Source organism: Neoarius graeffei, chromosome 21 (genome assembly GCF_027579695.1).
Source record: "Neoarius graeffei isolate fNeoGra1 chromosome 21, fNeoGra1.pri, whole genome shotgun sequence".
Classification (NCBI taxonomy): domain Eukaryota; kingdom Metazoa; phylum Chordata; class Actinopteri; order Siluriformes; family Ariidae; genus Neoarius; species Neoarius graeffei.
Genome location: NC_083589.1, coordinates 6,228,951 through 6,301,039, shown reverse-complemented (window position 1 = coordinate 6,301,039; position 72,089 = coordinate 6,228,951). Strand labels below are relative to the sequence as shown.

Genomic DNA, 72,089 nt, shown 5'->3' with positions numbered 1-72,089 from the left:
TTACATAACACTGTTATGTGGCGTGGTACTCTGTTACGTGACATGACACTGTTACATGGCATGACACTGTGTTACGTGGTGTGATGTGTTGCTCTGTTACGTTATGTGATGCTTTGTGCTCTGACGTGACGCTTTGTGATGTGTTGCTGTTACATGACATGTCACTGTTACATGACATGACACTCTTACATGGCGTGATATGACACTGTTACATGGAATGACATTGTTACATGGTGTGACATGACACTCTGTTATGTGGCGTGACATGACACTGTTACATGGCATGACACTGTTACATGGCGTGACATGACACTTATGTAGCATGACACTCTGTTACGTGGCGTGACACACTGTTACATGGCATGGCGTGGCACTCTGTTACGTGGCATGATGCACTGTTACGTGGCGTGGCACTCCGTTACGTGGCGTGACACACTGTTACGTGGCGTGACACTGTTATGTGGCATGGCGTGGCACTCTGTTACGTGGTGTGATGTGTTGCTCTGTTACATGGCATGTAGCTCTGTTAAGTGTGACATAATGCTTTGTGATGTGTTGCTATTACGTGACATGTCACTGTTACATGACATGACACTCTTACATAGTGTGATGTGACTGTTACATGACATGACACTGTTGCATGACATGACACTCTGTTACGTGACATGACACTGTTACATGGCATGACACTGTGTTACGTGGTGTGATGTGTTGCTCTGTTACGTTATGTGATGCTTTGTGCTCTGACGTGACGTGTCGCTCTATTAAGTGGTGTACGTGACGCTTTGTGATGTGTTGCTGTTACGTGACATGTCACTGTTACATGGCATGACACTCTTACATGGCGTGACATGACACTCTGTTATGTGGCGTGACATGACACTGTTACATGGCATGACACTGTTACATGGCGTGACATGACACTTATGTAGCATGACACTCTGTTACGTGGCATGACACTGTTACGTGGCATGGCGTGGCACTCTGTTACGTGGCATGATGCACTGTTACGTGGCGTGGCACTCCGTTACGTGGCGTGGCACACTGTTACGTGGCGTGACACTGTTACGTGGCATGGCGTGGCACTCTGTTACGTGGTGTGATGTGTTGCTCTGTTACGCGGCATGTAGCTCTGTTAAGTGTGACATAATGCTTTGTGATGTGTTGCTATTACGTGACATGTCACTGTTACATGACATGACACTCTTACATAGTGTGATGTGACTGTTACATGGCATGACACTGTTGCATGACATGACACTCTGTTACATGGCATGACATTCTGTTACATGGCATGACATGACACTGTTATGTAGCATGACGCTGTTACATGGCGTGACATGACACTTATGTCGCTCTGTGATGGTGCCTCACCAGAGTGAGTTTGATCTTGGTGGAGAAGCTCTTCCTGTAGAAGGTGGTCTGGATGAGGATGATGACCGGGGTGGTCATGGCTTTGGCCAGCTGGTACGTCCCGATGGTGTTGTTCTGCAGAGACAGGTTGGTGAAAACCACGAAGCCACAGAAGCTCAAGGCCAGGAGCAGGATGCTGGAAGCTCGCAACCTCTTCGGGGAGAAGATGTCCATCTGCTGGCACACGAAGAGCCCCAGCCACGTGACCACAAAGTGCACCAGGGTCAGGGTCATGTTGGGGAAGCCGTAGTGCACGTAGATCCATTTATTCATGAAGACGATGCAGATGGAGGAGAGCAGGTTGACCAGCAGTCCTGCCACGATCCTGCTGTTGGAGAAGATCTTCTCCAGCCTCGGGGGCATGCTGGAGGCGTCTCACTGTCCGCTCAGCAACAACACGGGAAACAGCGGACTTCCGGAACTCACCGAGAGGACCGTGGGGTAAAACAACGCGCATGTCATCGCAGAACGGAGCTCGTTCACCGCCCGCAGCTCCCTCACCCTGCTGCTGCTGCTGCTGCTGGACGCGCGCCTGTGACGTCACTGAGACGCGCCGCGGACTGTGTGCCAATCCGCTGTGAGGGCACTACAGTTACACCCCATACACCCAGCCGAGCCCCAGCGCCTCAGAAATATCACACTCCGCTTCTGCTTCTTATTCAGCTTATACAACCCCGATTCCAAAAAAGTTGGGACAAAGTACAAATTGTAAATAAAAACGGAATGCAATGATGTGGAAGTTTCAAAATTCCATATTTGATTCAGAATAGAACATAGATGACACATCAAATATTTAAACTGAGAAAATGTATCATTTAAAGAGAAAAATTAGGTGATTTTAAATTTCATGACAACAACACATCTCAAAAAAGTTGGGACAAGGCCATGTTTCCCACTGTGAGACATCCCCTTTTCTCTTTACAACAGTCTGTAAACGTCTGGGGACTGAGGAGACAAGTTGCTCAAGTTTAGGGATAGGAATGTTAACCCATTCTTGTCTAATGTAGGATTCTAGTTGCTCAACTGTCTTAGGTCTTTTTTGTCGTATCTTCCGTTTTATGATGCGCCAAATGTTTTCTATGGGTGAAAGATCTGGACTGCAGGCTGGCCAGTTCAGTACCCGGACCCTTCTTCTACGCAGCCATGATGCTGTAATTGATGCAGTATGTGGTTTGGCATTGTCATGTTGGAAAATGCAAGGTCTTCCCTGAAAGAGACGTCGTCTGGATGGGAGCATATGTTGCTCTAGAACCTGGATATACCTTTCAGCATTGATGGTGTCTTTCCAGATGTGTAAGCTGCCCATGCCACACGCACTAATGCAACCCCATACCATCAGAGATGCAGGCTTCTGAACTGAGCGCTGATAACAACTTGGGTCGTCCTTCTCTTTAGTCCGAATGACACGGCGTCCCTGATTTCCATAAAGAACTTCAAATTTTGATTCGTCTGACCACAGAACAGTTTTCCACTTTGCCACAGTCCATTTTAAATGAGCCTTGGCCCAGAGAAGACGTCTGCGCTTCTGGATCATGTTTAGATACGGCTTCTTCTTTGAACTATAGAGTTTTAGCTGGCAACGGCGGATGGCACGGTGAATTGTGTTCACAGATAATCTTCTCTGGAAATACTCCTGAGCCCATTTTGTGATTTCCAATACAGAAGCATGCCTGTATGTGATGCAGTGCCGTCTAAGGGCCCGAAGATCACGGGCACCCAGTATGGTTTTCCGGCCTTGACCCTTACGCACAGAGATTCTTCCAGATTCTCTGAATCTTTTGATGATATTATGCACTGTAGATGATGATATGTTCAAACTCTTTGCAATTTTACACTGTCGAACTCCTTTCTGATATTGCTCCACTATTTGTCGGCGCAGAATTAGGGGGATTGGTGATCCTCTTCCCATCTTTACTTCTGAGAGCCGCTGCCACTCCAAGATGCTCTTTTTATACCCAGTCATGTTAATGACCTATTGCCAATTGACCTAATGAGTTGCAATTTGGTCCTCCAGCTCCTTTTTTGTACCTTTAACTTTTCCAGCCTCTTATTGCCCCTGTTCCAACTTTTTTGAGATGTGTTGCTGTCATGAAATTTCAAAATGTCTCACTTTCGACATTTGATGTGTTGTCTATGTTCTATTGTGAATACAATATCAGTTTTTGAGATTTGTAAATTATTGCATTCCGTTTTTATTTACAATTTGTACTTTGTCCCAACTTTTTTGGAATCGGGATTGTAAAATCGTTACCATGGTGACAGTAAAGACGGTGGTGTCTCAGCTGTTGCTCTCTGATGATTGGATTGTGTTTTATATCATGGTTTTCTGTCGAAGACTAAAGCTTTATGAAACTGTCATTTATGCTCGTTGCCATGGTGAACACTGTTTTTATTAAAAATTTTAAAGTAATACACCCTATACACCTTATACTTCACTGTACTCGATATTTCGTCTTTGTATTTTATTTTTCTTTTATTTATCTCATAAATATGAAAAAATTAATAACTAACCAATAAATTGGGAATTAATTCAAGAATCCGTTAAAATACATTCATTGTTATTATTTTATTGAATAAAAATATTTTTACAACTTACGTATTAGCATTTTATTCATTTTTATTTGGTTTGGGTATACCCCCCCCCCCCCCCCCCGGAAAAAAAATCGATTTATTATTTAATGACGTCACAACCAGAAAAAAATCCTATCAAAGATGAGTACAAGCAATAATTAAACATTAAAATATTTATAATTTCACTAAATTGTTATTTAATTAAACACTTCGTTAAGAGATTTCACTGTGATTTTATAAAATAATTACAACTATATATTTTTGTTTCCTTTTTTACTCATTTTTGGTTTTCATTCATTTTATTTCCTTCCACGAAGCTATTACAAAACATTAAAATTATTTAAACTATTATAAAATACGAATGAAAAGGTAACAAAAATTATATTTATAATAATTACAAAATCACAGTGAAATCTCTTAAAGGATTGTTTAATTACATTGCAGTTTAGTGACGTTATAGATATTTTAATATTTAACATTTGTATTTAACGAAATGATAAACAGAAAAAAAAACAAATGCGTGTAAATTAGCAATAAATTGATTAATTAATTCCATACTTTTCACAATAATTTTTTTAATAGCAAAAGTTATTAATTTATATTTGTAGATTCGTTTTTGAATTACGTAACAACCGGAAATCACTCCGCTGAATAACGGTTCAGAGCTAATGCGCGCGCTGTCAGCTCTCTACTGAGAACACACGCACGCGGATTGGAGCGCGGCCACGGAGGGCTGGCCAAAGAATCAGGCTGACCAATCACAGCGCAGCAGACTTGGAAGAGGGCGTGGCCACAAAAAAAAAAGCAGCGACTTTTCTTTCCGAGTAACGGCGCGAGCGCTGCCACGTCATAATCCTGCGCCACCTAGTGGTGATATTAACTACTGTAACTATAGACAGTACAGCTCGGTTAAAATGAAGCGGTATAAACTGGTTCCGGTCGGGAAAAAAGAAAATATTTATTTATATATGTAAAGTTCTGGAAGTTGAAAATAAAAAGAAAAAAACCCCACAAACTTCACTTTTGGGGAGATGGGTGTGTGTGTGTGTGTGTGTGTGTGGTGGTGGTGGTGGTGGGGGGTGTCAAAATATATACACACCGATCAGATCCAACATTCTGCCCTCTGCCGGGTGAAGAAGTGAATAGCAGTGATGATCTCATTACAGTGTCACCTGTCAGGGGTCGGGGTTTATCAGGCAGCAAGAAGTTCTTGAATAATAATAATAATAATAATAATTAACGGGCGGCACAGTGGTGTAGTGGTTAGCACTGTCGCCTCACAGCAAGAAGGTCCGGGTTCGAGCCCCGTGGCCGGCGAGGGCCTTTCTGTGCGGAGTTTGCATGTTCTCCCCGTGTCCGCGTGGGTTTCCTCCGGGTGCTCCGGTTTCCCCCACAGTCCAAAGACATGCAGGTTAGGTTAACTGGTGACTCTAAATTGACCGTAGGTGTGAATGTGAGTGTGAATGGTTGTCTGTGTCTACGTGTCAGCCCTGTGATGACCTGGCGACTTGTCCAGGGTGTACCCCGCCTTTTGCCCGTAGTCAGCTGGGATAGGCTCCAGCTTGCCTGCGACCCTGTAGAACAGGATAAAGCGGCTAGAGATAATGAGATGAGAGAGATGAGATTGTGAACAAAACAATCCAGATGCAGTTGAAGTTCAGACTTTCAGCTTTAATTCAGTGGGTTGAACAAAATGATTGCATAAAAATGTGAGGAACTAAAGCATTTTTTAAACACAATCCCTTCATTTCAGGGGCTCAAAAGTAATTGGACAAATTGAATAATTGTAAATAAAATGTTCATTTCTAATACTTGGTTGAAAACCCTTTGTTGGCAATGACTGCCTGAAGTCTTGAACTCATGGACATCACCAGACGCTGTGTTTCCTCCTTTTTAATGCTCTGCCAGGCCTTTACTGCAGCGGTTTTCAGTTGCTGTTTGTTTGTGGGCCTTTCTGTCTGAAGTTTAGTCTTTAACAAGTGAAATGCTGCTCAATTGGGTTGAGATCAGGTGACTGACTTGGCCATTCAAGAATATTCCACTTCTTTGCTTTAATAAACTCCTGGGTTGCTTTGGCTTTATGTTTTGGGTCATTGTCCATCTGTATTATGAAACACCGACCAATCAGTTTGGCTGGATTTGAGCACACAGTATGTCTCTGAATACCTCAGAATTCATCCGGCTGCTTCTGTCCTGTGTCACATCATCAATAAACACTAGTGACCCAGTGCCACTGGCAGCCATGCATGCCCAAGCCATCACACTGCCTCCGTCATGTTTTACAGATGATGTGGCATGCTTTGGATCATGAGCTGTACCACGCCTTCGCCATACTTTTTTCTTTCCATCATTCTGGTAGAGGTTGATCTTGGTTTCATCTGTCCAAAGAATGTTCTTGCAGAACTGTGCTGGCTTTTTTAGATGTTTTTTAGCAAAGTCCAATCTAGCTTTTTTATTCTTGAGGCTTGTGGCTTGCACCGTGCCGTGAACCCTCTGTATTTACTTTCATGCAGTCTTCTCTTTATGGTAGATTTGGATATTGATATGCCTACCTCCTGGAGAGTGTTGTTCACTTGGTTGGCTGTTGTGAAGGGGTTTCTCTTCACCATGGAAATTATTCTGTGATCATCCACCACTGTTGTTTTCTGTGGGTGTCCAAGTCTTTTTGCATTGATGAGTTCACCAGTTCTTTCTTTCTTTCTTTCTTTCTTTCTTTCTTTCTTTCTTTCTCAGAATGTACCAAACTGTAGATTTTGCCATTCCTAATATTGTAGCAATTTCTCGGATGGGTTTTTTCTGTTTTCGCAGCTTAAGGATGGCTTGTTTCACCTGCATGGAGAGCTCCTTTGACCACGTTTTCTTCACAGCAAAATCTTCCAAATGCAAGCACCACACCTCAAATCAACTCCAGGCCTTTTATCTGCTTAATTGAGAATGACATAACGAAGGAATTGCCCACACCTGCCCATGAAATAGCCTTTGAGTCAATGTCTGTGAAGATTCTCAATCATCCAGGTCATGGTAAACTGTGGGTGGTAAAAATGGGCAACTGGACTTGCTTGAAGATTCTTGAAAACGTTTCACCTCTCGTCCAAAAGGCTTCCTCAGTTCTGTCTGACTAATAGGGAGTATCAGATATTTATCCTCTCCTGGATCAGAATCAGAATTCTGATGACCAGCTCATCTAAGGTGTCACTGAGGCATCATGTTGGTGTGGGTCACTGGAGGCTGGGCGTGAACGGCGAGCCACCAGGGCGATCAAAGGACTGTCCGCCAGGGTGACCAACGGCAATCCGACTCTCTCAGTCCTCCTGCGAGTCACCGAAAACAGCCGGGTCCCAGCGCACACCCAGCCGTCCGGGAAGAGCGCCCAACACCGCCCTGCAGATGGCCGACAAACGATGTCCCAGACCCCCACCTCTGCCCAGCAACGGCTGCCCCAGGTCGACAAAAATGGCTTCTTTAACTCCTCGCTCATACCAACGATCCTCTCTGGCTAAAATGCGTACATTACAATCCTGAAATGAGTGTCCTTTGTTGTTAAGATGAATGTAGACAGCCGAGTCCTGGCCTGAGGAGCTGGCTCTCCTGTGTTGGGCCAAGCGCCTGTATAGCGGTTGTTTGGTCTCACCAATATACGAATCCGTGCAATTCTCACTGCACTGAATTGCATACACTACGTTGTCCTGTTTGTGTCTGGGTATTCTGTCTTTAGGGTGGACCAGTTTCTGCTTCAGGGTGTTACTGGGTCTGAAATGTACCGGAATGTTGTTTGTAGAAGATCCTCCTGAGTTTCTCAGATAGACCAGAAATGTAAGGAATGACAATGTTCTTGCGTTTGTTCCTTTTTATGCTCTTTAGGAAAGCCCAGTTGGGATAACCGCAATTCTGAAGTGCTTTCTTGATATGATTCTGCTCCTTCTCTTTTCCCTCTAATGTTGTAGGAATGTTCTGAGCCCTGTGTTGCAAGGTCCTAATGACCCCCAATTTATGTTCCAGTGGGTGGTGAGAGTCGAAAAGTAGGTACTGGTCTGTGTGTGTGTGGGTTTCCGGTAGACCTCGATACTAAGGCTTCTGTCTTGTCTAATGTGTACATCACAATCCAAGAAGGCTAGATTATTCCCATTGACATCCTCCCGAGTGAAGTTGATGTTGCTATCCACTGCATTGATGTGTTTCGAGAAAGCTTCCACCTCCTGGATTTTGATTTTAACCCAGGTATCATCCACTTATCTAAACCAATGGCTGGGAGCAACTCCTGCAAAAGTGGTCAAAGCTATATGTTCCACTTCCTCCATGTATAAATTGGCCACAATAGGGGACACTGGTGATCCCATGGCGCATCCATGCTTCTGTCTATAGAAACTTTCATTAAACTGGAAATAAGTGGTAGTCAGGCAGCCATTGCTGGGCAGAGGTGGGGGTCTGGGACATCGTTTGTCGGCCATCTGCGGGGCGGTGTTGGGCGCTCTTCCCGGACGGCTGGGTGTGCGCCGGGACCCGGCTGTTTTCGGTGACTCGCAGGAGGACGGAGAGAGTCGGATTGCCATTGGTCACCCTGGCGGACAGTCCTTTGATCGCCCTGGTGGCTCGCCGTTCTCGCCCGGCCTCCAGTGACCCACACCAACATGATGCCTCAATGACACCTTAGATGAGCTGGTCATCAGAATTCTGATTCTGATTCTGATCCAGGAGAGGATAAATATCGGATACTCCCTATTAGTCAGACAGAACTGAGGAAGCCTTTTGGACGAGAGGTGAAACGTTTTCAAGAATCTTCAAGCAAGTCCAGTTGCCCATTTTTACCACCCACAATTTCCTTTGAGTCAATTGTCCAATTACTTTTGGTCCCTTTAAAAACAGGGTGGCACAGGTTAAGGAGCTGAAACTCCTAAACCCTTCATCCAATTTTAATGTGGATACCCTCAAATGAAAGCTGAAAGTCTGGACTTTATGTCCATTATATAACTATAACTTGAATATGTTTCAGTAAACAGGTAAAAAAACAAAATTTGTGTCAGTGTCCAAATATATATATGGACCTAACTGTATATGTATAGACAGCATAGTGCAAGGATGACTTAGGAAATATAAATATACATTGTGCACAGAATGACGGTATGAGTGTGCAGATATTTCACAGTTGATGTTACAGATATTTGAGACCGGTTTTAGTTGTTCATCACAGAGACAGCCTGAGGGAAAAAAACTGTTCTTGTGTTTAGGTGTTTTTGCGTACAGTGTTCTGTACCGTCTCCCAGAGGGGAGAAGTTTAAACAGTTTGTGACCAGGGTGTGATGGGTCTGCAGAGATGTTACCTGCCCGTTTCCTGACTCTGGACAGGTACAGGTCTTGGATGTAGGGCAGGCTGACACCAATAATTTTCTCTGCAGACCTTAAATGTCTGCTGCAGTCTGTTCTTGTCCTGTTTGGTGACCGATCCAAACCAAACAGTGATGGAAGAGCAGAGAACAGACTGAATGATGGCAGAGTAGAATTGTGTCAGCAGCTCCTTAGACAGGTTCAGCTTCCTGAGCTGGAGCAGAAAGTACAACCTCTGCTGGGCCTTTTTGATGATGGTGACTGTTTTGGTCTCCCACTTCAGGTCCCGGGAGATTGTGGAACCCAGAAACCTGAAGGTTTCAACAGCAGTCACAGTGTTGTTGGTGATCGTGATGGGCGGCAGGGTGGGGGGTGGGGGGTTCCTCCTAAAGTCCACTGTCATCTCCACAGTTTTGAGCGTGTTCAGCTCCAGATTGTTCTGACCGCACCACCAGACCAGCCGTTCAACCTCCCGTCTCTATGCAGACTCGTCACCGTCTCAGATGAGGCCGATGACCATTGTGTCGTCTGCAAATTTCAGGAGTTTAACAGACGGGTCTCTTGAGGTGCAGTCGTTGGTGTAAAGGGAGAAGAGCAGTGGGGAGAGCACACACCCCTGGGGGGCGCCAGTGCTGATAGTCCAGGTGCTGGATGTGATGCTCCCCAGCCTCACCTGCTGCTTCCTGTCAGTCAGGAAGTTTATAATCCACTGACAGGTGGAGGAGGGCACAGTGAGCTGGGTGAGCTTGGTGTGAAGGATATCTGGAATGATGGTGTTGAATGCCAAACTGAAGTCCACGAACAGGATCCTGGTGTACGTCCCTGCAGAGTCAAGGTGCTGCAGGATGTAGTGCAGTCCCATATTGATTGCATCATCCGCTGACCTGTTTGCCTGGTAGGCAAACTGCAGGGGGTCCAGCAGGGGGTCTGTGATGTCCTTCAGGTGTGACAACACCAGTCTCTCAAAGGACTTCATGACTGCAGATGTGAGGGCTACAGGCCTGTAGTCATTCAGTCCTGTGATGGTGGTTTTCTTGGGAACCGGAATTATTGTGAAGCGTTTGAAGCATGAGGGGACTTCACACAGCTCCACGGATCTACTGAAGATCTGGGTGAAGATGGGGGCCAGCTGATCAGCACAGACCTTCAGACAGGAGGGTGACACACCATCTGGGCCAAGTGCCTTTCTGATCTTTTGTCTGCGAAAAAGCTGACAAACATCCTCTTCACAGATCTTGAGTGCTGGTGTGGGGTCAGAGGCGAGAGGAGGCAGAATAGTAGGAGGTGTAAATGGGTCTTTAATGTCTGGGGGGGAGAGGCGTGAATGTGTCAAATCTGCAGTAAAACACATTCAACTCGTCAGCCAGTTGATGGTTCATTGCAGTGTTGGGGGATGGTCTCCTGTAGTTGGTGATGTTCTTCAGGCCTCTCCACACTGATGCCGGATCGTTGGCTGAAAGGCTGTTTTTGATCCTTTCAGCGTATCTCCTCTTTTCTGCTTTCACCTCTTTCGTCAGTGTGTTTCTGGCCTGTTTGTCCCCACTTCTGTAGGCCTCCTCCTTGTCCTGGTGAAGCTGCCTGAGTTTTGCAATGAACCAGGGTTTGTTGTTGTTGTACGTGCAGAAGGTCTTGGTGGGCACACACATATCCTCACAAAAACTGATGTAAGATGTCATGGTATCAGTCAGTTCATGCAGGTCTGAAGCTGCAGCCTCAAAAACACTCCAATCAGTGCAGTCAAAGCAGGCTTGTAGTTCCACTTTGCCTCATCGGACCATCTCCTCACCGTCTTTACCAGAGGCTTAGCAGAGTTCAGCTTCTGCCTGTAGGTCGGGATAAGATGAACAATGCAGTGATCAGATAGTCCCAAGGCTGCACGGGGGACAGAGTGGTATGAGTCCTTTAAAACAGTGCAACAATGGTCCAGAGTGTTAGTGTCCCTGGTGGGACACTTAATGTGCTGTTTAAATTTTGGCAGTTTGCGGCTGAGGTTTGCTCTGTTAAAGTCCCCCAATACAGTGCCCATATATATGGGTGCTGTGTGAGATGGCTGCCTCTCCAGTAGCTCTGTAGTTTTTAGCTCTTTAAACCTCTTTTTTCCATCTTTTTTTACTTTTCTGCTCTTCTTACGAAGACATAGTGTGTTTAACTTATATAACATGGATATTTTTAACTTTAACACGCAACCAGGAGCCAGTTTTCTCACTTATTCGAGAGAGGAGCTGCTGGCCCTGAAAACAATGGGATGAGCCAGGATACAACACCCTATCCCGGCCGAGCTGAGGAGGAAACCCAGGGGCTGCAAAGCTGGAGTTAAGCTAAAGGCTAGGCTAGCGGACAACCGGCAGTGCTGCAAACCATCTATTCCCTCTGTTATCATGGGGAATGTGAACTTGCTGCCAAATGAAGTTGACGAGCTTTCTGCTCTGAACAACCAGCGGATTTACTGGGAGAGCAGCTTATTTATCTTTACGGAGACATGGCTAACACACCTTGTACCGGATGCTAACGTGGACCTGCGGGGATTCACTGCTGTGAGAGCCGACAGAGACACTAACACATGGGAAAAGCAAAGGTGGGGGACTCATCATTTATGTTAACAATCGCTGGTGTAACCTGGGACATATCTCCGTAAAGACAGTTTTATGTTGCCCGGACTTGGAGCTGCTAGCCGTTAGCCTGCAGCCATATTATCTGCTGAGGGAGTTCAGTCACGTGATCACCATCTGTGTTTACATCCCTCCGAGGGCAGACGCAGCTACTGCATGTGAGAGGATTCACTCTGTCACAGCAAGGCTGCAGACACAGCACCCTGAGGCATTTATCATCATTTCTGGGGACTTTAATCACGCTACTTTGGACTCCACTTTGGCTGCTTTTTACCAGGCTGTGGATTGTCCAACAAGGAACAACAGGACAATTGACTTGCTGTATGCTAATGTGAGGGATGCATACAGAGTCACACCCCTCCCCCCACTAGGGAAGTCTGACCACAACCTGGTTCTTCTATAGCTGAAGTACACCCCCCGGTTCAAAGGCAGCCTGCAACAACTAGCTCCATCAGGAGGTGGTCCCCTGAAATGGAAGATGCCCTCAGGGACTGTTATGACATCACGGACTGGGATGTGCTGCTTAGCCCACACTGTGAGGACACAGAGGGGCTGTCACACTGTCTGACGGATTACCTTAACTTCTGTGCAAACGTGGTCTCCCCTGCTAAGACTGTACGGTGTTACCCTAATAACAAGCCATGGGTAACACAGGAAGTCAAAGCTGTCTTCAACAGGAAGAAGGCTGCCTTCAGGAGCAGGGATAGGGAGGCGATGAAAGCAGCACAGCAGGAGGTAAAACGCTGCGTGAGGGAAGCTAAGGACAGCTACAGGAGGAAGGTGGAGCAGAAGCTGAAAGAGAACAGCATGAGGGAAGTCTGGGAAGGTGTGAAAACCATCACAGGCCACAATACAAAGACCAGAGTCGTTGAGGGGACAGTGGAGAGGGCAAATGAGTCGAATGACTTTTTCAATCGGTTTAACCAGCTCATGTCCCCCCCACCCTCTCCCTCACTGCAGCCATCTCTCCTTCTTCCCTCAACACACCTCCCCCCACTCATCACAGCAGCCCCCTCCTCCCCCACCTCAACACAGACTCCTCCATGCATTACTGCAGACCAGGTCAGAGGTCAACTGAGGAAGCATCACCCCAGGAAAGCAGCAGGCCCGGACAAGGTGTGTCCCCGACTACTGAAGATCTGCGCTGCTGAACTGGGTGAACCACTCCAATGCATCTTCAACCTTAGCCTGCAGCTGGGGAGAGTGCCCACCCTCTGGAAGACATTATGTATCGTTCCAGTTCCCAAAAAGAATCGGCCCAGTGAGCTGAACGACTTCTGACCGGTGGCACTCACTTCACATCTGATGAAGACGTTGGAGCGGCTCTTCCTCAGCCTCCTCAGACCCCAGGTACAACATGCCCAGGACTGTCTGCAGTTTGCGTACCGGGCAGGTGTCGGTGTGGAAGACGCCATCCTCTACCTGCTACGCCGAACCCACTCGCATCTGGATAAGGGAAATGGCACAGTGAGGATCCTCTTCTTGGACTTCTCGAGTGCCTTCAACACCATCCAGCCCCTATTGCTTCAGGACAAACTGAACAGGATGCAAGTGGACCCCTGCCTGGTCACCTGGATCTCCAGCTACCTCATTGACAGGCCGCAGTACGTCAGGCTGAAGGACATCACGTCTGACACTGTGATTAGCAGCACCGGAACACCCCAGGGCACGGTGCTGGCCCCTCTTCTCTTCACCGTGTACACCGCGGACTTCTGCTACAACTTGGAGCTGTGTCACATCCAGAAGTTTGCCGATGACACAGCCATCGTTGGGTGTATCAGTGACGACAGAGAGGAGGAGTATAGGAGCCTGGTGAGGGACTTTGCTGTGTGGTGCAACAGGAACCATCTGCAGCTCAACACCTCGAAGACCAAGGAGCTGGTCATTGACTTTGGGAGGTCCAGACCAAGGTCACAACCAGTTCTGATCAAGGGAGTCGAGGTGGAGGCTGTGGATTCCTACAAGTACCTCGGGCTGTGGCTGGACAGCAAGCTGGACTGGACTTGCAACACCAATCACTTACACAGGAAGGGACAGAGCAGGCTATACTTCCTTAGGAGGCTGCGGTCCTTTAACATCTGCAGGAAACTCCTGTGGATGTTCTATCAGTCTGTGGTCACCAATGTCCTGTTTTACACCGTGGTGTGCTGGGGGGGCAGCACATCCAAGAAGGACACATCCAGGCTGGACAAACTGATCAAGCAGGCCGGCTCTGTGGTCAGCATGAAGCTGGACTCTCTGGTGACGGTGTCAGAGAAGAGGTCTATGGACAAACTATTGAACATCATGGACGATGCCACTCACCCTCTGCACACCATCATCAGCAACCGGAGGAGCCTGTTCAGTGACAGAATGCTCCTTCCCAAGTGCAGGACGAACAGACTCAAAAACTCCTTTGTCCCTCCCGCCATCAGACTGTACAACTCCTCTCTGGGGGGAGGAGGGGTAACAGGAGGACAGAGGACGGGAAGGAGCAGTAGCCTAGCCTAACAATAAGCAATACCGGACAATGTGCAATATCTCTCCTACCGCCCCCCCTTCTCCCCCCCTTTTTTTTCCCTTCCCCCTCCTTCCCCCCTTCCCCATATCTTATTCTTTTTATATTTGTATATGTAAATACTTAATTTATTTTAATTTATCTAGAAGCTTTCTCTATTTCTTTTCTCTGCTTATCTGTAATGATGCTGCTGGAATCTTAATTTCCCTGAGGGAACCCTCCCAAAGGGATCAATAAAGTTTTATCTAATCTAATCTAATCTAATCTAATCAATGAGCAAAGAGTCCTGGTGTTTTTTCTCCACATTGTTTATCTGGTCAGCCAGGTGTTGTAACGCCTCAGTAACAGAAGCCTGAGGAGGGATGTAGACTCCAACCGGAATAAACGAGGAAAACTCTCGTGGAGCATAAAACGGTTTGCAGTTTATGAATAATGTCTCCAGATGAGGACTACATGATTTGTTTAGAACCGTGACATCAGTACACCAACCTTCGTTAATGTAAAAGAATTGTTGTTGATGTGTTGGAAGCAGGAAAAATGGGCGAGTGTAAGGATCTGAGTGACTTTGATAAATTGTGACGGTGAGATGACTGGGTCTGACTGAGCATCTCCAAATGGCCCATCTTGTAGGGTGTTAGTACCAATGAAAGCAGTTCAAACTGACACCTTTCTGTTTTAGCTAGCATTAACATTTCCAGCAGGTTGCTTTTCTGTAGGACTGGACCATACGGGCTAGCTTTCATGCCCTACGTGAATCAATGAGCCTTTGACACCCATGACCCTGTCACCAGTTGTCCTTTGGATCCTTGGACCACTTTTGTTCGGTACTAACCACTGCATACCAGGAACACCCTACAAGATGGGCCATTTTGGAGATGCTCAGTCAGACCCAGTCATCTCACCATCACAATTTATCAAAGTCACTCAGATCCTTACGCTCGCCCATTTTTCCTGCTTCCAACACATCGACTCCAAGAACTGACCGTTCTCTTGCTGCCTGATAAACCCCGCCGCCTGACACTGTAATGAGATAATCACTGCTATTCACTTCTTCACCTAGCAGTGGGTTTAACGTTATGGTTGATCCATGTATTTGCCTCATGTGCCAGACACTTAGACGTATCTGGAATATATTCATAAAAAAATTGTTTGAGAACACTGATTTGGATAATCTTACACATTTCGTATTTTTAAAGCAATCATGCATACAACCTATTTAACCACCACCTGATTTTTATAGTTGTTTTATTCCTCTTATACCACATCAGCTTGAAAAATTACATATTTTTTATTATTTATATGAAAAGGACAACAGGTCAGAGTTTTTAATCTATTGATAGTCACATTGAATGTTGTGGGATGTCTGTGAAAGAACCAAGTTCCTGTTCTCACTTACATTACAGCAGCTACAATAAATAATAAATCAGTTCAAGCTGCAGTAAGTGTTTAGGGGGAAAATACAAAAACAAAAAAAACCCCACACACAGTTTCATGATCTCAAGAAGCTCACACACTTTTATTCAAGTACAAAATAGAAATAAAATAAACAACCAAATATCAGGAGTATTCTATCTAGGACTGGAGCTCATAGCCGAGAGGATCGAGCCCTTTATCCAATAACAGCAGAGACGACTCCCTCATCTTCTGAAGAAACTTCTGCAGCTCGTCTTTGGAGAACACCTACACACACACACACACACACGTCAGAGATGGAACATTTCCTCACACAGAGAAAGGTGCATGTGTGAGAATAACAGTGGAGGAGTCAGACCTCGTACAGTCGGTGCTGGTCGGAGGCGATGATGTCGGCAAGGCGAAGGCTCTCCTGGTGACGCTCGGTTCTCTGCAGCACCGTCAGCAGCAGGAACGTCATCATGGGCAAACACAAGCGCCGGAGCAGAGCCATCTGAATGGAGCGCTCCGAGTCCACCTCCGCATCCTCAACCAAATATGGGGGGGGAGAAATGTGCAGACAAAGAAAAATTTATGCGAATGAATTTCCCTAAAAGCTTGTACAGCGCCAGTATTGACAGATTATCCACTTTATAATGACGATGTGAAGTCAACCCTTATGAAAAAGAAGTTTATTCAAGTGTGCTTCTCGTATACTTCTTTTAAACTAAAAATAAGAGAGTATGCTTTCAGTTTTCTTATTTACTTAGAGATATACTGAATAAAGCTATACATAAGTATACTTGACTTATACTGAAAAGTATATTAAGGTTATACTTCAACTTTTGATCAAGATATACTTAAAGGTGCCCTTCCACCAAAAACGTTTAATACTGGCTCTTTTTGAAATACCATAGTTCACTCCGAGTTGCATATGCATGCTGCACGTGAAAATGTAATTCTACTCCCATTCCCTGTATTAGCTTCATCTCATCTCATTATCTGTAGCCGCTTTATCCTGTTCTACAGGGTCGCAGGCAAGCCGGATCCTATCCCAGCTGACTACGGGCGAAAGGCGGGGTACACCCTGGACAAGTCGCCAGGTCATCACAGGGCTGACACATAGACACAGACAACCATTCACACTCACATTCACACCTACGCTCAATTTAGAGTCACCAGTTAACCTAACCTGCATGTCTTTGGACTGTGGGGGAAACCGGAGCACCCGGAGGAAACCCACGCGGACACGGGGAGAACATGCAAACTCCGCACAGAAAGGCCCTCGCCGGCCACGGGGCTCGAACCCGGACCTTCTTGCTGTGAGACGACAGCGCTAACCACTACACCACCGTGCTGCCCTGTATTAGCTTATGAAAGAAAATAGTCGGAAAAACGAGCGGATCTGAAAAAGCCATACGATCTTGCGTCACTTCGTAAATTAGTATTCATGGCCTCGCCCACCTTGGCTTGCGACCACCCACGGGAAGGAAGTTCGGATTTAAGCATGAGGAGAGATAGCAGAGCCCATCTCGTCAGTAGCTAACGAAGAGGACCTAACAGCAAGTTGAAAACATGTCTGAACAAGTTCGTGCCTGTGTTATTTGTGGCAGTAAGACATCAACGTTGCATTTCTTGCCCAAGATAGAAGAGCTGAAGAAGAAATGGTTGGAATTTATCTTTGGAACACCACCAGCGAAGTGTAATGCAGCGTTAGTACTGTGTTCTGATCATTTCAACCACAGTGACTTTTCAAACTTCGGTGCCTTCAGTAGTGGTTTTGCTTCGAGGCTGTTTTTAATCCCTGGATCTGTACCGTCAAGACGATCGACCACCAGCTCACAAGCTGTACAGTCCCTGACAAAAAAGTCTTGTCGCTTATCCATTTTGTAGAAACAACAGCTTATAACCTGACTTTTAATTAATCCATTGGTTTTAGAATTGGTTTGATCATCTTCGCCTTGAGGAACTTTGATGTAGAGATGGAAGTATGTGATGGAGCACCATCCTGCTGCAAAATTTGACCCCTTTTATGGTTGGGAATGTAAGAGGTAGCTAATACTTCTTGATATTTTAGGCTACTGATATTGCCTTCCACCCTGCAAATCTCTCGCACACCCCCATACTGGATGTAACCCCAGACCATGATTTTTCCACCACCAAACTTAACTGTTTTCTGGGTGCATCTCGGATCTATGCGGGCTCCAGTAGGTCTCCTGCAATATTTGCGGCGGCTGTGATGTACAGTCCCTGACAAAAGTCTTGTCGCTTGGGTACAAGTTGATCTTAAGCGCCCCTCAAATATATGTCTAAATCAATTTTTTTTTTTTACAAGAAATGGCTAATTTCAATCCCAACAGCTTTTGGTGCCAAACGAAACTGCTGAGATCAAGGTGCTCCAGGACTGGCCAGCCCAGTCACCAGACATGAACATCATTGAGCATGTCTGGGGTAGAATGAAAGAGGAAGCATGGAAGACGACACCAAAGAATCTTGATGAACTCTGGGAGGCATGCAAGACTGCTTTCTTTGCTATTCCTGATGACTTCATCAATAAATTGTATGAATCATTGTCGAACCGCATGGATGCAGTCCTTCAAGCTCATGGAAGTCATACAAGATATTAAATATGGATCTCACAGCACCACTACTTAATTCACTGATGTTATGCAACATATTTTTGTATTTGAAGTAAATTATTTGTTCAATTTTCACATTACCAGGGCTGTGAAATAGAAATGACAAAATCCGAGGAAACAATTTTAGCAGGGGGTCTGGGAGGAGCAGCCCCCCAGGAGCCGGGGGCCTGCAGGACCCCAGAAGCTGAACAGATTGTGTATATTGATAGATTTGAAGCATCTCCTGAAAGCAAATATTTTCTCAACCATGCCATTTAATTTGAACTGTTTATTAGTATAAATTGAATATATAAATGTGAACAAGATGGTCTACCTGGTAATCTATAGTTCAACAGCTTCAATTTCACCAATTCCGCATGTTTTTTTCCTTTAACATGGTCAACCAAACGCGTTCTTCCACCAGAACCGTACTTCACATCCTGATGGCACAAGATGCAGTAAGCTTTCCCCGGTTCTTTTATCTTCCGTATGTGCTCATTCACTACCGACTTTAAACTCCAGCCATCGCCAATTCCATGGATTTTTGATGCAGTTTTCCTTGTCAAATGTTTTCGATATCATCGGTCTCACCGTCCTCCCTCTGAACAATGTCCCTCCATGACACGGACATACCGCGAAATTCTACTTTTCAAAACCGTTGATATCGAAAGCGTGTTTAAAGAGCACAAGATTCGCGCCGTGGTTTGGTTAAAACCTTTCAGTCTCAAGTTTTTCCTTTACTGTATTTACTAGTTTACTGAGCTAGCGCGCTCGGGCAGGCCGGGAGTAGTGGTTAGCGCTGTTGCCTCACAGCAAGAAGGTCCTGGGTTGGAGCCCCGGGGCCGGCGAGGGCCTTTCTGTGTGGAGTTTGCATGTTCTCCCCGTGTCCGCGTGGGTTTCCTCCGGGTGCTCCGGTTTCCCCCACAGTCCAAAGACATGCAGGTTAGGTTAACTGGTGACTCTAAATTGAGCGTAGGTGTGAATGTGAGTGTGAATGGTTGTCTGTGTCTATGTGTCAGCCCTGTGATGACCTGGAGACTTGTCCAGGGTGTACCCCGCCTTTCGCCCATAGTCAGCTGGGATAGGCTCCAGCTTGCCTGCGACCCTGTAGAACAGGATAAAGCGGCTAGAGATAATGAGATGAGATGAGACTTTCCCTCGCTGTTCAGTGGTGAAGCACTGCGTGCCTATAAATCTCTGGACAGTTATCTTTACAGAAATTCAGGATTTGTCAGCGACTCAGATGTGGCATCTTGTAAACAAGAATCCTCATTGGATGGGTAAGTCACTTAAGTATTGAGTATAGCACTGACCAGCCGATTATAGAATAGAATAAGGTAATTCTAGCTGTAATTCCAAATCGTCCGTCTTGTTTACATGGATCTGGCGTTGGAGAGGTAGAGGCTTAGCAGTGGAGGTTTGAGTGGCTGTTTTCTGAGCTTAGTCAACAGACCGGCTCTGCCTGTAGCCTCGCTTTTGCTTCCTCTCCCGGCGCTGCCTCCTTCGCTTTGCCTCCGATAACAATCCACGGAGACCCCGCTGGTCTCACTATCTCGTCCGGAATGTTTTTTTTTTTTCTCGTCCGGAATGTTGTGCATGCGATGGAAATCGCTACAAACCGTCATCTTCTGCTGGAAACCAATGTCCAGTAAGTCCATACGGTTGTAGTGGATATTGAAGTCCGGTACAAACGAACAACACGCAAAAATACACACAAAAAACATAAAAACCGTGCACAGGTAGCGAGAGCTTGTAGCCGCAGCCGTTGTAGTAGAATTGTATATAGTAGGGTTTTCCAGAAGAAAAGGTAGAAGTAAAAGCAGAAGTAGAACCAGAAGTAGAAGGCGGAATATGGCGTTTGACCGACAAGATGGTGTCTGTCACAATCTGGATCGGCTGTGACGTCACATGCAAGTGCTCCATTGGGACAATTTTTACTTTAAAGTGACAATCCAGCAATATCCAAGTAGATCGATATCGGATCAAATCGGATCGTGACCTTATGAATCGGAATCGAATCGATCCAGGAAATCTGGATCGATTCCCAGCCCGACGACAGAATACTTCTTTTTCCACACATATTGGACTCTGTGATACACGGCAGCGTGTTTTAAACCTACACGGACCGTACGTTTGTGCTCAGCTCTGGGGTGGAACAGCTGAAGAGTAAGCAGTGTTGGAACTTAAACTTGTATATTATTTACCAGCTGGGAGGTCTGTATTGTGAAATGCTGTGAACAAGGTCTTGAAAATACTGACCTCGGCTCCAAGGCCGAGGTCATGGTATTTCACAATACGGACCTCCCAGCTGCTAAATAATATTTTTATTTTTTTCTTTACCAAATTCTAACAGAAAATGAGAGTGCCCGAAAGGGAAACCATATTTAGAACAAACCTGCTACAAGCTCGTCAAAAACCTGTTTGACAAGCTACGTCAGCTCGGAATTTTCCGAAAAGAAAACTTGATCAAGGCGACAAAAAATGGCTACTATGTTTGTTTGCTGCTGTTGTGAACGAGCGAGTCACCAAAAGGTCCGCAACCGGGGTCTGGATAGTAGGATTCCAGACCGCTCGCGAGCCAATCAGAGCGCACGATTTGATGGAAACCGGACCGCGAAAAAAGGTGTTATTAACCCACAAAGAAACAGATAAACATTTCTCTCATTTCTTTTCGCCAATAAATTTGAAAACAAAGGTGAGAACATCGTGACAGACTTGAATCATACTGGCCGTCATTATACTTTCATCAAAGTTTTTTTTTTTTTTAATTTCTCCTGAGTGGGATAATTAATTAAATTTTTTTTTAAATTTCTTTTTCTTAAGAGCTTGGATGTCAATTTCAGTCGTCATTGCCAAGTTTTTATATTTTGGCATTGAATACAAAGTTATGTTAAATTTTTATTTTTAAAGAAAATGAACATGTTCTTAATCCTGAGTATCTGTTGTTATTTTGTGAATTCTTACCTTTATGACGTCATCGTAACTTTAGGTACAAAACGAGTTGTCTCCTGGTAGTGTGCATGAGGTAAGGGTTAGGGCTAGAAAACTAATAGTATACCTAGAAGGGTAACTACAGTAAACTTCAAAACTAAAACATGGACTGGATGTACAGTGGTGCTTGAAAGTTTGTGAACCCTTTAGAATTTTCTATATTTCTGCATAAATATGACCGAAAACATCATCAGATTTTCACACAAGTCCTAAAAGTAGATAAAGAGAACCCAGTTAAACAAATGAGACAAAAATATTATACTTGGTCATTTATTTATTGAGGAAAATGATCTAATATTACATATCTGTGGGTGGCAAAAGTATGTGAACCTTTGCTTTCAGTATCTGGTGTGACCCCCTTGTGCAGCAATAACTGCAACTAAACGTTTCCGGTAACTGTTGATCAGTCCTGCACACCGGCTTGGAGGAATTTTAGCCCATTCCTCCGTACAGAACAGCTTCAACTCTGGGATGTTGGTGGGTTTCCTCACATGAACTGCTCGCTTCAGGTCCTTCCATAACATTTCCAGTGGATTAAGGTCAGAACTTTGACTTGGCCATTCCAAAACATTAACTTTATTCTTCTTTAACCATTCTTTGGTAGAACGACTTGTGTGCTTAGGGTCGTTGTCTTGCTGCATGACCCACCTTCTCTTGAGATTCAGTTCATGGACAGATGTCCTGACATTTTCCTTTAGAATTCGCTGGTATAATTCAGAATTCATTGTTCCATCAATGATGGCAAGCCGTCCTGGCCCAGATGCAGCAAAACAGGCCCAAACCATGATACTACCACCACCATGTTTCACAGATGGGATAAGGTTCTTATGCTGGAATGCAGTGTTCTCCTTTCTCCAAACATAATGCTTCTCATTTAAACCAAAAAGTTCTATTTTGGTCTCATCCGTCCAAAAAACATTTTTCCAATAGCCTTCTGGCTTGTCCACGTGATCTTTAGGAAACTGCAGATGAGCAGCAATGTTCCTTTTGGAGAGTAGTGGCTTTCTCCTTGCAACCCTGCCATGCACACCATTGTTGTTCAGTGTTCTCCTGATGGTGGACTTATGAACATTAACATTAGCCAATGTCAGAGAGGCCTTCAGTTGCTTAGAAGTTACCCTGGAGTCCTTTGTGACCTCACTGACTATTACACGCCTTGCTCTTGGAGTGATCCTTGTTGGTCAACCACTCCTGGGGAAGGAAACAATGGTCTTAAATTCCCTCCATTTGTACACAATCTGTCTGACTGTGGATTGGTGGAGTCCAAACTCTTTAGAGATGGTTTTGTAACCTTTTCCAGTCTGATGAGCATCAACAACGCTTTTTCTGAGGTCCTCAGAAATCTCCTTTGTTCGTGCCATGATACACTTCCACAAACATGTTGTGAAGATCAGACTTTGATAGATCCCTGTTCTTTAAATAAAACAGGGTGCCCACTCACACCTGATTGAAAACACCGGACTCTAATTTCACCTTCAAATTAACTGCTAATCCTAGAGGTTCACATACTTTTGCCACTCACAGATATGTAGGTCATATTTATGCAGAAATATAGAAAATTCTAAAGCGTTCACAAACTTTCAAGCACTGCTGTACATAACCAGTAACTAATAGTACATTTCTAATATGCTATAAAGGATACTTTTGTAAACTAAAGCGTGGACTAGAAGTATAGAACTAGTAAACTATTATTATACAAGTTTACTTGCAGTACAAAATAAAAAATACTAGTTGTAAACTCAAAGTTTACGTCTCTTAGACTTGGTGTACTTTTTATCAACTAAAAATGGGCCAATTTAGTCCCGAGATGTATTAGATTAGTTTACTTACAAGTATACTGTAAGTCCATTGATATCAGTACACTTAAGGAAATATACTTGAACTTTACTCATGTAGATTTAATTAAACGAACTTGAACTATACTTCTTTTTGATAAGAGTTGCACGGCTGTGAGGGGAGTAAACCTCTCCGGGGTGTCAGTGTGCAGCTCTGCTGAATCAGGAATGGAGTGAATGTTGTTTGGTTCAGTTCGGGGCAGAAACCCTGATCAACAGCGCGGGTCACTGAGACTGACTGGTACACAGGCCACGCCCTTTTCACTGCAAGTGTGTTTTTTACCTCTCTGACATCCACCATCCAGCCTCCGTCCACAAACAGCAGCACGTTGTAGATCCTCTCCTTCACCTCCTCGGTCAGAGCGTTCAGTCGGCCCTGCCAGTTCTCATACTCCATCTACACACACGTTTTCGTTCAATTTTGATGCATCAACATCCGCAAAACAGATTTAATCTATAGACTCTGTGTGTACACACTAGGTGAGCACCTTGTACTCCTTCTCCTTCATCTCGTAGGCGACGGTCTCCGTGAACTTGGCCTGGGTGGGCTGAGTGGGCTTCACAGGGGGCGAGTTCATGTGTCTGAACCACTCATTAAAGGCTTCATGAGCTTCCTGTACACACACACACACACACACACATTGCTGAGCATAAATGAGTGCACCCCCTTTGAAAAGTAACATTTTAAACAATATCTCAATGAACACAATTTCCAAAATGTTGAAAAGACAAAGTTTAATATAACATCTGTTTAACTTATAACGTGAAAGTAAGGTTAATAATATAACTTAGATTACACATTTTTCAGTTTTACTCAAATTAGGGTGGTGCAAAAATGAGTACACCCCACAACAAAAACTACTACATCTAGTACTTTGTATGGCCTCCATGATTTTTAATGACGGCACCAAGTCTTCTAGGCATGGAATGAACAAGTTGGCGACATTTTGCAACATCAAGCTTTTTCCATTCTTCAACAACGACCTCTTTTAGTGACTGGATGCTGGATGGAGAGTGATGCTCAACTTGTCTCTTCAGAATTCCCCATAGGTGTTCGATTGGGTTCAGATCAGGAGACATACTCGGCCACTGAATCACTTTCACCCTGTTCTTCTGCAGAAATCCAACAGTGGCCTTAGATGTGTGTTTAGTCATGTTGGAAAAGTGCACGACGACCAAGGGCACGGAGTGATGGTAGCATCTTCTCTTTCAGTATAGAGCAATACGTCTGTGAATTCATGATGCCATCAATGAAATGCAGCTCCCCGACACCAGCAGCACTCGCGCAGCCCCACATAAGGACACTGCCACCACCATGTTTCACTGTAGGCACCAGGCAGTTTTCTCTGTATTCCTCGCCATACAGTTTTGAAGCCATCGGTTCCAAAAACATTTATCTTGGTCTCATCCCTCCAGAGTATAGAGTCCCAGTAGTCTTCATCTTTGTCAGCATGGGCCCTGGCAAACTCTAGGCGGGCTTTTTTGTGCCTGGGCTTTAGGAGAGGCTTCTTTCGTGGACGGCATCCATGCATGCCATTCCTCTGCAGTGTACGCCGTATTGCGTCACGGGAAATAGTCACCCCAGTTTGGCTTTTTACTTCTTTAGATAACTACAGTAAACTTGCATGCCGATTTTCTTCAACGCTTCTCATCAGAAGACGCTCCTGTCGAGGTGTTAACTTCCGTGGATGACCTGGACGTCTCTGTGAGATGGTTGCAGTTCCATCTTTCTTCAATTTTTGTACCACTTTTGCTACAGTATTCTGACTGATAAGTAAAGCTTTGCTGATCATCTTGTAGCCTTCACCTTTGTGGTGGAAAGAAATTATTTTCTTTGGAGAATTCTGAAGCGACAAGTTGAGCATCACTCTCCATCCAGCATCCAGTCACTAAAAGAGGTCGTTCTGAAGAATGGAAAAAGATTGATGTTGCAAAACGTCACCAACTTGTTCATTCCATGCCTAGAAGACTTGGTGCCGTCATTAAAAATCATGGAGGCCAGACAAAGTACTAGATGTAGTAGTTTTTGTTGTGGGGTGTACTCATTTTTGCACCACCCTAATTTGAGTAAAACTGAAAAACGTGTAATCTAAGTTATATTATTAACCTTACTTTCACGTTAGAAGTTAAACAGATGTTATATTAAAGGATATGGGACATGAAACATAAAAGCACGCTATATCAGTTTCTTTCCATTAAAAATATGAAATAATTGCATCAACAAATACAAAATCATCTATTAAATTCAGCAAAATCGTTATATTCGTGATGATTATATGGCATTTCTGCTCGAGCTCCGATATGCATATTTTACAACCGGAAGAGCCGCGGTCACGTGATCATACGTCACAAAAACTTTCGGGCACAGCACAAGCGGGTAGATGAATATGGAGAAGTGTGAATCGTGATGATGATGAATGCGACAAAATAGTTTTTGTGTCTTGGATGACAAGAAAATTGTTTCGTTTTTAGAGTGTTTAACATACATTGAACATCATGGTGTATTGCGACCTCCCAGTCAGTCAGACGCGCGGTCACTCCTGTTAGCAATGTAGCTAGGCTCAGTATCGCCAATGGTATTTTTTGGGGCTGTAGTTAGATGCGACCAAACTCTTCCGTGTTTTTCCTGTTTACATAGGTTTATATGACCAGTGACATGAAACAAAGTTCAGTTACACAAATTGAAACGTGGCGATTTTCTATGCTATGGAAAGTCCGCACTATAATGACAGGCGTACTAACACCTTCTGCGCGCTTCGGCAGCGCATTGATACCTTCACTCGGAGTTGTACCATTATTTTTTTTTTTTAGACAGGGCGGTAGGGTTGGGCGGTATCCAAATTTTGATACCTTTAAACTGTGTCTGTGTTTTCCCGGGGTATACGGTATTACCGAGAAAAAAATATTTTGTTTTGGCCTACTGTGTAACGTGCGCCTATACCGGCGGACCTTGTCCAGACGTGCGCCTATGCCTCAAATGTACTATTTAAAAGCAGCATAGCGAATTGTGTGCATTGTGGTATGGATTAAGCAGCAAAGCGAATTTTGTGCATTGATGAATGGATTAAGAGATATTTCAAAGCATCACGCAACTCTTCCTTCATCTTGAAAATAGCATTCAACTGTCGTTTACACATGTCTGCGTTGAAACGCCATTTGCAGCACTATTTCACCTACTCCATCAAAAAAAAGTACACGATGAGCAGGATCATACCCTTTCAAGCATGGGAAATAAAAAAAAAGAAAAGAAAAATGCCGCTTTTCCACTACAAACGCGGCTGAGTCGGGCTGAGCCGTGCCGTGCTGAGTCGAGCTGAGCGGGGCTGTTGGAGTTGCATTTCGACTACAACCACGCTGAACCGTGCTGGCTGGAAGTGGGTGGACACATTGGGTGGAGTTAGCGAAAGTGGGTGGACGTCACGTGATGTCGTTAAGCAGCGCAAACAGTGACATCAGTGATCTTTTAAGCGGTAGTCTCACGACCCGAATAGTAAACAATAAACATGGAGGACATGGAGTCGTTAGCGTTGCTGGTCTTGGTGCTGTGGCTTGTTGTCACCGACAACGCCAACAGATACTGGCAAGAGCGTATAGATGAGGCGAGGCGCATAAGGCTTCAGAAATTCTCATAATTCGTAATTCTTCTTCCGGGTTTACAGATCCCAGCGTGCTCGCGGGGCGTGTGTGGGCATGTGAGGACACTCCTCCTCACCAATCAGTGCACAGGGGAGTGTCTGCTCACGCCCCCAGCCTCACTCGGCACGGTTTGGCTCGCTTCAGCCCCACTCCAAAACGGTGCGAGTTTTGGGGGCTAAGCAGGGCTGAAGCGAGCTGAGTCGTGCTGGTTTTTGGTAGTCGAAACGCGAGCCGTGTTGGGCTGAAGTGAGCTGAAGCGAGCTGAAAAAGGGTAGTGGAAAAGGGCCATAAGAATCAACCAACACCCAAGTCCGTTTAGACTGCGCGATAAACCATATTCTTCAGCACAAATGAGGCGAACCTAATTCAAATGCGTGATAGCTGCACAAGGCAAAATCATATGGGCCCACGTCATGCCATGGCGGGGAAATTAATAATCAAATGGCCTTACCTTGCTTAAAACGTTGTCTTGATCACATAACTCCTTACAATTATTCCACTTAAATCCATACGGTTTAACACACCCAACAAAGATAGCAAGCACATTGCTAATTCCCACCAGAAACCTAACAGTTTACGCTACGATGTTTTCTTCCGTTTCTTCAGTAGATGACATTTCACACGTTTATTACCCACATCGCAAATCTCATACGTTATATTATTTTACCTTGTTGTTACTCATGTAACCTACTCAAAACACAACTCATTGGAGAGATCTCGTGGAAGTGGAGTACTCAGATTGGAGGTGTTCCCCTCTCGCGCCGTGACCGTCTTCTTACATACTTTACACACAGCTTCATCTGTGTTTGCTGGCTCTCCCTTTTCGTTTGGTTTGAAACCAAAATACTGCCACACTGCCGATGTTGTATTTTTTTTTTTTGCCACTAACTCGTTATCTTGACTTGCCATCTTTCAACCGCGGTCTCAGTCTCTTGCGAAGCTTTCTGTCAGACTCCAAATGTCACGCAGGGTTGCCATGGTAACGACAAACAACCCTGCACGCGATGAGAACTTCTTTAGGAAATTGATAGAATTAGTGAAAATACGATCACACAGTTATTCGGGATGATCTTCAATTTATTATTTTATATTATGACCTCATGTACTCCATATTTATTTAGATATTATATATTTTTTTTAAATGACGGTAATGAGACCGATACCGTTGGTACTTTTGGATACCTTCTTACCGTAATACCGCCCAACCCTACAGGGCAGACAGACCAGGGCATTCACCCGCCTGGCCGTGCCCGACGAGGAGCGCTCTCGGCTGGCTTGGGAGGCAGACGGCAGCCCCTCCGGGAAGTGTGGTTTTACCATGGGCCTCATGCGGTAAGGATTAGTATTATAATTTTGGGTGTATCAATTATTGATTATCATAATTCTGACTTGTTTCGCCATTTTGAATGTTTTCATCTCGGACTCTGGAAGCATTGTATCTCAATCAATCAATCTTGAAAAATATCAGCAAAAAAAAAAAAAATAGCTTGCAACAGACTTTAGCTAGATCTATGATGAACTTTCAATGTACGATACAAAAATAATACTTCTTTCAACAGATTAGCCTTTGAGCAGAATTGTTTTTAACTTACCAGGAAGTGTTATCCAGCCGACCGCTTTCAGTTTCATGGGGATTGAATGAACTCTCACTCTCAGAATCATCTGACCCGTCAGAATAAAGACAAGATCCATGTTCATGTGAATTTCCAGCTATCGGTTCGAATTGATAGGGTCTAACTTCACATCTCTGTGAAACATCAGGAATATCACTGTCGATGGTGTCCATTTCGGTAACCTGTTTACATTAGATTCCCAAGCGCTGGCTCCTTGAAAAGTTTTTGTGACGTCACGGGTCACGTGACCACCTAGCTCATTAACTAGGCTTGGGAAGATTCACCGATGCACATCGGAAAATCGATACGACCTGTTAAGATGCAGTTGCATCGATTTGCAAACGTCGCATCGGAAAAAACCGCACAAACTCGAGATGCATCGTATCTAAACTGTCTGCATCGATATAAACCGATTAATATCTTAATTTAATACATATAATGAATAAATTATAACATAACAGTTTAGAAAAGGGTCTGGTATTTCTGGGTTTCATCTCTCTATCTCTCTCCTACTCAAGTCTCGGCTCAAGTCTCGCGCGAATAGGCGGCTCCAACCTAGCTTTCGAATAGGATAGAGGCGGAAAGTCAGCCAGATAGCGGTTAACATGGAGGAAGACAAAACAGACATTGTTCATTCGGTGGTGGGTTTCAAGTCTAACGTATGGAAAGATTTCGGGTTCTACAAGCGAGGGGGAGAGCTGGACAAGACAACGGCCATATGCAAACTCTGCCGTTCCAGAGAGACCTGTAAGCACTTTATGTTGTACTTCCTGTGTTTCAAAATAAAAGGCACAGCTTTAATGCTTCAAGTGCCATAACTTGAACTACTCTGTATTCCATGGTGCACTTTTCTTCTGCATTGCATCGTATCGAATCGCATCGTATCGCACTGGACCGCATTGTATTAGAATTAAATCGTACTGTATCGCACCGTATCGCAGCATGCGGGAGAATCGTATCGCATCTTAGCACTGGCAATTTCATTAATCTTGAATGTATCGAATCGTTGGCAGTGTATCGAGATGCGTATCGTATCGCTTTGATTATGAAGATTCCCATCCCTATCATTAACGAATCATTGTTTTACGCTGATGTATAAAAAAGTTGAATAAATGTGATGATTTTCACATTTTTGACGCCCTTGACGCCATTTTTGACGCCCTTTTCAACATATTTTTGATGATGTCGGTCGAAATAAAAAAAGTGTCCTTGTCTAAATTTTTTTTTTTTGCATGGCAAAATTTCAATGTCAGATTAAGATGATAAAATAATTTAAATTCAAGAGACACACTTTACATACATACACATACAGTGCTGAGCGTAAATGAGTGCACCCCCTTTGAAAAGTAGCATTTTAAACAATATCTCAATGAACACAAACAATTTCCAAAATGTTGAAAAGACAAAGTTTAATATAACATCTGTTTAACTTATAACGTGAAAGTAAGGTTAATAATATAAACTTAGATTACACATTTTTCAGTTTTACTCAAATTAGGGTGGTGCAAAAATGAGTACACCCCACAACAAAAACTACTACATCTAGTACTTTGTATGGCCTCCATGATTTTTAATGACAGCACCAAGTCTTCTAGGCATGGAATGAACAAGTTGGCGACATTTTGCAACATCAATCTTTTTCCATTCTTCAACAACGACCTCTTTTAGTGACTGGATGCTGGATGGAGAGCGATGCTCAACTTGTCTCTTCAGAATTCCCCAAAGAAAATAATTTCTTTCCACCACAAAGGTGAAGGCTACAAGAAGATCAGCAAAGCTTTACTTATCAGTCAGAATACTGTAGCAAAAGTGGTACAAAAATTGAAGAAAGATGGAACTGCAACCATCTCACAGAGACGTCCAGGTCGTCCACGGAAGTTAACACCTCGACAGGAGCATCTTCTGATGAGAAGGGTTGAAGAAAATCGGCATGCAAGTTCACTGCAGTTATCTAAAGAAGTAGAAAGCCAAACTGGGGTGACTATTTCCCATGACAACACGGCGTACACTGCAGAGGAATGGCATGCATGGATGCCGTCCACAAAAGAAGCCTCTCCTAAAGCCCAGGCACAAAAAAGCCCACCTAGAGTTTGCCAGGGCCCATGCTGACAAAGATGAAGACTACTGGGACTCTATACTCTGGAGTGATGAGACCAAGATAAATGTTTTTGGAACTGATGGCTTCAAAACTGTATGGCGAGGAATACAGAGAAAACTGCCTGGTGCCTACAGTGAAACATGGTGGTGGCAGTGTCCTTATGTGGGGCTGCATGAGTGCTGCTGGTGTCGGGGAGCTGCAGTTCATTGATGGCATCATGAATTCACAGACGTATTGCTCTATACTGAAAGAGAAGATGCTACCATCACTCCGTGCCCTTGGTCATCATGCACTTTTCCAACATGACTAAACACACATCTAAGTTCACTGTTGGATTTCTGAAGAAGAACAGGGTGAAAGTGATTCAGTGGCCGAGTATGTCTCCTGATCTGAACCCAATCGAACACCTATGGGGAATTCTGAAGAGACAAGTTGAGCATCACTCTCCATCCAGCCACTAAAAGAGGTCGTTGTTGAAGAATGGAAAAAGATTGATGCTGCAAAATGTCGCCAACTTGTTCATTCCATGCCTAGAAGACTTGGTGCTGTCATTAAAAATCATGGAGGCCATACAAAGTACTAGATGTAGTAGTTTTTGTTGTGGGGTGCACTCATTTTTGCACCACCCTAATTTGAGTAAAACTGAAAAATGTGTAATCTAAGTTATATTATTAACCTTACTTTCATGTTATAAGTTAAACAGATGTTCTATTAAACTTGTCAACATTTTGGAAATTGTTTGTGTTCATTGAGATATTGTTTAAAATGTTACTTTTCAAAGGGGGTGCACTCATTTACGCTCAGCACTGTATATATAGTGTGTGCGTGTGTGTATAACACGGACTAGCATTCCAGTACTTACTTCTCTGAAGGTATATGTGGTCATATGACCGTTAAGCTCTCATGAGCACATCGAAGGCTGATCCATTCGTGCTACTTGATTCGATAGGACTCTCTGCGGCACCGTCCTCTTCTAATTCCACAGTCACATACTTGCAGCCAAAATCGCGATCTAACGTTATGGCAGGCATATTCGGCATTGCGCTTGTTACATCACCACCTTCTTTCTGAGATCATTTTGATCTTTTCATTGTTGACAGGCTTTCGTCTAAACGGGGGAACAGGGGCGCTGCGCCCTCTTACTCTCGGCGTGCGCCCCCTTACCGACTCCGTGAAAACATCCCAGCAACACTACGTGACAATGTGTATGCTCAACAAATACATTATAATTGCTCCAAAAATATTCCAATCATAGTAGATACACCGCCAGACGGTGCAAAAACAATCCGAATTGGCGTTTTCCAGACTGAGGCGCCATGTTGTTTAGTTGTCGTGGCTGCTTTCGTGAGATTTGACCTGGGTTACATACAAGGTCAGCTGACTTGTAGAGCGAGATTTCTCGAGACTGAATGACCTTTCACCCACCGGCGCGGGAGCTTTTGACAGAAGTAGTTCGCGAGTTGTTTTTGTTGACACTTGGGCATTTAAAGATGTCATCCCGCGGCACCAAACGGAAGAAAGCCAAAGACTGTCCGGGGCAGAAGAAGATTAGGCCAAATAAAAAAAATAAATAAATAAAATTAAAAAAGTGTGTTTCCGGTAACCCGACCGATCGAGAATTTCCGCGTCGAAATTGCCGACCGTAAAGTTTTTATTACAAATTTCCCTCGATATTTTAGTGTAAGCAGCGTTAGTTTGTCATAATTTTGTTTCAACGCATTCAAGTTGTGAAAGAAACGATAAAAAGTAAAAAGTTTCGCCACTTCTATCAGCCCTCCTCCATAAACTGAGCCGAGCCGCCATTTTGAATCCTCATTCAAGGCTGTAATGCAAATTGCTTCCTTTTCAGTATACAAGTGCACTTCCATGGCAGGGGAAAACACTACATTTTGCCGCCTATGTAGTCCCCTATTTATACAAATAGGAGTCATTCAGGATTCAGCCATGTTTTTGCTCGACCCAAGTTCTACAGTAGGCTCGGCCAGGCCGTCTGCTTTTAATGGAAATAGCCTAGCCTAGGACGTTATTTTCACGTTATTTCTTGAGAAGGTGTTTTCACGTTATTACATGAAAATATCATGAAATATCGCTTCCGTAGATCATAACTCGAACTCTCGCGATATTTTTTTGTTCGTTTAAAGATTTAAAACACTTATTTTATTATGATGTGTGGTATAAAGGATTCTGTGCCAAAATACTATTTTGTAAGATGTTTACTTGTGTTAATTTTTTCGAACAAAATTTAAAAAAAAAAAGAGAAAAAAAAAAAACACCTTTCCTACCTACCGACCTTATTTTGGTATTTCATGCTACCGGAAACACACTTTTTTTTTTTTTTTTTTGGCCTTACTTCTTTCTTTTTCAATGTTGACAGACAATTTGTTACAATTTCCCTCTCAGATAGCCTCAGAATGTCCATTGGAGCATTTTTCAAAGGCTTTGCACGGCGGGGGGGGCGCGCGGCACTACCGGCACCCCCCCCCCCCCCCCCCCCCCCCGCCATGGTGACTGCCCTCATACTAAATTTTTCTAGAAAAAACCCTGGTTTACCTTCAATGCTTGAGAGACGAAATCGCCCACATTTTGGTTAGTGAGACAGTGAAAAGACTTTTTTTCTTGACCACGCTTTATGCTTACGTACAGTTGAGGCGATAGCTCGGAATCCATGCTGTCAGCGTCAGCCATGGTCAGCACGAGGCTGACACTGTCGTAAATACCATAAAAACATTCAAGTGAATACTCAATGTCGTAAATAGTTTCGTTTTCGGACTTGGCTGAAGTGGATATATACAACACACATTGTCGTTTGTATTTGCGATTCTAATACTTTTTACTTAAAGAAATATGACCTAGTACCAGGGATACAGTGCTGTTACAAGAAAAATGTGACTTTTTTTTTTTAAACATTTCTTTTTGTACGTTTCGGCGGTGAAAATAAAAATACGCACAGACTTTTTTTTTTTTTCCTAGCGGTAGTATTTAACTGCTGTCGGCGGATCCGCGATCCGAAAAATCTAAAATGTCTTACTATATGGAACATATCCAAAACCACAGCCCTGTTCAATTCTGTATTCTGATTGATCATGAAGTGTCGACTTTTTTTTTTTTACAGCAGGGCAGCATCGTATCGATTCATTATCGTTTCTATAGCAACCAATCAACCAGAGGGTCTTTTATGGAAGGAGTGTCCGGTGCCGGCGCTTTCTTTCTCACCAGGTAGGCTCGGATACAGAGGTGCTCTCGGATGGCGTTCTCTTCCTCAGCAGGCAGCGGCGTGTTCATTCCCTGCTCCTCCCACTGACGGTAAATTTCCCGCATGGAATCTTCTGGGACTTTGGCGAAGACCAGTTTAGCAGCATCGTGCTTCTTGGAGGCTGGAAGAAGAGAAAGAGGAAAAAAAAGAAAGAAAAGAGAGAAAGGCAGAATTTAAGAGATATTTTAGATACATGTCGCTCTCCAAAATGTCAGCCAGCATCTGGTCTGTTTTCAGTTTCGCTGTGAGAAACGATCGACGCACCCAGGAACTTCCTCATGATGGCGTTGCTCTGCTTCAAGGCCTCAGCACGCTGGGCGGGGTCAAACACCAGCCAATCGATGACGTCGATCTTGTGACGATCCTCCTGTTCAGCACAGAGAGGCACATCAACCAAATGGCACATCGTTCGGTAAAATCTCCAGTTTTCTCGCCATCACCGTGTACGTGTGGGCGGGGCAAAACAATACTAACCAATCCTATCGAGTCATGTCTCTTTGGCTATCCCCGAATGAAAAAAGGAAACTTCGCGTATAAGTTGTGATCCTCTCACTGTGAAGGTGAGCTACGGTATCTGTGACGTGACGTGTGCGTCGTACCGCTGTAGTGCCTGTGTCCAGCGCCGGAGTGAGGTCATGGTGGGAGAACTCCTCTCCGTCTCGCTCTCTCACCGTCTCCACCACAGTCTTAGTGACCGCCGCAACGTCCAGACCTGAAACACGCACGATTGGTTAGTGTTATTTTGCCCCGCCCACATGTACATGAGAAAAGTGGAGGTTTTATCGAACAGATACACGCGTACGAACGGATAAAGAGAACCACAGATGGAGCAACAGAAAGATAATCATCGAAGGATTTGTGGATGAGCGAAAGGATGGATAAGACAGTGAAAGAATACACAGAGATGAATGAAAGGATAAGTGATGTAGGGGGAAAAAAAAAAAAAAGTGAAAGGAGAGAGGAATGGATGGATGTGGTGTCCCTCCTTACCAGCTTGTCCCGCAAGCTCCAGACAGCGTTTGCGTTGTTCCGTCTCCGTCACTTCCTCCAGGAAGCGGGCGTACTGAGGCACGCCCATGTCCATGGGCAGGTGACTGACGTAGAACGCTATGAGCTCCACCTGCTTCTCCTTCACCAGCAGAGAGATGTAAGCCTTCAGCACGTCCACACACACTTCCTCCTGCACGCAAACAATTGTTACAGCTGGAATACAATTTAAAGGAAAAGGATTCTTTTCAAATCTTCTGACTGACTCGCTCGAGTCAGTTCATTTAAAAGAATCATTAAGATTCAGTTTTCCCAGCTGTGCAGCTTGATCTTGCCTTCCATTTCTAGCTGGCAATAAACGGCATGAATAACGGAGAAGAAAACAGTGAATAATAGGAGTTGCTTTATAATACGACTGCAGGTCTGTTCAGAAATAGAATCAATTTTTCCACCGAGAGATTCAAATCTTGGTCTGGACTGAAATGATTCACTGAATCCTGAATCACAGAGAAAGCAGAACTCAAGAAGATACAGCACATGAGCAGCTGCAAATACAAAACTTTGACAATTCAGGTGTGTGTGTGTGTGTGTGTGTGTACCTTCAGCTGCATCCCCAGACTGCGATAGAACAGCACCAGGTGAGTCATGAAGCGCAGGAGATGAGCCGGTAATGGTGGCGTCTTTCCCAACCATTCACCAAACTCTTCCAGAAGACCTGAAACACACACACACACACTCAAAATGTGCCTTAACACCAGTCTGTACACACAAACTGTAGTAATCTCGCATTATTACCATCCAAATCTCCGAGGATGACGAATTTCTGAATAATGTGATAGTGCTCCTTGGTGGCTTCCAGAACTCTCTGTCCGACACACACATTCATGATTAGAATTTACACGCACACACTTGAAAAATTCTTGAGAATCAATCTACTGTGAGACTGACCTTTGACTCGGTTGCTTGGAGCTCCTCAAAAACTTTTTCCATCGTCCAACTGAAAGAGGAAAAAAAAAAAAAAAAATTGTGTTAAACTCTACATATCCAGGGCTTTCCTGCAAGAGACGATGGGGGTCGCCATGACACCCACCTCTCCCAGATGCCAGTCTTTGATTTCCGGTTTATCCAAGCAGTCAGAGGATAACGTCTTTTTTAACATCATGTCTTTTTCCCTGTTCACCTTGCGCCGTCGTCGGGTGCACCAGCAACTCGCGAAAGCTTAAAGATTTTATGAATGGAATCAACATAGCTGACATCGGGCCACAACTTCATGTCGTCCAGCCCTTCCGTGAGGGGAAGGGATAGGGCACTTTGATCATATTCTCCCCAGAGCACGTCAGAAAATTGGACCCGTGTAACCATCTTTTAGTCGTCGTCTTTGATCTTAGCTACCTAGCAGTTAGCATTAGCTACACAGTGGAGCGGAGGAAAGATCCCGGCTTCCGCTATGACGCAGCAGTGAATCATGGGAAAGGTCAGAGTTTGGGAAAGTTGTGGATAGTACAGACATACGAACAAGAAAATCCTAGCAGGCATGTTGGTGGATGGGACAATCCATCCCTCTCGATGATTCAAGGCATGGTGCGCAAAAAAAAAAAAAAATCAAATCAATCTCGCATGCTAAAATCAGCAGTTTGTCCTCTACCATCTAATCCATGGTTTCCTTAAACATGGCGCCCATGGAATCATGGCGCCCCTTGAGGCAGAGGTGTTTGCTCGCTCCGCTCTTGAATGCCGGCTTTTTCTTCTTTTTTGTCCTTTCTGCAGTGCACAAATGTCATGCACTGCTAACATATAACAGACAGGCACTGCTGGACATCGCTAACACACACAGCCATTTGGAATTTACCGGTTTAATTCCACCAGAGCTACAACTCATTGTTCACTCCCGCAGCCACCACCAGCCCCAGGAAGGCCCTGAAGCACCGGGCCCGAGTGAGCATGCTGACCCCAGGAGAGTGCTCTGGGGACAGCGATGCAAGCGGGCTCCATGCTAGGCTAAAAGCTCGCGCTAGCCAACCACCGCTACCCAGCCTCCAGCTAGCCAACTTGTGGTCTCTGGAAAACAAACTGGACGAGCTAAGAGCCAGAATCACAGCTCAGCAGGAAGTAAGAGAGTGCTGCGCTCTAATTTTCACCGAGACCTGGCTCTCAGACAAAATCCCAGAATGCGCCATTCAGCTACAGACTCACTCTGTACACCAAGGAGACCGGACCGCAGCCTCCGGTAAGGCTAAAGGGGGAGAGGTGTGTGTGTGTGTGTGTGTGTGTGTGTGTGTTTATTAACAACTCTTGGTGTGGAGATATACAGACTGTTTATAAGCACTGTTCGCCAGATATGGAGCCGTTATTGCTGAAATGCTGCCCCTATTATCTACCAAGGGAATTCACTGCTCTGTTTTTGGCCGCTGTTTACATCCCCCGCGAGCTAACTCCACGATGACCTCAGCGTGTTAGAGACAGCTCATCCCGACGCTGTTATCATCATCGCCGGCAACTTTAATCAGTGCAATTTACGGACTGTATTCCCTAAATATTATCAACATGTGGACATCCCCACCCGTGATAAGAACACACTGGACCATATTTACAGCAACATACGTGGTGCATACAGGGCTGCACCCCGCCCCCACTTCGGACACTCGGACCACCTCTCTTTGTTCCTGTATCCAGCCGACAGATAAAGACTAAAACAAACCCGGTCACCAAACAAGTCAAACTCTGGAGCCCAGAGACTGAGAGCACCCTTCAGGACTGTTTTGCTCAGACAGACTGGGATGTGTTTAAAGCTGCAGCCACTTTGGAGGACTCTTCTGTCAGTATACAGGACTATGCTGAGTATGTGACTGGGTACATCAGCACATGTATCTGCAAAATCATGCCCACCATACAAATCAGGAAGTTCCCCAACCAAAAGCCCTGGGTAAACCGTCAGGTACGACGCACGCTGCATGCTTGCCCTCTTGCATTTAGATCAGGCAATGAAATGGAGTACAAAGTGGCCAAGTATGGACTAAGGCAAGTCATTACAGCGGCCAAGAGGCAGTACAGAGAGCAGCTGGACAATGTCTATTCTACTGCTGACCCCAGGCGGATATGGCAAGGCCTGCAGCACATCACAGACTGCAGGACCACCACCAGCACCACAGACAGCCTGCCGGATGACCTCAATACTTTCTACACCCGCTTTGAGACCTCCAACTATAGTACAGACAGGAGGCATACACCCAGACCACCCAACCCCCTTCCCCCCCACCAACAGTCTCCTCAGGCCAGGTACACAAAGCTCTGAGGAAGATCAACCCCAGGAAGGCAGCAGAACCAGACAACATCCCTGGGCGGGCCCTCAGAGTACGTGCCAATGTGCTGGCTGATGTTTTTACTGCTAACTTCAACCTTTCCCTCAGCCAGAGCACCGGTCCCCTCCTGCTTCAAAATCACAACCATCGTCCCGCTTCCCAAGAAGAGCCACCCACCTGCCTGAATGATTACAGGCAGATAGCACTCACTCCAATCATCTCAAAGTGCTTTGAGAGAGTGGTACTGGCCCACATCAGAGCAGTATACTGGACCCCCTGGAGTACGCCTACAGGCCCAACAGGTCCACCTCAGACGCCATCGCTGCTGCCTTCCATTATGCCCTCTCCCACGTGGAAAACAAAGACTCTTACATCAGGATGCTCTTTGTTGACTACAGCTCTGCCATCCCCCACAAACTCACTCAAACTGTCCACACTTGGTTTGCACCCCACCCTCTGTGACTGGCTCCTCGACATCCTGACTGGCAGGCCCCAGACTGTCAGGATTGGTAATAGGACTTCAACCAGCATCACCACAAACACTAGCACCCCACAGGGATACATCCTCAGCCCCATCCTCTACACCCACGACTGTGTCGCCTCCCACAAGGACATCATCCTGAAGTTCGCGGACGACACTGCAGTGATAGGACACATCACTGGCGGAGACGAAACGGCCTACAGGAGGGAGGTGGCCAGTCTGGTGTCATGGTGTGCGGACAAGAACCTCACCCTCAACACGGACAAGACGAAGGAAATGATCGTGGACATGAGGAAGGAGAGGAGACCTCATTGGCCACTGTTCATCCGAGAGCTTGAGCAGCTTCAAATACCTGGGTGTTCACATTAGTGAGGACCTCACATGGACACCTAACACCACACAGCTGGTAAGGAAGGCTCAACAACAGCGACTGTACTTTCTGAGGAAGTTTGGTATGTCACCCAAGATCCTCAGCAACTTCTACAGCTGCATGATTGAGAGCATCCTGACCAAATGCATCACCGTGTGGTACGGCAACGCTACAGCTATGGACTGCAAACACCTGCAGAGGGTGGTGAAGACTGCTGAGAGGATCACCGAAACTCCACTGCCCTCTCTGCACAGAGTCCACAGGAGAGCTGCCTCCATCCTCAAAGACCCCACCCACCCCCAGCACGGACTGTTCACACCTCTACCCTCAGGCCAGAGGTAAAGAAGCGTGAAACGTAAGACTGTCAGACTAAAGAACTCTTTCTTTCCCACTGCCATCAGACTCCTGAATAGCTGACAGGAGTCTATACCCGTGGACTACCTCCCTGTAAACTGTCCACATCTGTTTGCACATAACTGCCCTTTTTTGCTGCTACATCCAATCATTGCCTTATTTTTGTATTATACTACCTATTTTGCACTACATTGCCTTTATTTTGTATAATTTCTTCCACCTATTTGTTTATTTGTATTTGGCATTCATGGTGGACAGCAAACTAAGAATTTCATTGTGCAAGAGGACATGTCCTTACTGTGCATATGACAAGAAACACTTTGAATTTGAACTTAAAATAATTTTCCCAAAACAAAACAAAAAACAAGCAAAACAAGCTGAACGTGATTTCTTTGACAGCAAGTGCTCACCTGGCCTCCAGGTATTCTCTGGGCAGCTCCTCCAGCTCCTCATGACTCAGCCCTGAAGAACGCAGCTCCTGCTCGAGCAACGAGTCGACCAGCACACGAAAATATGCCCATACCGTATCTTCCCATGACTCGCACACAGGCAACAACTACACGAGAGAGACAGAGGAGAGAGAAGAAGGAGAGAGAGAAATAGAGAGAGAAGAAAGGAGTGAAACCAGTTTTTAGTGTTTTTAAAAGAAAAAAAATTAAAGCAAATAAAAAAAAAAATCCTGACCAAAGAAGATAAACTAAAGGATTATTTCCTCGGACAACATTTCAAGGAGGAAAACGAAAAATCTTTTCGGACTAAACAATCAGGAGAGGAGCAGGAAGAGTTAAACTCAGGACGGAGTCACAGCTGATAAAGAAAACAACAAATGATTTCGGACTTCAAGGATAACTTTTAGCTTAAATAAGCCACCTGTGATATAAACTGAGGTAAGAACCTCCAACTCTATATAATACTTGTAGAACAAGTTTGGCTTCTCTGCTAACATCACTCCAAACAGGGTACGAGTAATGGCTGACGCAATAGAAAAAAATCTCCATCCTCTTCTTATATCCTATCCACCAAACCTGCAAGAACATGCTAAGAAAGCTTACAAAGACAAGCTACTGAGAGATTACCCAGAAACTCTCAGAGCAGACTGTTTGACAAACGAAGCCAGAATCACAAATCTCCTGCTATACACAGCCGACATCGAGGCTTGGCACAAGGCTCTCTGTAGCCACTACACAAACCATACAACAAGGCCCATATATACTAATGGCAGACAGATAAAAATAGAAGGAACTGGCAATGACGGTGATCTCACTGTGAATATCTACAACAGTGGAACAATCATGTTCCAGGGTAAAGAAGCCAGGCTCAGTTCTGTTCTAGAGGACTTTAATATCTTAAAGGCCCTGAGAAAGAGATACGCTGAGGCAAGGGAGGAAGGGGGCAAGACAGGAACACACAGGGAGGAGGAGGAGGGGTTGAGAGAAAAAGGGCCAAAGCTTCACCAAGATGATGACACTCCAAGGACTGAGCGTAATGCAGTGGGAGAAGTAGTAGTACACCTCGGAGACCAGACAATAAACAGCCTGAACGAGCAGAGACAGACCCGCCAAACCAGTCAGTCATCACCCCAGTTTGAAGAGGAAAGTCGACCTCCCGCTCAGCAACCAAGCCCCAAGGCAGGACCACCAAAGCCTCAGCAAGATCCACCAAGCACGCACTGAGGGCTACCAAGCCCAGAGTGAGGACCAATGAGCCTGTAGCCAGAGACACCAAGACCTCATCCACAGCCACCAAGCCTGCAGCGAGGACCACCAAGACCCCAGTTGGATCCAACAAATCCCCATCCACAGCCAAAAAGCCTGCAGCAAGGACCACCAGGCCCACAGTGAAAGTCACCAAGACACCAAGCAAAGCCTCCAAACTCCCCAGTTAGAGCCAACAAATCCCGAGCCAGAGCCACCAAGCATGCACAAAAGGACCACCAAGGACTATCTACCAGCAAGGGCCACCAAGCCCACAGCAAAGACCACCAAACCCAAAGCAAGAGCCACCAAGTCCGCAGCCCCAGTGAGGGCCACCCAAGCTGCTGCCCATCCAAGCAGAGCCACGGCCCTGCAAGCCTCAGAGTTCTGATGCGACACCCCACCCCCAGTCTCAGAGAGACAAGCTGTAAAAATCGACTACACCCACAGAGATCTTGTGATCTTACTTGACTTGAGTGGAAAGTTCTTAAACAGCAGTTCCTTCCTGGACACAAAGTCAGTAAACTTTGAGGTCCCAAGACCAGCACTGCACTTGAACTCATCACTAAGACCACCTCCAGTGAGCCAAGCCACATCATTACTCACACTGGCACTAACAACTTGAGAAGACAAAAGGAGAGAGTGGCCACGTCTTTAAACAGAGTGGCACAGAGAGACAACCAAATCTCCCTCCACCAACCGCCAAGGCCACTATCCAGCTGGTAAATGCAGAAGTCACCTGCGGATGTGCATTAAGGACTAAGGACACGGAAGGTTCATTTGGCAAGAACCTAGAGGATGCTGCTCTTGGATGCAACCGCCAGAGGAGCAACGGACGACTCTGCAGATCACCACCGAGGAAGACTGGAGCACAAATACTGGACCATCACTGCTATCCACTTCCTTGTCACCACCCACACCCAGAGCAGTCCCAGCACAATGGACCAGACCCTCAGCCAGGTATCCCAGAACCAGCCCAGTGACTCTGCCACCCAACAGGCAACTCCGGTCTGGCAGGCCTGAGAGGAATCAAACACCTGCTCAAGCTCGTATGCACCAGACTGATGCCAAGTGTTGGACACGCCCTTACCCAGACAGGTTTACTGCAGTTTTAAAACTAGTTGTACTTTTAATCTGATTTAAATGCTTCCTGGAGAAGATCAATCACTCACTGTCCCTCAAACTGTAAAGGAATAATCATCCCCAAATGGAGACACTCCAACAGAATGATAATCTGGGACAAATCCGAACTCTGGGATCTCATCCCAGAAAATTAATCTCATATTTAGCTTGAAATTAAAAGATAGTTTAAACACGACAAAATGATGTGCTTCTATGTGTAGTATATCCCTAACAGTGACTTATTATTATGATGAGGAAATGAAATAGATTTTAAAATTATTGCTCATAATGTTAATTTCTGTTCTCTAATCTCAATTTCCTGATACGGGTACTTATAGATATTTTTTCTATGATGCTTTGGCATTACTGTAAATGTATGCAGTCATATCTATAAAGTTTACTGAACTGGATTAAATCGAAAGTGTGTGTACTGTGCTTCCTGTGCTGCCAAACCACCACCCTGGATGCTTTGTGAGACAAAAGTAACTTAATAGCCACTAGTCACGCGTCATAAAAAAATCTAAGCGTTAAAGATGAAACAGAAAGACTCATAATTCGGATGTGATGTTACCTGTCGGAGATTTCCACTCAGCACAGCGTAGATGGCTCGCTCATACCTGTTGAACTGCTCCTGCGCACACACCATTCAAACGATGCACGTCACTCACTACAGCACAAGTCAGTTACTTAAAAACCAGACACACTGACAGTGTGTGTTACTGTTTAATAAATACTTTACTGTCGATATTAAATCTTTTCACTCTGTTCATAATTATTTTTATTTTTTTCGCGGTCCAAATCCCGCGCTCCGATTGGCTGGCAAGCGGGTCCGTATCCTATGGTACGGAACCCCGTTACGGACCTCTGGCGACTCGCTCGTTCACAACAACAAACATAGTAGCATTTTTCGTCAACATTTATAAAGATTATCAAAATTTATAAGATTTTTTGCCTGCATTTCTCAGGAGAATAGCATTAATTTTGCAGCATGGATAGCGATAACGACAGTGTTCACAGCGAAAGAGAGTTTTACTACCCTGAGGAAGGCAAAATAAAAGAAAACATTTCAGGAGAAAGCTAAAAACCTCTAACTTGCTAACAGTTTGAACTCATTAGTTAATGAGGCCCATTTTGGACCATGTTATCCTCATACATAATATTACGTTCGGTAAAAACTTTAAACCAGTACAATCTCTTCTTCAAAAGTTTCACCAAATGGCTTTCAATATAAAGGTCATAATACTGGATAACTTTGGTCGAGCAAAAACATGGCTGAATCCTGAATGACTCCTATTTGTATAAATAGGGCACTACATAGGCGGCAAAATGTAATTTTTTTTCCTGCCATGGAAGTGCACTTGTATACCGAGGAGGAAGCCATTTGCATTACAGCCGTGAATGAGGATTCAAAATAGCATTAATTTTACATCATGGATAGTGATAACGACAGTGTTCACAGCGAAGGCGAGTTTTACTACCCTGAGGAAGACAAAATAAAAGAAAACATTTCAGGAGAAAGCTAAAAACTTCTAACTTGCTAACGCCGAGCAAAAACATGGCTGAATCCTGAATGATTCAATTTTGTATACATAGGGGACTACATAGGCGGCAAAATGTAGTTTTTTTTTTTCCTGCCATGGAAGTGCACTTGTATACTGAGGAGGAAGAAATTTGCATTACAGCCGTGAATGAGGATTCAAAATGGCAGCTCGGCTCGGTTTTCCCTTTCGGGCGCTCTCGTTTTCTGTTAGAATTTGGTAAAGAAAAAAATATATATATTATTTACCAGCTTAAGGTCGGTCCGTATGTTGAAATACCGTGACCTCGGCCTTAAATACTGACCTCGGCCCAGAGGGCCTCGCTCAGTACTTTCAAGACCTCGGTCACGGTATTTCACCATACGGACCTCCCAGCTGGGAAATAACATATATGTATTCTCTTCTTATTAACCTGACGCTATCCCTGCGAGATCTGCTTCGGAAATGTAATCGAACATTTGTGAAGGATTGTTGCACGTGAGGAAACAGACAGACACTGAGCAGGGTTCTCCACGGATTGAAAATACAGGGGGGTGGGGGTCAATCGGATGACCTTGAAACAAATTTGCATAAATTTACATGTGTCATTTGCATAAAATAGTCTCAAATAATAATCATTTAGAATAGAGGAATCAATTGGACTGGTACAAAACACATCATACATCAAACATTACACACTTACACATCATATTCAGACACATTGTTTGAAATGGAACTGGAAAAAAAAAAATTATTTAGCAAACTACAAAAAAAAGAACAGAAAAGTTTTTGTATTAACTATATTCACACTGCTCCACAAAAGCTGACATTGTTTGAAATGGAAATGTAATTGCAGGCACCACTGGAAAAAATAATTTTTTTTTTAGAGAGTAAAGTACATTGAAAAGATGTTGTTTTAACTATAGACCCCTTTCACATGACGTCACCGCGCCGCGAGATTTTGTTAGGCGCCATATTGGAAGACCAAGTACATGCACTCACAATATAAAACAAAGTACGAGTGAGAGTAAAGTGACACGATGGATGATAATTCTGGTTATGTGAGTACATTACCAGCTGCAGAAAGGGCACGGTATGTGGAGAAACTGGCTGTGATTGATCCCATATGATAAGACTCGCAGCAAGGGAGAATGGAAACATAAGGAGGACCGGACACCAATTCTGCCATCTGTTTGCTACCCAGACATTGTAAACTATTTGTTGTTTACACCCAGTGCCTACACTCAGTGTTCGGACTATGCCGATATTTTCGGGGGGTCCCTTTTTTTCCCTTGGGGGTGTGCGCTTGCGCTTGTCTCGGAGCGCGGATCTCCAAACACATGAGAAGCCTATCTTACGCACATATCACGCGGACTCCACACACGCATCGCGTCTGAAGTCATAACTCATCAGGGGAAATCGTGTCCGCATTGGCATGTTCAAAAAACAACCTCGCGTCAACAATAATACCACACGCAAGAAAAAAAAAACCGTCAGGCTACTCAACAACCAACCTGGCAGCAGCGAGCAAGCCCCAAACCATCCTAAATTATTATTATTATTAAATTGTAGAAGTCTGGGAGGCTTGCTCCTCATACAGTTATCAACTTGGGGCCACTTTAGCATGTTTTAAATCTGAATTTCTTGCGTTTGCTTACCTCAAAGTGTCCGCAGATCATGCACAGACTTATCCATTATATCCACAGTTTTTTGCCAAGTCTCACACAGGTTTCTTTCAAGTCTACTGTTGGGCCAATAAATCATAAATAAAACAGCTCAGATTTGTTTAAGTCGTTTGCCACTCCACTTTATTCTCGTGGGTTCACATACCGCTGCCGTTATTATCCCCTTATCACGAGTTTGGTGGTCTTCCAAAATGGCGCAGGGTCTGTTTACTTCCGGTTTCGGGTGACGTCAGTGAAAGGGGTCTATATTTGGAACGCTTACGCGTAAAACCGAATCGCTCGAGAGACATTTCGACAGAGTGTACGCACTTCAAGAGCTACAGTAACACTGACAGCCAGGTTATATCCTCACGGTTTTATAGGCAAGATCACGCTTGCCGCACCAACTTTGAACTGTTTGTTTTTATCCTTTATTTCTCTGCCGACAATAACAATCAGTTATCTCGAACTTGGTGTCGATTCACACGTTATAATAAAGGCGTGTTATTTCCCGGCGCAAGAACAATGTGTCAAAAACGCCGAAGTGTGAAATGCTTTTCTTAGACTATAATCGTCAGACTGACGAAACTAATTGCTGGTAAATGAGTTTCACATTCGGGTGTTGTCGCGTTGTCGGTACTCCAACAGAGAAAGGCTATCTGTCACAAAGAAAACAAAGGGACGTCTCTTCCTTTTGTAAAGGGGTGGCGGAAATTAAACGGGGGCGGGAATCACAGAAAGGGGGGCGGCCCGCACTTCTAAAACCCCTCGTGGAGAACCCTGCTGAGGAGTTTGTTGGCGTTGTTACGACAGAGACAGATCAGGGTGAAATTCTCACCTCCTCAGCCATCCTCCAACAGCACACCTTCCACACACACCTCTGAGGGTTCCCCTCCACCGGCTGCAGCTCCGCCCCTCCTACACACACACACACACTTGGTTTATGTGATCATGAAATTGAACACATTCAGTTTTCACCTGTGTGTGTGTGTGTGTGTGTGTGTGTGTGTGTGTTCGTGTTCCCTGACCTTCACTGTAGTTGGGGTCATGATAAAGTTTCCAACCTTCCAGGGTGGCAGCACGCCAGGCCTGACCACATCTCTTACACAGCCTCTGAGCCTACACACACACACACACACACACACACACACACACACACACACAATGGGAGGAATAAACATGAGAGTTGAACGTGATCTTTCTGAGCTGTAGAAGTGTGCGCGTGCGTGCGCACGTAACACAGAGAAAGTCATTTAATAAAACTAACACACTGAAAGAAAAAAATACGTTCTACATCAAAAATGTTCTGTCTGTCGCTGTCTTACTGTCGTTCAATCTGTCTCTGTCCCTTTTCTCCATCTCAATCTGTGTCTCTCTCCCTCTCACACTTTCTCTTTCACTTTGTCTTTCCTTCTCTCTCACTTTCACTTTGTCTGAGTAATCGGCTCCCCCTAGTGTTGACCGTGTAGAACATCTGAAAACCGATTTGCAGGAACGGTTGTGCGGAGCCTCGGGAGAAATCTGATCTGACTCTCGGGAGGAGTCGGTCAGGAGAACATAAACATGGTTGATCGAAGGTGTAATAAATACATCAGAGAGAAACACACACACACCTCATCGGTCATGCCGGCGCGGACGAGTGTGTAGATGTATCGGAGCAGACGGGCGTCGTCCTCTCGGTCCAGGTCTGCCAGCGGGCGTTTCTGTCTGATGGGGGCGTCGGGGTCCAGCTCGGTCACCAGGGGTCTGCTGAAGGGCGCACTCGCCTGATCCCTCCTCAACTTCAGAGTGTGCAGAGTGTTCTCCCTACACACACACACACAGTGTAAGAAACACATCATAATAAAGCACTCGCGTTCGGTTGTAGTAAATTAATCAGTAGCTTCGTGTCATGTCCTCACCAGTACACAGATTTAGCGTAGTATTCAATATTATCGGAGAAATCGCCGATCTCATCTTTGGCGATGCTCTCGAGCCAGTCCACGACCAGCTACTCTCACACACACACACAGAGTCAGGTGAAGATCTGTCAACTAGGAGTTAAATTAGTATCTGTTCGTGACACTGTGTGTATACAGTGTGTGTGTGTGTGTGTGTACCTGGCTCTGTCGCACCATGCTGTCCCTCTGAAAAAACTGCTCCATTATCGACTTTTCACTTTCACTGGGAGACTGATACAAAACACATCATTATTCTCTCTCTCACACACACAGCTGTTTCATACTGATATGAAAGTCAGACAGACAGACAGAGTGTCTCACCACACATCACTTACAGTTATATCCATCATCAGACCGTCCTCCATAGCTGTCTGAATCCTGTCCCTGTGTGTGTGTGTGTGTGTGTGTGTGTGGGGGGGGGGGGGGGGGGGGGGGGGGGGGTAGACAGACAGACAGACAGAGATAGAGAGACGGGGGGGACAGACAGACAGAAATTATTGAATCTGATTGGCTCTGCAATCCCAATACCATCAGCAATCTTCTTAATCCTGAACCACAGCTTTGGAATATTTTATTTTTATTTAATTATCTCTGTGTGTGTGTGTGTGTGTGTGTGTGTGTGTGTGTGTGTGTACCTGTAGAGTGAGTTGATGAGTCTCCAGGTGACGGTTTCCTGCTGCAGGAGCCAGGTGATACTGGCCGTTTTCGAGGATTTCTGCTGACTGGAGGACGAGCGCAGGACCAGCTTCTGTAGTGTGCTCACCTGAAACACACACACAGGCTGTACAGCGCTCCTCAGAGTTTAACAGTGAACAGAAAGGGGCGTGTGCGCACGTGTGTCTACCTTATCCTGACAGATCGCCTCATAGTTGTCCAGCAGGTCAAACACAGCGGTGGAGGAGTGACGCAGATACGACTGCAGAAACTCCGGGAACAGACTGACTGACGCTGAGAGAGAGAGAGAGAGAGAGAGAAGGGGGGGATTGAAGGACTGAGAATGATGCATGGTCACCCGGGCCACTTTTAATTTTATTTTTCACAGTTACAGCAAAAGTTTAGTCGCAAAAACGAGTCCGCCCTCCTCGCTGCATTTACCCAACCAGGTGGGAGTTTGTGCTTACATCATCCAATCAGGACGATCTCATTGGCTTCGAAACAAGATTTCACAGAGCACCACGTTCTCACTGGCTGACTGATAGAGGTGCGTGTTAGATTGTTATAATGAGTATTAACGATACAGTTTGACATTAATATCCATTAAAATATCTCTCCTGTGTCTCGATGTGCTTTATGTCTCTTACACGGCTTTTCTTGTGTGTATTAGTGTGCATCCGGCTCTTTATGCGAAACATCTAAATTACTCTAATGAACAGAGGTGAAAGTGGAGCAAAGAAAAAAATCCGGAACTTTTGAAAGTCAAACTAAAAATTTTAAATCACATAACACGCAAAACCCTGCATTCTAGTGCATTTCAGTACTTATTTTCTCAAAAACTGATATTGTATTCACAATAGAACAGACAACATATCAAATGTCGAAAGTGAGACATTTTGAAATTTCATGCCAAATATTGGCTCATTTGAAATTTCATGACAGCAACACATCTCAAAAGAGTTGGGACAGGGCAATAAGAGGCTGGAAAAGTTAAAGGTACAAAAAAGGAACAGCTGGAGGACCAAATTGCAACTCATTAGGTCAATTGGCAATAGGTCATTAACATGACTGGGTATAAAAAGAGCATCTCGGAGTGGCAGCGGCTCTCAGAAGTAAAGATGGGAAGAGGATCACCAATCCCCCTAATTCTGCGCCGACAAATAGTGGAGCAATATCAGAAAGGAGTTCGACAGTGTAAAATTGCAAAGAGTTTGAACATATCATCATCTACAGTGCATAATATCATCAAAAGGTTCAGAGAATCTGGAAGAATCTCTGTGCGTAAGGGTCAAGGCCGGAAAACCATACTGGGTGCCCGTGATCGTCGGGCCCTTAGACGGCACTGCATCACATACAGGCATGCTTCTGTATTGGAAATCACAAAATGGGCTCAGGAATATTTCCAGAGAACATTATCTGTGAACACAATTCACCGTGCCATCCGCCGTTGCCAGCTAAAACTCTATAGTTCAAAGAAGAAGCCGTATCTAAACATGATCCAGAAGCGCAGACGTCTTCTCTGGGCCAAGGCTCATTTAAAATGGACTGTGGCAAAGTGGAAAACTGTTCTGTGGTCAGACGAATCAAAATGTGAAGTTCTTTATGGAAATCAGGGACGCCGTGTCATTCGGACTAAAGAGGAGAAGGACGACCCAAGTTGTTATCAGCGCTCAGTTCAGAAGCCTGCATCTCTGATGGTATGGGGTTGCATTAGTGCATGTGGCATGGGCAGCTTACACATCTGGAAAGACACCATCAATGCTGAAAGGTATATCCAGGTTCTAGAGCAACATATGCTCCCATCCAGACGACGTCTCTTTCAGGGAAGACCTTGCATTTTCCAACATGACAATGCCAAACCACATACTGCATCAATTACAGCATCATGGCTGCGTAGAAGAAGGGTCCGGGTACTGAACTGGCCAGCCTGCAGTCCAGATCTTTCACCCATAGAAAACATTTGGCGCATCATAAAACGGAAGATACGACAAAAAAGACCTAAGACAGTTGGGCAACTAGAATCCTACATTAGACAAGAATGGGTTAACATTCCTATCCCTAAACTTGAGCAACTTGTCTCCTCAGTCCCCAGACGTTTACAGACTGTTGTAAAGAGAAAAGGGGATGTCTCACAGTGGTAAACATGGCCTTGTCCCAACTTTTTTGAGATGTGTTGTTGTCATGAAATTTAAAAATCCCCTAATTTTTCTCTTTAAATGATACATTTTCTCAGTTTAAACATTTGATATGTCATCTATGTTCTATTCTGAATAAAATATGGAATTTTGAAACTTCCACGTCATTGCATTCCGTTTTTATTTACAATTTGTACTTTGTCCCAACTTTTTTGGAATCGGGGTTGTACATTAATGATTAACATGTCAAAAATATCAAATTTAATTCCCCTAGTTAAATGAGTAATTTTCAGGAGTGCATTGTTCTAAATTCAGAATTTTCACTCTCGGATGTCAAAACTTCTATAAAGTGATGCTGTCACATCTTATGTGCAATACTGCATATATATATATATATATATATATATATATATATATATATATATATATGTTTAGAAAATAATAATTCAACTGATATTAAATAATTACACAAAGGAAAGACCGCGTTTTCTAAAGCACGATATCGCGATAAAATCTCGTTCACGTGACATGAGGTATGGATATAAGCACAGGGTTTTTTCTAGAAAAATTTAGTACGAGGGAACGAAGCGGGGGGGTGGGGGTGCTGGTTGTCCGTCCCCCCCCTCCGCCGTGCGAAGCCTTTGAATTGAAATTGAGGCTCCAATGGGACATTCTGAGGCTACCTGAGAGGGAAATTGTAACAAATTGTCTGTCAACATTGAAAAAGAAAGAAGTAATCTTCTTCTGCCCCGGACAGTCTTTGGCTTTCTTCCGTTTGGTGCCGCGGGATGACATCTTTAAATGCCCAAGTGTCAACAAAAACAACTCGCGAACTACTTCTGTCAAAAGCTCCCGTGCCGGTGGGTGAAAGGTCATTCAGTCTCGAGAAATCTCGCTCTACAAGTCAGCTGACCTTGTATGTAACCCATGTCAAATCTCGCGAGAGCAGCCGCGACAAGTAAACAACTAAACAACATGGCGCCTCAGTCTGGAAAACGCCAATTCGGATTGTTTTTGCACCGTCTGGCGGTGTATCTACTATGATTGGAATATTTTTGGAGCAATTATAACGTATTTGATGATCAGACACATTGTCACGTGGCGTTGCTGGGATGTTTTCACGGAGAAAAGATCGTTTTGAGAAAGACTGCATGTTGTGCAGTAGCATATAAGTGCATGGCCTAAGTGTGACTTGGGGTTCAATCGGCATTTCAGTAAGAGAGCGCACGCCGAGAGTAAGAGGGCGCAGCGCCCCTGTTCCCCGGTTTAGACGAAAGCCTGAAGCATATAAGGTCTTGTACACACCAGCAAGCATTGCGAGACTACAAAAATGGCGGCGCCGTCACCGAACGTAAACAAGCCGCGCGATCGCAAAACCGAATTTCTATGAAACGGAACGCGAAAAATCCAAAAAAATAAAATTTCTCCATTCGGAAAACCGGAGATTTTCAAGAGTTGTCAAATATCCAGAAGACTGTCATCTATAAATGAAGTCGCCGTGGTGCTCTGAAGAGGCCTAAAACATAAGGACCTGTGTGTGTGTGTGTGTGTGTGTGTGTGTGTACCAGCCTCTCCTGGATCCTCCTCCTTCAGCATAACGGCGCTCATGTTCATGTCTTCTGTGAAGCTGCCGTCTCCCAGCACAGACAGAGGACTCGGGTACAGACTGTTCGTCCAGTCACTGTCGTCCAGGTTCTGCAATTTCACACACACACACACGTCTTGTTTCAATCATCACTACACCCACCTGCAGTGATCTTTTATGTTATTAAATGATCAGAGCGTTAGTGTGTGTGTCTCTCTCTCTCACCATGCTGAGGCTGCCTTTGGGCCGCGGCGTGTGCACAAAGCGAGCCGACCTGCCCCCTGTACCCAAGATGGCCGACACGTCTGGGTTCTTAAGCGCACTTCTCGGGGTGACTGCGGACACAAACACATAGGATAAGACACTGTTTCATTTGACGCGAACCCAGTTCCTCCTTTATAACACTCGCTTCTCTTACACGCGTGTTTGAGGAGAGAGCCGGGAGTCTGACGCAGCAGCGGTCGCGCCGGGGTCGTGGTCTCGGTAAAGGCAGCTGTAGGAGACTCATCCTGCGCAAGAGGAACTGGAGGAAGTGGTTAAGGGGCAAAACACAGGACGGTGCAGCTGAGAGCCCCGCTCTATTAACTATTCTTTACTCAAAGACAAGAACACAGGACTATTGAAGAACACTGAGGGGAACTCTGATCACACTGCTCCATCAAAGAAAAACTAAACCACGTGGTGTTCTTGTGTAAACGTTCGAATATATTTGTTCGTGATAGTTATGATGTTGGACTTTAAAAAGGATGTAGGACCCTCGGGGACACTCGAATCTGGGTCAGAGAGCATGGTAAGGATACACGCCACCTTCTTGTGTGAGCTTTTCCTTCGGGCAGCTCGCGTCACTTCTGAATCTCGAACCACTGGAGAGTTCAGCCAGTTCTGACTCCTACACACACACACACACACACACACACACACACACACACAGAGCAGGTTACAAACAGTCTTTTAACATGCCTCCATTATTTCTCTGCCTGAGCTGATCAACAGAAGCGTGCACAGTCACCCGTTTACTGTCAATTAATTTGACTCAATTCACCAATGAGAGTCGATTCTTTCCTCTCCAGAATGACTCCTTGGGTTTTTTTGGTCGAATATATTTTTTAAAGTAATCCTCATTACAGAGCAAAAAGTCCAGGGGGTGGAGTCAGACCCGATCAAGCTCCTCCTACCCAGAAGGATCAATGAATTTCAGCAAAAAAGTCCTTGGAGGTGGAGTCAGACCTGGTCCAGCTCCTCTTACCCAGAAGGATCTGAGTTTGAGCAAAAATTCCAGAGAGGGGTGGAGTAAAGACCTGATCAAGCTCCTCCTACCCAGAAAGATCAGCTTGAATTTGAGGGGAAAAAAAAAAAAAAAAAAAAGTCCAGAGGGGTCAGACCTGATCCAGCTCCTCTTACCGAGAAGGATCGGAGTGAACGTGAGCAAAAAAAAAAAAAGTCCAGAGGGGTGGAGTCAGACCTGGTCCAGCTCTTCCTACCCAGAAGGATCAGAGTAAACGTGAGCAAAAAGTCCAGGGGGTGGAGTCAGACCCGATCCAGCTCCTCCTACCCAGAAGGATCGGAGTGAACATGAGCGCAAAAAAAAAAAAAAAAAAAAAGTCCATGGGGGTGGAGTCAGACCTGGTCCAGCTCTTCCTACCCAGAAGGATCAAAGTAAACGTGAGCAAAAAATCCAGACGGGTGGAGTCAGACGTGGTCCAGCTCCTCCGACCCAGAAGGATCAGAGTAAATGTGAGCAAAAAATCCAGAGGGGTGGAGTCAGACCTGGTCCAGCTCCTCCTACCCAGAAGGATCAGAGTAAATGTGAGCAAAAAATCCAGAGGGGTGGAGTCAGACCTGGTCCAGCTCTTCCTACCCAGAAGGATCAGAGTAAATGTGAGCAAAAAGTCCATTGGGGTGGAGTCAGACCTGGTCCAGCTCTTCCTACCCAGAAGGATCAAAGTAAACGTGAGCAAAAAATCCAGAGGGGTGGAGTCAGACGTGGTCCAGCTCCTCCGACCCAGAAGGATCAGAGTAAACGTGAGCAAAAAATCCAGAGGGGTGGAGTCAGACCTGGTCCAGCTCCTCCTACCCAGAAGGATCAGAGTAAATGTGAGCAAAAAATCCAGAGGGGTGGAGTCAGACCTGGTCCAGCTCTTCCTACCCAGAAGGATCAGAGTAAATGTGAGCAAAAAATCCAGAGGGGTGGAGTCAGACCTGGTCCAGCTCCTCCTACCCAGAAGGATCAGAGTAAATGTGAGCAAAAAATCCAGAGGGGTGGAGTCAGACCTGGTCCAGCTCTTCCTACCCAGAAGGATCAGAGTAAATGTGAGCAAAAAGTCCAGACGGGTGGAGTCAGACCTGGTCCAGCTCCTCCTACCCAGAAGGATCAGAGTAAATGTGAGCAAAAAATCCAGAGGGGTGGAGTCAGACCTGGTCCAGCTCCTCCTACCCAGAAGGATCAGAGTAAATGTGAGCAAAAAATCCAGAGGGGTGGAGTCAGACCTGGTCCAGCTCCTCCTACCCAGAAGGATCAGAGTAAATGTGAGCAAAAAATCCAGAGGGGTGGAGTCAGACCTGGTCCAGCTCCTCCTACCCAGAAGGATCAGAGTAAATGTGAGCAAAAAATCCAGAGGGGTGGAGTCAGACCTGGTCCAGCTCCTCCTACCCAGAAGGATCAAAGTAAACGTGAGCAAAAAATCCAGATGGGTGGAGTCAGACGTGGTCCAGCTCCTCCGACCCAGAAGGATCAGAGTAAACGTGAGCAAAAAGTCCAGGGGGTGGAGTCAGACCTGGTCCGGCTCCTCCTACCCAGAAGGATCAGAGTAAATGTGAGCAAAAAATCCAGAGGGGTGGAGTCAGACCTGGTCCAGCTCTTCCTACCCAGAAGGATCAGAGTAAATGTGAGCAAAAAGTCCATGGGGGTGGAGTCAGACCCGATCCAGCTCCTCCTACCCAGAAGGATCAGAGTAAATGTGAGCAAAAAATCCAGAGGGGTGGAGTCAGACCTGGTCCAGCTCTTCCTACCCAGAAGGATCAGAGTAAATGTGAGCAAAAAGTCCATGGGGGTGGAGTCAGACCCGATCCAGCTCCTCCTACCCAGAAGGATCAGAGTAAATGTGAGCAAAAAATCCAGAGGGGTGGAGTCAGACCTGGTCCAGCTCTTCCTACCCAGAAGGATCAGAGTAAATGTGAGCAAAAAGTCCATTGGGGTGGAGTCAGACCTGGTCCAGCTCCTCCTACCCAGAAGGATCAGAGTAAAATGTGAGCAAAAAGTCCAGGGGGTGGAGTCAGACCTCATCCAGCTCCTCCTACCCAGAAGGATCAGAGTTTGAGCAAAAATTCCAGAAAGGGGTGGAGTCAGACCCGATCCAGCTCCTCCTATCTGGATGAGTGGCGGATCAGTGTGTTTGTGTTGTCTCGTTATAATACAGCGGTGTGTAGGTTAGGGGCGGGGCTTTTTTTTGCTCACATTTACTCTGATCCTTCTGGGTAGGAGGAGCTGGACCAGGTCTGACTCCACCCCTCTGGATTTTTTGCTCACATTTATGCCGCTTTTCCACTACAAACGCGGCTGAGCCGTGCCGTGCCGAGTCGAGCTGAGCGGGGCTGTTGGAGTTGCATTTCGACTACAACCGCGCTGAACCGTGCTGGCTGGAAGTGGGTGGACACATTGGGTGGAGTTAGCGAAAGTGGGTGGACGTCACGTGATGTCGTTAAGCAGCGCAAACAGTGACATCAGTGACAGTGGCGGAACAAGTCAGAGCCGGGCCGGGGGCGGGGCAAATGACCGGGCACTTTATTAAAGCTTATCATAACATCATTTTAGGCTACAAAATGTCCGCAACTGCGGTGTTTACCAATTTCAACACTACCGGGTGCAACTATGTTATTTAGTACATCAAGTCCTTCAAACGAACATGTAACTCAGAAACAAAAAACATTAGGATACTGTACATGGCTCATAATAAAACATCAATAGCCTACTGCGCACATTATTTGAAGGGCATACGAATGAGCGCTCAGAGGTTGCAACGGTGACAGGAAGAGTCAGAAATAAAAGGAGGGCGGTGCAAACCTCACTGAATGCACTGTGTTTACCAATTTCAACACTACGGGGTGCAACTATGTTATTTAGTACATCAAGTCCTTCAAACGAACATGTAACTCAGAAACAAAAAACATTAGGATACTGTACATGGCTCATAATAAAACATCAATAGCCTACTGCGCGCATTATTTGAAGGGCATACGAATGAGCGCTCAGAGGTTGCAACGCTGACAGGAAGAGTCAGAAATAAAAGGAGGGCGGTGAATGCACTGTGTTTACCAATTTCAACACTCCGGGGTGCAACTATGTTATTTTGTACATTAAGTCCTTCAAACGAACATGTAACTCAGAAACAAAAAACATTAGGTGACATACTGTACATGGCTCATAATAAAACATCAATAGCCTACTGCGCGCATTATTTGAAGGGCATACGGCGAGCCTTGCGCTCCGCGAACTCGTCCACGATGCTCTGTATGTCACTGATTCAGTGAGCTTTTAAGCGGTAGTCTCACGACCCGGATAGTAAACAATAAACATGGAGGACATGGAGTCGTTAGTGTTGCTGGTCTTGGTGCTGTGGCTTGTTGTCACCGACAACGCCAACAGATATTGGCAAGAGCGTATAGATGAGGCGAGGCGCATAAGGCTCCAGAAATTCTCGTAATTCGTAATTATTCTTCTTCCGGGTTTGCGGTGTTTACAGATCCCAGCGCGCTCGCGGGGCGTGTGTGGGCATGTGAGGACACTCCTCCTCACCAATCAGTGCACAGGGGAGTGTCTGCTCACGCCCCCAACCTCACTCGGCACGGCTTGGCTCGCTTCAGCCCCACTCCAAAACGGTGCGAGTTTTAGGGGCTAAGCAGGGCTGAAACGAGCTGAGTCGTGCTGGTTTTTGGTAGTCGAAACGCGAGCCGTGTCGGGCTGAAGTGAGCTGAAAAAGGGTAGTGGAAAAGGGCCATTACTCTGATCCTTCTGGGTAGGAGGAGCTGGACCAGGTCTGACCCCAGACTTTCGGTTCTGCACAAAACATCCATCTCAATATTCTGACCAATAACAGGTTTTCCCCCCCTTTAATCAATAAATAAATATCATACCGGATGTAGGTGACATGTTTCAGCGCCTGATCTACTCCGACAAACAAAGACACAAAAGTTTTCAATGATTAATTTAAAATCTCAGCACGACTCAGAGCCGGATCCAGCAAGATGATGAATCGGTTCACTCGAGCAAACAACTCAGAGATCTGTCTTGACTAAACAGTGCGATTAAAACTACAGTATAGGAATATAAGACAATAATATGCAGGGAAAAAAAGTTTAATAAATAAATAAATACATAAATAAATAAATGGTTCATTGGTGCGAGTCGACTCTCCAGCTTCACTCGGTTCAAAGAGCCGACTCGTTCGAGAACCACACTTCGCTGGGGATTATCCAGGTTTTCAACCAAAACACAAGACACAAAGCTCTACAATTGGAAAAACTGGATCAGGATGTTTCTAATTTCTAAACACGTGTATACAAAGGGTTTAATATTCACTAAACAGTTTAATAAATAACAATCTCAATTTTCACTTTCATCCCAGCTCTCCAAATTATACTTATCGAACATACAGGATGCGCTTTATTCCCTAAATATCTTGGATGCTATTTACTCGATTTATTTTTTCATTCTAACAACAAACTTTTATAAACTAACATGAAATTCCTGTTAATTTTGACATGTGCTAATGATATGATAGCTAGCTATCACATTAGCAAGCTAACAAATCTGCTACCTTACTCAGTTAACCGCTCTGAGCTTCCCTTTAAAGCGGCTAAACAAGACAAAATACTAAACATCACAAAAAAACGTTAAATTAAAATATTTACCAGTCCATGTTGACTGTAATTAACTCTTAACTCTGATTAGCCAACGTTTTATAACTCGGCTAGTTTTGCGCCTTCGCGTCCTCCCGGCGGTTCCGTCCCAAACCGCGCAGAATTGTACTCCTAGTGGCCTACGTAGGGCGTACATGCCGCCGTTTGAAAGATTAAAGAGAGCACACGGATATAGAAAGCACATAGCCGTTTGGAACACAACCCGCTTCTTCGTTGTTTTTGAAGAATACTGAGGAGTATTAATGGTTACGCTGAAGGCATCGCCATCTAAAGGCGAGGATGAACAACAAGATATGTATCAACAGAAAAATAAATAACCCAATCGTGTATATCAATAAAAGTTGAAAAGGTAACCTATTTAGATACCTAAACAAAATAATGTCAGCCTTGTTAACCTTTTCAGCTGCAAAATATTGCGGAATGACCCTGAAAATAAATGGCAATATGCTCTAAAGCAGTTTGAATATATATATATATATATATATATATATATATATATATATATATATATAATCTCATCATCTCTAGCCACTTTATCCTTCTACAGGGTCGCAGGCGAGCTGGAGCCTATCCCAGCTGACTACAGGCGAAAGGCGGGGTACACCCTGGACAAGTCGCCAGGTCATCACAGGGCTGACACATAGACACAGACAACCATTCACACTCACATTCACACCTACGCTCAATTTAGAGTCACCAGTTAACCTAACCTGCATGTCTTTGGACTGTGGGGGAAACCGGAGCACCCAGAGGAAACCCACGCGGACACGGGGAGAACATGCAAACTCCGCACAGAAAGGCCCTCGCCGGCCCCGGGGCTCGAACCCGGACCTTCTTGCTGTGAGGCGACAGCGCTAACCACTACACCACCGTGCCGCCATATATACAGAACCATGCAAAAGTATTTGCCCCTATACAAGCTTTATTTCTATTTTATGACTTCTACACTATGAATGAATGAAGGCTTTATTTCAAACATGTCAAAGTAGTACAAAACAGAAGAGAAAAAAAACAAAGACAAAAAACAAAAACAAAAGAACAAATAAAAACACTTAAATCAATTTAAAACAATGGAAACAATATTAACTTAACATGTTTGGAAAGGAGTAAGAAGAAGCATTAGCTTATTTAATCCTACCCCCTTTCCAACTAATTAATAATACTATTTACTATTTACTTCCTGTGTGTGTGTGTGTGTGTGTGTGTGTGTGTGTGTGTGTGTATACAGTGGGGCAAAAAAGTATTTAGTCAGTCACCAATTGTGCAAGTTCTCCCACTTAAAAAGATGAGAGAGGCCTGTAATTTTCATCATAGGTACACTTCAACTATGAGAGACAGAATGGGGGGAAAGAATCCAGGAAATCACATTGTAGGATTTTTAATGAATTAATTGGTAAATTCCTCGGTAAAATAAGTATTTGGTCGCCTACGAACAAGCAAGATTTCTGGCTCTCACAGACCCGTAACTTCTTCTTTAAGAGGCTCCTGTATTAATGGCACCTGTCCACAACCTCAAACAGTCACACTCCAAACTCCACTATGGCCAAGACCAAAGAGCTGTCAAAGGACACCAGAAACAAAATTGTAGACCTGCACCAGGCTGGGAAGACTGAATCTGCAATAGGTAAGCAGCTTGGTGTGAAGAAAACAACTGTGGGAGCAATTATTAGAAAATGAAAGACATACAAGACCACTGATAATCTCCCTCGATCTGGGGCTCCACGCAAGATCTCACCCGGTGGGATCAAAATGATCACAAGAACGGTGAGCAAAAATCCCAGAACCACACGGGGGGACCTAGTGAATGACCTGCAGAGAGCTGGGACCAAAGTAACAAAGGCTACCATCAGTAACACACTACACCGCCAGGGACTCAAATCCTGCAGTGCCAGACGTGTCCCCCTGCTTAAGCCAGTACATGTCCAGGCCCGTCTAAAGTTTGCTAGAGAGCATTTGGATGATCCAGAAGAGGATTGGGAGAATGTCATATGGTCAGATGAAACCAAAATAGAACTTTTTGGTAAAAACTCAACTTGTCGTGTTTGGAGGAGAAAGAATGCTGAGTTGCATCCAAAGAACACCATACCTACTGTGAAGCATGGGGGTGGAAACATCATGCTTTGGGGCTGTTTTTCTGCAAAGGGACCAGGACGACTGATCCATGTAAAGGAAAGAATGAATGGGGCCATGTATTGTGAGATTTTGAGTGAAAACCTCCTTCCATCAGCAAGGGCATTGAAGATGAAACATGGCTGGGTCTTTCAGCATGACAATGATCCCAAACACACCACCCGGGCAACGAAGGAGTGGCTTCATAAGAAGCATTTCAAGGTCCTGGAGTGGCCTAGCCAGTCTCCAGATCTCAACCCCATAGAAAATCTTTGGAGGGAGTTGAAAGTCCGTGTTGCCCAGCGACAGCCCCAAAACATCACTGCTCTAGAGGAGATCTGCATGGAGGAATGGGCCAAAATACCAGCAACAGTGTGTGAAAACCTTGTGAAGACTTACAGAAAACATTTGACCTCTGTCATTGCCAACAAAGGGTATATAACAAAGTATTGAGATGAACTTTTGTTATTGACCAAATACTTATTTTCCACCATAATTTGCAAATAAATTCTTTAAAAATCAGACAATGTGATTTTCTGGATTTTTTTTTTCTCATTCTGTCTCTCATAGTTGAAGTGTACCTATGATGAAAATTACAGGCCTCTCTCGTCTTTTTAAGTGGGAGAACTTGTACAATTGGTGACTGACTAAATACTTTTTTGCTCCGTGTGTGTGTGTGTGTGTGTATTTTTTATATATAATCTTTATTGTTATTATTTTTATTTACTATTTTTAAATCACATACTCCTGAACACAAGTAATTAAACATATTTGCCTGTACCAACAAAATAGAAAATAAACAAAGTAAATAAAAATGTGCAAAAAAACCCCTAGTGCTCGTCCCACCCTTCTTCCTCCCTGTACCTCGTGAATACCATGTGTTTGTACCGCTGTTTGAATATACTCATGCTTGGACATTGCTTCAGCCCCCCCGACAGTCTGTTCCACAATTTCACTCCACATACTGAGATGCAATGTGTTTTTAAGGTTGTGCGAGCAAAAAGATGTTTAAAGTTCATTTCCCCCCTCAAATTATACCCCCCCCTTCTGAAAAAAGTTTTTGAATGTTGACTGGAAGTAGGTTGTTTATTGTTCTATACATGATTTGTGCTGTTTGAAAATGAACCAGATCTGTAAGTTTTAGTATTTTTGATTTTAAGAATAAAGGATTGGTATGTTCTCTGTAACCAGTGTTATGAATTGTCCTTATGGCTCTTTTCTGCAGTACAGTCAGTGGTTGTAATGTACATTTATAAGTATTACCCCAAATCTCTACACAGTAATTTAAGCATGGTAATATTAGTGAGCTGTAAAGAAAGTGGAGTGATTTGTAGTACAGAAAGTGTTTTGCCTTACTCAGTACTGAAATGCTCCGTGACAGTTTGGTTTGTACGTGTTTTATGTGAGATTTCCATGTTATTTTATCGTCCGCAATTACACCAAGAACTTTATTTTCATGTACCCTTACAATATCAACCCCATCTACCTGTATTAGTGCTTGAGTATTCCTTTTACAATTCCCGAATAACATGAATTTAGTTTTATTAAGGTTTAAAGATAATTTGTTCCTGTCAAACCACTTCTTTAATTTAGACAGTTCTGCAGTGATCATCCCCAGAAGATCCTATAAATTCCCCCCTGAACAAAAAATATTTGTGTCATCTGCAAATAAAACTAATTTTAATAACTTGGAAACTTTGCAGATATCATTTATGTAGAGAATGAACAGTTTTGGACCCAGTACTGACCCCTGGGGGACACCACAAGCAATGTCCAAGCATGAGGAAGTGTAATCTCCCCACTTCACAAACTGTCTCCTGTCCCTTAAATAACTTTTCACCCAGTGCAAAACTATCCCCCTGATCCCATACTGTTCCAGTTTATTGATTAATATGTCATGATTGATTGTGTCGAAAGCTTTCTTATATTCCAATTGCGTACTGTTTATGATCTATCTTACATCAGTTTTTTTGAGGATATGTGCGTGCCCACCAAGACCTTCCGCACATACAATAACAACAAACCCTGGTTCACCACAAAACTCAGACAGCTTCGCCAGGCCAAGGAGGAGGCCTACAGAAGTGGGGACAGAGTCCTGTACAAACAGGCCAGAAACACAATGACTACGTTTACATGCACATCCAAATCGAGCTACTGTCGGTAATCGAGCTGAAGGTCCCAGCAGGGTGCCAGAGAAATCCAATCCTACATGCACACAACTGAAATCGGGCTATTGTGTGAGGTGCATTGTGCACCCGAGCCACAGGTGGCGCAACACGCCCCATCGTGTTGGTACACTTCCGGTTGTCGTCATGAAGAAGAGCTATTCAAGAGTGTAAACAAAGTTATCAGTTCCGTGTTCTCCATTGCGCGTTTTTCTCCCGTCCATGAATTTTAATATATTCAACTCCTTAAGCTGAATGAGCATGAACTCTGTCTCCTCATTGCTCCAGAAGTGCACGTTTCTGCTTGCCTGTGGCAGTGGGGGCGTGGTCAAGCGCCGGTCTGTGACAGGAGGGCGGAGCCAGGGAAGGTGAGTGGCAGAACGACGGTACACCTGACGGTAATTAACCTGTGTTTGTGTGTCCTCCCAGTAACCGCGCCCTATTTAAGGAGGCAGAGGGGAGCTCATCCCGGGACTAGAACACAGCGCGCGCGTGCGTGTGTGTGTGTGTGTGTGTGTGTGTGTGTGTGCGTGCGTGCGTGCGTGCGCTTCTCTCAAGAATAAAAGTAGGCTGTTAAACTGAAAAGTCTGACAATAAAAAGCCTATTAGTACCAGAAGCTTTGTCCTGCCGTCCTCTGTGCTCCACCCACACTTCAGAGAGCTCTACATACACATTTTCTCTTCTTCGTTTGTTCCTCCTGACCTCTTCTGCTGCTCGCTACTACTGTTGTCATGCCGACCAAGGCTGTTGTGTTTCCCGCTTGTGGTCTCGTCACTCGTCACTTCCGGAAGTAGCTCGACAACTAGCTCGATAGGGTATACATGCACAAAGTAGCTCGGCAGAAATCGCATAAACTAGGTCGTGTAGCTCAATTCCGAGAAATCAAGTTCGGTTCAATTTCAGCCGAATTAAGGTGTATACATGGCATTTTGAACTTCGATTTCAGTCGAGCAACGGCAGAAATTCGATTCTCTCTATGTGCATGTAAACGTAGTGACTGACGAAAGAGGTGAAATCAGCTAAGGCTACGTTTACATTACGTCGAATCAGCGGATCATCAGATTAATGTTCTTAAAACGATTCGCGTTTACACTAAAACCGTTAGCCGTGCACACAGCAATACCAATACACGGATACGCTCGGCTCCGCAGGCATCCTGCGCTCCAAATCACGCCACCCTGAACAGCGAGTGCCCTCTGGAGGGTGCGCACTCTGGCCCTGCGCAGCTCACACAGCGCGCGAGTGAAGTGCACAAGCCACGATTCGGGACTGAGCCGCTGTGTGTGTGATCCCAGCGCATATCACTTACTACTTGCAAGTGGAAGGATGGCAAGCCTAAAGACAATCATAACTACACAATGGGCAGTATTTGCATCAGTATTTGCAGTATTTTCATACTTTTATACTCTTTAATGAAAGGTGATACAAGGCGGAAGTCCGCGCCGTTTTTCAACAGTCGCGTCACATGACCAACGCCAGCGAATCAGGAAGGTGGATGTCACAGTGACGTTGTCCAGTGAGACGCCAGCTAGAGCTCAGCACAGCGTATTCGCGTATTCTCAATGTTTACACAGCACCGGACCAGATACGATCTAGATTGAATACGTGGACGCTGGCGGATTCCCGTTTCCCGGCTTTTCCAGGTGGTTTAATGTAAACGGACAGTGCATCCGCGAAGAAAACGAGACAGATACAGTCTAATGTAAACGTAGCCTAAGAGGAGCTACGCTGAAAGGATTAAAAACAGCCTTTCAGCCAACGATCCGGCGTCAGTGTGGACAGGCCTGAAGAATATCACTAACTACAGGAGACCATCCCCCAACACTGCAATGAACCATCAACTGTCTGACGAGTTGAATGTGTTCTACTCCAGATTCGATAAATTCACACCTCTCCACCCCTCAGACATTAAAGACCCATTCACACCCCCTGCTATTCTGCCTCCTCTCGCCTCTGACCCCACACCAGCACTCAAGATCTGTGAAGAGGATGTTTGTCAGCTTTTTCGCAGAAAGAAGATCAGGAAGGCACCTGGCCCAGATGGTGTGTCACCCTCCTGTCTGAAGATCTGTGCTGATCAGCTGGCTCCCATCTTCACCCAGATCTTCAATAGATCCCTGGAGCTGTGTGAAGTCCCCTCATGCTTCAAACGCTCCACAATAATACCGGTTCCCAAGAAAACCACCATCACAGGACTGAATGACTACAGGCCTGTAGCTCTCACATCTGTAGTCATGAAGTCCTTTGAGAGACTGGTGTTGTCACACCTGAAGGACATCACAGACCCCCTGCTGGACCCCCTGCAGTTTGCCTACCGGGCAAACAGGTCAGCGGATGATGCAATCAATATGGGACTGCACTACATCCTGCAACACCTTGACTCTGCAGGGACGTACGCCAGGATTCTGTTCGTGGACTTCAGTTCGGCATTCAACACCATTGTTCCAGACATCCTCCATACCAAGCTCACCCAGCTCACTGTGCCCTCCTCCACCTGTCAGTGGATTACAAACTTCCTGACTGACAGGAAGCAGCAGGTGAGGATGGGGAGCATCATATCCAGCACTCGGACTGTCAGCACTGGCGCCCCCCAAGGGTGTGTGCTCTCCCCACTGCTTTTCTCCCTTTATACCAATGACTGCACCTCAAGAGACCCGTCTGTTAAACTCCTGAAATTTGCAGACGACACAACGGTCATCGGCCTCATCCGGGACGGTGACGAGTCTGCATACAGACGGGAGGTTGAACGGCTGGTCTGGTGGTGCGGTCAGAACAATCTGGAGCTGAACACGCTCAAAACTGTGGAGATGACAGTGGACTTTAGGAGGAGCCCCCCCACTCTGCTGCCCATCACCATCACCAACAACACTGTGACTGCCGTTGAAAGCTTCAGGTTTCTGGGTTCCACAATCTCTCAGGACTTGAAGTGGGAGACAAACACAGTCACTATCATCAAAAAGGCTCAGCAGAGGTTGTACTTTCTGCGCCAGCTCAGGAAGCTCAACCTGCCTACGGAGCTGCTGACACAATTCTACTCTGCCATCATTCAGTCTGTTCTTTGCTCTTCCATCACTGTTTGGTTTAGATCGGTCACCAAACAGGAGAAGAACAGACTGCAACGGACAATAAGGTCTGCAGAGAAAATTATTGGTGTCAACCTGCCCTCCATTCAAGACTTATACTTGTCCAGAGTCAGGAAATGGGCAGGTAACATCTCTGCGGACCCATCACACCCTGGTCACAATCTGTTTAATCTTCTCCCCTCAGGGAGGCGATATAGATCACTGTATGCAAAAACAACCAGACACAAGAACAGTTTCTTCCTTCAGGCTGTCTCTGTGATGAACAGCTAAAATCCACATGAATATCACTTGCAAAATATCTGCACACTCATACTGTCATTCTGTGCATATATATATATATATATATATATATTTTTTAACTTATTTAAATCTACTATTCATCTTTGCACTATACACCATATTGCACCAAAAGGGAAATCCTTTCTGTGATGAACAGCTAAAATCCAGATTCATATATCAGTAATATCACTTGTAACATATCTGAACACTTATACCGTCATTCTGTGCACACTGTATACTTTATATTTATTTAACTATTCCATACTTGACTTACCTGGATTACTTTGCACTATGCACCTATTTTTGTTGTTGTTGTTTGCTTGTTTGTTTGTTTTGTGTCTACGCTTTTTTATCTGTTTTGTACTATGAGAGCTAAGTGAACTGGAGTCATTCCTCGTGTGTGTCCACATACCTGGCAATAAAAGTGCTTCTGATTCTGATTCTGATCTATAGCGTTAGTGATTTCCTCAACTGATTCCATTAATGCCAGTGCTGTTGAACTGTTTGATCTAAATCCGTATTGACCGTCAGAGAGTAATTTATGCTTCTCCAGGAATTTGTCTAATCTGTTGTTGAATATTTTTTCTAGAATTTTTGAGAATTGTGGTCATAAAGAAACAGGCCTGTAGTTTGTGAAGTGGTGTCTATCCCCAGTTTTATACAGCGGCACAACTTCAGCTATTTTCATTTTGTTTGGAAATTTGCCGGTTTGGAATGATAAGTTACAGATGAAAGTTAATGGTTTTGAAATTCCCTCAATGACCCTTTTCACAATTTTCATATCAATGTTATCACAGTCAGTAGATGTTTTATGTTTAGAGTTTTTTACAATATCAATTATGTCTTTTTCTTCCACTGCTGTGAGAAACATTGAGCTTTGATTTCTATCTATAAGGTTATCATTCCGATCCTGCGATGACGATGGATCAGGGATTTTTTCTGCCAGGTTTGGTCCAACACTTACAAAAAAATTATTAAAACTAATAACTATATCATCTATATTGTCTTTCTTAATGTTGTTATCTATAAAGTACTGAGGGTAACATTGTCTAGAGCCATTTTTGATTATATTATTTAATAAATCCCATATTCCTTTAATATTGTTTTTATTTAATATTTCATGATAGTATTCCTTTCTGCTAGCTCTAATAATATTGATTAACTTATTTTTATATTTTTTATATTTATTCTTTGCCTCTTTAGTTTTCTGTTTTATGAATTCTCTATACAGCGTATTTTTCTTTTTACAGGCATTTTGTAATCCCTTGGTGATCCATGGTCGAGCCGTGTATTTATGTTTCCTGCTATATTGTTTAATTGGACAATTTTTGTTATATAGTGATGTAAATATCCTCAGAAATGTTTCATACGCATTGTCAATATCATTATTCTTGTATATAACGTCCTAGTTTTGCACTAGCAAGTCATTCTTAAATGCATTCATGTTTTCCTCTGTCCTCAATCGTCTATATATTGGTCTTGTATCTGGATGATTTCCTTTAAAATTGCCGTCATAAACTGTAAAAACTGGTAGGTGGTCACTGATGTCAATGATAAATAATCCGCTCACAGGATTGTTTTCAATGTCATTAGTGAATATGTTGTCGATTAATGTGGAACTGTATGATGTGATTCTGCTGGGTTTGGTGATTTTTGGATAAAGACTCATACTATACATTGTATTAATGAATTCGACAGTCATTTTATGCTTCTTAGGATTTAAAAAATCAATATTAAAATCACCACAGATGAAAATAACTTTCTGATTCATCCTTGAAAAAGATGCCTCGATCCAGTCCTTAAATAAGTCCATACTAGAACCTGGTGTTCTATATATACAGCTGATTATTACATTTTTGTTTTTTTTCTGTACAGATTTCAATAGTTATACATTCTAACAGATTGTCAATTGCAGTTGACATATTTTCCAATATCCTATAATCTAAATTTTTGTCCACATATACAGCCACACCTCCTCCGCCTTTGCTCTTCCTGTCTAGTCGTGATCCCCATAGGCCCAATAGTAAACCCAGAAATGTTGAGTACCCTAAAGTTTTATTGCATAAATGTCATCTATAGGCCTATTGGATGGAATTTACTTTGGTTGCCCAAAGTTGCACTTTGATCAGTTTGCGTAATTAGCATAAATAGGCGATTAATGTGAGATTATTACAGGTGAATAGGCAAAAAAAATAAATAATAGATATCACCATGAAACTCTCTCAGTTGATTACTCATATTAAGATGAGAAAAAAAATGTATTGCATGTTTTTGTAATTTGATGTTTAAATATGCAAATGAGGCCATAAATCAACAAAAATATGCTAATTAGCATACAAACAAAACTAAATTCGTTTGATAAAGCCAGGGTCAAAAAAGGTTTCTAAGGGTAAATATGTGTACTTGGGGGGTCTGAGTTGGTGAAAACCTTTTGAGGAATCTAGGCTACGTTTACATTAGACCGTATCTGTCTCGTTTTCTTCGCGGATGCACTGTCCATTTACATTAAACCCCCTGGAAACGCCGGGAAACGGGAATCCGCCAGCGTCCACGTATTCAATCCAGATCGTGTCAGCTCCGGTGCTGTGTAAACATTCAGAATACGCGAATACGCTGTGCTGAGCTCTAGCTGGCGTCTCATTGGACAACGTCACTGTGACATCCACCTTCCTGATTCGCTGGCGTTGGTCATGTGACGCGACTGCTGAAAAACGGTGCGGACTTCCGCCTTGTATCACCTTTCATTAAAATTATAATATAATTTTCATTATAAAAGTATGAAAATACTGCAAATACTGATGCAAATACTGCCCATTGTGTAGTTATGATTGTCTTTAGGCTTGCCATCCTTCCACTTGCAAGTAGTAAGTGATATGCGCTGGGATCACACACACAGCGGCTCAGTCCCGAATCGTGGCTTGTGCACTTCACTCGCGCGCTGTGTGAGCTGCGCAGGGCCGGAGTGCGCACCCTCCAGAGGGCACTCGCTGTTCAGGGCGGAGTGATTTGGAGCGCAGGATGCCTGCGGAGCCGAGCGTATCCGTGTATTGGCGTTGCTATGTGCACGCAAATCGTGTATTGGTGTTGCTGTGTGCACACTAATCGTTTTAAAAACGTTAATCTGATGATCCGCTGATACGGTCTAATGTAAACATGGGCTAAGTCAGACCAAGAGAACTGCCGAAAGTCGCCAGAAAAAGGATTCTGACAATTCAGCTCCACTTTCCCAGACATCTGTGAAGAACACAGTTCACCAACTACACTTTTTACCACAGCCTACATTCTGTGCTTGTGTCAGTCATCATAAGCATCCATACACATGCATCCACCGAGATCTTGCTAGTGGAAAATAAAGCTCTGACTTGTCAAATTCAGGACATTAATTAAATGTTAAAAACCGAGACTGGGCTGAGAAAGAGAATAAAAGTCTCATTTCACTGACCTCTCCAGACTCTCAATCCTGATTTTCTGCTATGGTATTATACATTTAGCTTTTACTTAGTTATTGTTCTATGGTATTACATAATTAGCTTTTACTTGACAGTAAAATATTTAGTCCAGACACTGACACATTCACTTGCTACTTGACTCTCTACTTGATCACTTTTCTCTCCCATGGTGAATGACTATACCCCTAACATCAACAATTCCATCTGGACTGGATAAAGTAATCTGAGTGTAAAGAATCTACAGTATGTTGGAAAATCTAAATTAATGCCTTACCAGATATACTGTAGTGGATACTGTAAGTGTTTCATTAAAGTGCAAGCAATTGTTTATCATTTGCTTGTATGGATAATATGAATGTCATTCATGCAGTATCTTTAACTTCCCTGATGCAAGGTCATATTTTGTTGGTATAACACCTATCACGCCTTCTGTGCACTTTTGACCTCACCACTAATAACATCTTGTTTGTGAATGACACAGACTGCATTGTGAAGCATGAAGAGGCTGACATCACCCTAGTTAGCTACATGCTCCATGCAGCTGAAGCAGGGGCTCCAATAATACGTATCCTGAGTGATGACACTGATGTATTTGTTCTGTTGGTGTACTGGGCTTGGAAGGCCAATGTCAAATCAACAGTGCAGATGGAGAAGTGGAATGGCACCATCCTGGATATAAATGCCACTGTCAGAGAATTGGGTGACAGGTGTCAAGGTCTCCTGGGGATGCATGCACTATCGGGATGCGACACTGCTTCCTATCCCTGTGGAAAGGGCAAGACATCTGCCCTGAAAGTACTCCTAGGGAATTCTATCCCTGGTCTCAATACAGTGCTTGGTGAACCTGATGCTACTCACAGTGCCCTAAAAGATGTTGGGACTGAGTTCTTTGTCGCACTGTATGGGCAGAAGAAGGCCAAGTCGATGAATAGCACTCGTTACCAGATTTACAGTCGCAGCAAAAAGCCTCCTAAACTTAAAAAGCTTCCTCCTACTGATGCCAACCTGATGCTACACATACTGCGTGCTCATCTTCAGGTCATGTTGTGGAAGGCTGCAGGTCAGAGAGACCCACCTGTAGAAGCAAGAGACATCACTAAGTTTGGATGGGAGGTTGGTGGAAGGGTTATCATGCCTGCTCTTGCCATCCAGGCAGTGGCTCCAGTACAGCTGCTTGATGTCACCAGCTGTAGCTGCAGCACATTGAAGGCCTGTAGTAAAGGAAACTGTAGCTGCCATGTTGCAAGTATCAGTTGCACTGACTACTGCAAGTGTGAAGGGGATGAGGTCGGCTGCTGCAACCCATTCACAGTTCATACAGATGAAGATGATGAGACTGAAGGGAATGAAGAAACAAATTATGAAGATGGTGAAGGCTATTAAGTGGGATGGTGTGGTTGTTCATGCATACTACAGTGGGGCAAAAAAGTATTTAGTCAGCCACCAATTGTGCAAGTTCTCCCACTTAAAAAGATGAGAGAGGCCTGCAATTTTCATCATAGGTACACTTCAACTACGAGAGACAGAATGGGGGAAAGAATCCAGGAGATCACATTGTAGGATTTTTAATGAATTAATTAGTAAATTCCTCGGTAAAATAAGTATTTGGTCACCGACAAACAAGCAAGATTTCTGGCTCTCACAGACCTGTAACTTCTTCTTTAAGAGGCTCCTCTGTCCTCCACTCGTTACCTGTATTAATGGCACCTGTTTGAACTCGTTATCAGTATAAAAGACACCTGTCCACAACCTCAAACAGTCACACTCCAAACTCCACTATGGCCAAGACCAAAGAGCTGTCAAAGGACACCAGAAACAAAATTGTAGACCTGCAGCAGGCTGGGAAGACTGAATCTGCAATAGGTAAGCAGCTTGGTGTGATGAAATCAACTGTGGGAGCAATTATTAGAAAATGGAAGACATACAAGACCACTGATAATCTCCCTCGATCTGGGGCTCCACGCAAGATCTCACCCCGTGGGGTCAAAATGATCACAAGAACGGTGAGCAAAAATCCCAGAACCACACGGGGGGACCTAGTGAATGACCTGCAGAGAGCTGGGACCAAAGTAACAAAGGCTGCCATCAGTAACACACTACGCCGCCAGGGACTCAAATCCTGCAGTGCCAGACGTGTCCCCCTGCTTAAGCCAGTACATGTCCAGGCCCATCTAAAGTTTGCTAGAGAGCATTTGGATGATCCAGAAGAGGATTGGGAGAATGTCATATGTTCAGATGAAACCAAAATAGAACTTTTTGGTAAAAACTCAACTTGTCGTGTTTGGAGGAGAAAGAATGCTGAGTTGCATCCAAAGAACACCATACCTACTGTGAAGCATGGGGGTGGAAACATCATGCTTTGGGGCTGTTTTTCTGCAAAGGGACCAGGACGACTGATCCGTGTAAAGGAAAGAATGAATGGGGCCATGTATCGTGAGATTTTGAGTGAAAACCTCCTTCCATCAGCAAGGGCATTGAAGATGAAACGTCGCTGGGTCTTTCAGCATGACAGTGATCCCAAACACACCGCCCGGGCAACGAAGGAGTGGCTTTGTAAGAAGAATTTCAAGGTCCTGGAGTGGCCTAGCCAGTCTCCAGATCTCAACCCCATAGAAAATCTTTGGAGGGAGTTGAAAGTCCGTGTTGCCCAGCGACAGCCCCAAAACATCACTGCTCTAGAGGAGATCTGCATGGAGGAATGGGCCAAAATACCAGCAACAGTGTGTGAAAACCTTGTGAAGACTTATAGAAAACGTTTGACCTCTGTCATTGCCAACAAAGGGTATATAACAAAGTATTGAGATGAACTTTTGTTATTGACCAAATACTTATTTTCCACCATAATTTGCAAATAAATTCTTTAAAAATCAGACAATGTGATTTTCTGGATTTTTTTTCTCATTTTATCTCTCATAGTTGAAGTGTACCTATGATGAAAATTACAGGCCTCTCTCATCTTTTTAAGTGGGAGAACTTGCACAATTGGTGACTGACTAAATACTTTTTTGCCCCACTGTATATATAGTTATTTTACAGTTTGTTTGCACATTTGCAGTTCATATACATAGTTATTGTGTTATTGTTCTTTTGGGTTAGTTTGGGTGTGTTTGTGAATGCTGGATACTTGTTCTGCATGGAACACTCCTTAATCTATCCATACAGTAGTCCAAACACTGCCACCTGATCAGATTCCTTAAACGTTTTTCACCAAATCATACCCCCAAGTATACATTTTTACCCTAAGTAAAATTATTTTGACTCGGGCTTCATCAATGAATATGATTTTGTGTGTATGCAAATGAGCGCATATTTGATGGTTTATGGCCTCATTTGCATATTTAAACATTAAATTACAAAAACATGCAATACATTTTTTTCTCATGTTAGCATAAGTAATCAACTGAGAAAGTTTGATGGTGATATCTATTATTTTTTTT

General features: G+C 44.4%; 2 protein-coding genes across 3 annotated transcripts in view; both read right to left on the bottom strand.

The window, feature by feature from the left end:
• The window catches only part of slc35e3 (solute carrier family 35 member E3), a 24,941-nt gene extending 22,998 nt beyond the window's left edge, over positions 1 to 1,943 (bottom strand). For both annotated transcript variants that reach the window (XM_060903550.1, XM_060903551.1), the window contains exon 1: positions 1,375 to 1,943. In XM_060903550.1, coding sequence (XP_060759533.1) covers positions 1,375 to 1,776 — 402 coding nt within the window. In that variant the 5' untranslated portion in view covers positions 1,777 to 1,943. The remainder of the gene's footprint in view (positions 1 to 1,374) is intronic.
• A 13,956-nt stretch (positions 1,944 to 15,899) lies between these two features.
• Positions 15,900 to 57,672, bottom strand: nup107 (nucleoporin 107). Its single transcript, XM_060903831.1, has 26 exons — positions 57,558 to 57,672; positions 52,451 to 52,539; positions 52,069 to 52,173; positions 51,876 to 51,985; positions 51,631 to 51,760; positions 48,121 to 48,224; positions 47,912 to 48,039; positions 47,612 to 47,660; positions 47,436 to 47,507; positions 47,238 to 47,326; positions 46,950 to 47,142; positions 46,365 to 46,455; positions 46,175 to 46,254; positions 42,727 to 42,786; positions 39,750 to 39,895; positions 35,784 to 35,832; positions 35,631 to 35,700; positions 35,435 to 35,550; positions 34,839 to 35,028; positions 34,448 to 34,560; positions 34,113 to 34,215; positions 33,809 to 33,969; positions 23,737 to 23,862; positions 23,532 to 23,645; positions 16,184 to 16,351; positions 15,900 to 16,092 (listed from the first exon to the last, which is right to left on the bottom strand). Exons 1-26 carry the CDS (start codon positions 57,563 to 57,565, stop codon positions 15,985 to 15,987), a joined length of 2,772 nt encoding a protein of 923 aa, XP_060759814.1. The 5' UTR covers positions 57,566 to 57,672; the 3' UTR covers positions 15,900 to 15,984.
• Positions 57,673 to 72,089: the final 14,417 nt, after the last annotated feature.

Bases quoted from the DNA above. Each gene is read 5' to 3' on its own strand.
- nup107 (XM_060903831.1), bottom strand. The intron at 47,661-47,911 runs GTACACACACAC...ACACACACACAG, and splicing joins CTCATCAACTCACTCTACAG to GGACAGGATTCAGACAGCTA. The intron at 16,352-23,531 runs GTAAAAAACACA...TATTTGGTTGAG, and splicing joins GGATGGTGGATGTCAGAGAG to GATGCGGAGGTGGACTCGGA.